The following is a 53,074-nucleotide window of genomic DNA, read 5'->3' as shown; positions in this document are numbered from 1 at the left end:
GGTCGGACTTGGGTAACTGTGGTTGGACGAGGGTTTGGGGGAGGGAGCAACTAGACCCCTGGCTGGTCGGACTCGGGTAACTGTGGTTGGGGGAGGGAGCAACTAGACCCCTGGCTGGTCGGACTTGGGTAACTGTGGTTGGGGGAGGGTCTGGGGGAGGGAGCAACTAGACCCCTGGCTGGTCGGACTTGGGTAACTGTGGTTGGGTGAGGGTTTGGGGGAGGGAGCAACTAGACCCCTGGCTGGTCGGACTTGGGTAACTGTGGTTGGGGGAGGGAGCAACTAGACCCCTGGCTGGTCGGACTCGGGTAACTGTGGTTGGGTGAGGGTTTGGGGGAGGGAGAAACTAGACCCCTGGCTGGTCGGACTCGGGTAACTGTGGTTGGACGAGGGTTTGGGGAGGGAGCAACTAGACCCCTGGCTGGTCGGACTCGGGTAACTGTGGTTGGACAAGGGTCTGGGGGAGGGAACAACTAGACCGCTGGCTGGTCGGACTTGGGTAACTGTGGTTGGACGAGGGTCTGGGGGAGGGAGCAACTAGACCGCTGGCTGGTCGGACTCGGGTAACTGTGGTTGGGGGAGGGTTTGGGGGAGGGAGCAACTGGACCCCTGGCTGGTCGGACTCGGGTAACTGTGGTTGGGTGAGGGTCTGGGGGAGGGAGCAACTAGACCCCTGGCTGGTCGGACTCGGGTAACTGTGGTTGGGGGAGGGAGCAACTAGACCCCTGACTGGTCGGACTCGGGTAACTGTGGTTGGGGGAGGGTCTGGGGGAGGGAGCAACTAGACCCCTGGCTGGTCGGACTCGGGTAACTGTGGTTGGGTGAGGGTTTGGGGGAGGGAGCAACTAGACCCCTGGCTGGTCGGACTCGGGTAACTGTGGTTGGGTGAGGGTTTGGGGGAGGGAGCAACTAGACCCCTGGCTGGTCGGACTCGGGTAACTGTGGTTGGACGAGGGTTTGGGGGAGGGAGCAACTAGACCCCTGGCTGGTCGGACTCGGGTAACTGTGGTTGGGTGAGGGTTTGGGGGAGGGAGCAACTAGACCCCTGGCTGGTCGGACTCGGGTAACTGTGGTTGGACGAGGGTCTGGAGGAGGGAGCAACTAGACCGCTGGCTGGTCGGACTCGGGTAACTGTGGTTGGGGGAGGGTTTGGGGGAGGGAGCAACTGGACCCCTGGCTGGTCGGACTCGGGTAACTGTGGTTGGGTGAGGGTCTGGGGGAGGGAGCAACTAGACCCCTGGCTGGTCGGACTCGGGTAACTGTGGTTGGGTGAGGGTTTGGGGGAGGGAGCAACTAGACCCCTGGCTGGTTGGACTCGGGTAACTGTGGTTGGACGAGGGTCTGGGGGAGGGAGCAACTAGACCCCTGGCTGGTCGGACTCGGGTAACTGTGGTTGGACGAGGGTCTGGGGGAGGGAGCAACTAGACCCCTGGCTGGTCGGACTTGGGTAACTGTGGTTGGGGGAGGGTCTGGGGGAGGGAGCAACTAGACCCCTGGCTGGTCGGACTCGGGTAACTGTGGTTGGACGAGGGTTTGGGGGAGGGAGCAACTAGACCGCTGGCTGGTCGGACTCGGGTAACTGTGGTTGGACGAGGGTCTGGGGGAGGGAGCAACTAGACCGCTGGCTGGTCGGACTCGGGTAACTGTGGTTGGGGGAGGGTCTGGGGGAGGGAGCAACTGGACCCCTGGCTGGTCGGACTCGGGTAACTGTGGTTGGGTGAGGGTCTGGGGGAGGGAGCAACTAGACCCCTGGCTGGTCGGACTCGGGTAACTGTGGTTGGGGGAGGGTTTGGGGGAGGGAGCAACTAGACCCCTGGCTGGTCGGACTCGGGTAACTGTGGTTGGGTGAGGGTTTGGGGGAGGGAGCAACTAGACCCCTGGCTGGTCGGACTCGGGTAACTGTGGTTGGACGAGGGTTTGGGGGAGGGAGCAACTAGACCCCTGGCTGGTCGGACTCGGGTAACTGTGGTTGGACGAGGGTTTGGGGGAGGGAGCAACTAGACCCCTGGCTGGTCGGACTCGGGTAACTGTGGTTGGGTGAGGGTCTGGGGGAGGGAGCAACTAGACCGCTGGCTGGTCGGACTTGGGTAACTGTGGTTGGGGGAGGGTCTGGGGGAGGGAGCAACTAGACCCCTGGCTGGTCGGACTCGGGTAACTGTGGTTGGGTGAGGGTCTGGGGGAGGGAGCAACTAGACCCCTGGCTGGTCGGACTCGGGTGACTGTGGTTGGGTGAGGGTTTGGGGGAGGGAGCAACTAGACCCCTGGCTGGTCGGACTCGGGTGACTGTGGTTGGGTGAGGGTTTGGGGGAGGGAGCAACTAGACCCCTGGCTGGTCGGACTCGGGTGACTGTGGTTGGGTGAGGGTCTGGGGGAGGGAGCAACTAGACCCCTGGCTGGTCGGACTCGGGTAACTGTGGTTGGACGAGGGTCTGGGGGAGGGAGCAACTAGACCCCTGGCTGGTCGGACTCGGGTAACTGTGGTTGGACGAGGGTCTGGGGGAGGGAGCAACTAGACCCCTGGCTGGTCGGACTCGGGTAACTGTGGTTGGGTGAGGGTTTGGGGGAGGGAGCAACTAGACCCCTGGCTGGCCGGACTCGGGTAACTGTGGTTGGGTGAGGGTTTGGGGGAGGGAGCAACTAGACCCCTGGCTGGTCGGACTCGGGTAACTGTGGTTGGACGAGGGTCTGGGGGAGGGAGCAACTAGACCCCTGGCTGGTCAGACTCGGGTAACTGTGGTTGGGTGAGGGTTTGGGGGAGGGAGCAACTAGACCCCTGGCTGGTCGGACTCGGGTAACTGTGGTTGGACGAGGGTTTGTGGGGAGGGAGCAACTAGGCCTCTGGCTGGTCAGACTTGGGAAGGGAGCAACTAGGCCTCTGGCTGGTCAGACTTGGGAAGGGAGCAACTAGGCCTCTGGCTGGTCAGACTTGGGAAGGGAGCAACTAGGCCTCTGGCTGGTCAGACTTGGGAAGGGAGCAACTCTGGCTGGTCGGACTCGGGTAACTGTGGTTGGACGAGGGTCTGGGGGAGGGAGCAACTAGGCCTCTGGCTGGTCGGACTCGGGTAACTGTGGTTGGACGAGGGTCTGGGGGAGGGAGCAACTAGGCCTCTGGCTGGTCGGACTTGGGTAACTGTGGTTGGACAAGGGTCTGGGGGAGGGAGCAACTAGGCCTCTGGCTGGTCGGACTCGGGTAACTGTGGTTGGACGAGGGTCTGTGGGGAGGGAGCAACTAGGCCTCTGGCTGGTCGGACTCGGGTAACTGTGGTTGGACGAGGGCTCGTGGGGAGGGAGCAACTAGGCCTCTGGCTGGTCGGACTTGGGTAACTGGTTGGACGAGGGTTTGGGGGAGGGAGCGATAAAGACGTGGCAGAGGATCGTTGAGCTGTTTCTCCCGGTTTCTGCCCAGGTGAGCTTCCAGCATGAGACGTACCCCGTTGCCACTGCCATGCCAGAGAAAGGACCAGCGGAGACGCATGCCCCCGAGCTTGAGGAGCTGCCCATCGCTCGGCAGGTCTTCATTGTGCAGGAGCTGGAGATCCGTGACAGGCTGGCCTCTTCGCAGATTAACAAGTTCCTTTACCTCTACACCAGTGAGAGGATGCCCAGGAGGGCACATTCCAACATGGTGAGCTGTGTTTGTAACTCTGACGAACGGCAGAGCAGCCCCATGGGTCCCCTGCCACAGCAGGAAATAGCCCGGAGCTCCATCAGGGAGATCTTAAAAGAAAAGAACTTGCTGCCGGTGTTACACCGCTGGCATTTAGGGCAGCAGTAAAGGTCATCCCTCTCTGGTGGTGTTCAGAGCTTCCTTCATCGCGTCAGCAGCTTCCTCTCGGTTTCCTCTGCTGTCAGTTGTGAAAATCCTGGGTGGAGACTCAGGAATTCCATCACACGCAGATGTAGAAGGACTCTTCATTTCCTGTACCAGTCCTGAGCCCCCGAACCTGGAGACTGGTGAACCCGCTCTTAGTCTGGCCTCTACCCTTTGACCTGTTCAGCATGGGTGACGCTACCGAGACCCAAAGCATAAAGCCTTGACTCCAGTCAACACAGCTCTCCGGGTCATTGAGGCACGCCTGCCTCCCAAACCCAATGACAAGGTTGTGGTCCCCTGGAGGTCCAAAAGAAAAGCCAGGGGTGCTTTATTTAAATGAATTATAGAGCCTACATGCAATAAAAGAGCAGTCGAGTTTGACTAATGGGTAACATCCTAGGGACGAGAAAATCTGCCAGTTCAGGGGACTGTCAAAGTGCAAGCCAGTCTGATTCGTCAGAGTCAAGCTGCACTTGACCAAAAGTAAACTGCTGGAGGAACTCAGCGAGTCAGGCAGCATCTGCGGAAGGGAATAAACAGTTGACGTTTCTGATCGAGACCTCTCATCTCGACTGAAAGACGCAGGAGTGATGGTCAGTGTACAGAGGGGAGGGCAGGTGGTGAAGCAAGATCTGACAGGTGACGGGTGGATCAGGTGAGGGGGAGTGACGGGCAGACGGAGGAGGGGAGAGTGGGAATAGTGACAGAGACTGGGAGGTGACGGGTGGATCAGGTGAGGGGGAGTGACAGACGGAGGAGGGGAGAGTGGGAATAGTGACAGAGACTGGGAGGTGACGGGTGGATCAGGTGAGGAGGAGTGATGGACAGACGGAGAAGGGGAGAGTGGGAATAGTGACAGAGACTGGGAGGTGAGGGGTGGATCAGGTGAGGGGGAGTGATGGACAGACGGAGGAGGGGAGAGTGGGAATAGTGACAGAGACTGGGAGGTGACGGGTGGATCAGGTGAGGGGGAGTGACGGGCAGACGGAGGAGGGGAGAGTGGGAATAGTGACAGAGACTGGGAGGTGACGGGTGGATCAGGTGAGGGGGAGCGAGGGACAGACGGAGGAGGGGAGAGTGGGAATAGTGACAGAGACTGGGAGGTGACGGGTGGATCAGGTGAGGAGGAGTGATGGACAGACGGAGAAGGGGAGAGTGGGAATAGTGACAGAGACTGGGAGGTGAGGGGTGGATCAGGTGAGGGGGAGTGATGGACAGACGGAGGAGGGGAGAGTGGGAATAGTGACAGAGACTGGGAGGTGACGGGTGGATCAGGTGAGGGGGAGTGACGGACAGACGGAGGAGGGGAGAGTGGGAATAGTGACAGAGACTGGGAGGTGAGGGAGTGGAGCACAGAACCAGATAAGGGAGGGCAGATTGGAACAATGGGTGGAGGGGTGCCAGTGAGCGGGGACCAGAGGACACAGATAGAGTGGATGTGGAGAAGATGTTTCCTATATTGGGGGAGTCTAGGACCAGAGGACACAGATAGAGTGGATGTGGAGGGGATATTTCCTATAGTGGGGGAGTCTAGGACCAGAGGACACAGATAGAGTGGATGTGGAGAGGATATTTCCTATAGTGGGGGAGTCTAGGACCAGAGGACACAGATAGAGTGGATGTGGAGAGGATGTTTCCTATTGTGGGGGAGTCTACAACCAGAGGGCTAGTGAATTGGGCAGTCCCCTGGCAGATGAAATTTAACACTGGGCTTTGGTGTGACATGCCTGAGGCCAGGCCGTGCAGAGTAGGTGGTCCATTTCTGATCCGCGCAGGAGAACAGAGGGCCCCCCGTGTGGACCTCCATCCCTGAAGATGGCGGGGTGTGTTGAGCGGGAGGTCAGTGATGCTCAGAGGTTTCTGGGGGGCTGGATCAAAGCCGATGCTACCCCGTGGGTCCTCCACTGTCTGCACTGCTGCTGGTCCTGCACCTCAGGAGGTGAAGTTCCTCGGAAAAGGTCATGGTGTGAGACGTTTCGGTTCGAAGGGTAGTGGAGATTGATCAGGGCGCCTGTTCCCCAGTCCCTGGAGCCGTGACTGACCGGCGGTAATGGGGTGGGACTGCCGTGGGGAGTCTTTGTGCCTGTTCCCCGGTCCCTGGAGCCCTGACTGACCGGCGGTAATGGGGTGGGACTGCCGTGGGGAGTCTTTGTGCCTGTTCCCCAGACCCTGGAGCCCTGACTGACCGGCCGTAATGGGGTGGGACTGCCGTGGGGAGTCTTTGTGCCTGTTCCCCAGTCCCTGGAGCCCTGACTGACCGGCGGTAATGGGGTGGGACTGCCGTGGGGAGTCTTTGTGCCTGTTCCCCGGTCCCTGGAGCCCTGACTGACCGGCGGTAATGGGGTGGGACTGCCGTGGGGAGTCTTTGTGCCTGTTCCCCGGTCCCTGGAGCCCTGACTGACCGGCCGTAATGGGGTGGGACTGCCGTGGGGAGTCTTTGTGCCTGTTCCCCAGTCCCTGGAGCCCTGACTGACCGGCGGTAATGGGGTGGGACTGCCGTGGGGAGTCTTTGTGCCTGTTCCCCGGTCCCTGGAGCCCTGACTGACCGGCGGTAATGGGGTGGGACTGCCGTGGGGAGTCTTTGTGCCTGTTCCCCAGACCCTGGAGCCCTGACTGACCGGCCGTAATGGGGTGGGACTGCCGTGGGGAGTCTTTGTGCCTGTTCCCCAGTCCCTGGAGCCCTGACTGACCGGCGGTAATGGGGTGGGACTGCCGTGGGGAGTCTTTGTGTCGATGTGGATTGTTGTTTTACAGCTGACCATCAAGGCCCTCCACGTCAGGCCGGAGTCTGGGCTCGGAGGCCCCGAGTGCTGCCTACGAGTCTCCCTGATGCCGCTACGCCTCAATATTGACCAGGTCAGTGGCCGGCCGGAACGCATCGAACTTCCCCTGGCTGTGTGTGAGTGTGTCTCCCTCCCTCCCTTCGGCAGGGTAGTTCTTCCTGCGGCAGGTTGCTTGTCACTGCCTCACTGGTCCTGTTGGCAAAAGTATCAGTGGCAGGGTCCGTCAGCATCCTGCAGACAGTCACTCCAAGCCACCGGCTGTGATACTGCTGGAGACCCTGGCCTCCAGTTCCTCCAGAGACCTCAGGCGCCTCACCCCTCCTCCAGGAGCCTCACCCCTCCTCCAGGAACCTCGGGTGCCTCATCATTCCTCCAGGGACCCCAGGTGCCTCACGCCTCCTCCAGAAACCTCAGGTGCCTCACCCCTCATCCAGGGACCTCAGGTGCCTCGTCATTCCTCCAGTGACCCCAGGTGCTTCACCGTTCCTCCAGTGTCCCCAGGTGCCTCACCCCTCCTCCAGGGACCTCAGGTGCCTCACCCCTCCTCCAGGGACCCCAGGTGCCTCACCCCTCCTCCAGGAATCTCACGTCCCTCACCCCTCCTCCAGGGTCCCCAGGTGCCTCACCCTCCTCCAGTGTCCCCAGGTGCCTCACCCCTCCTCCAGGGACCTCGGGTGCCTCACCCCTCCTCCAGGGACCCCAGGTGCCTCACCCCTCCTCCAGGAATCTCACGTCCCTCACCCCTCCTCCAGGGACCTCAGGTGCTTCACCCCTCTTCCTGGGTCCTCAGTCCCTCACTCCTCCAGGAACCTCAGGTTCGTTACCCCTCCTGCAGGAACCTCAGGTGCCTCACCCCTCCTCCAGGAACCTCAGGTGCCTCACCCCTCCTCCAGGGACCCCAGGTGCCTCACCCCTCCTCCAGGAACCTCAGGTGCCTCACCGTTCCTCCAGGAACCTCAGGTGCTTCACCCCTCATCCAGGAACCTCAGGTGCCTCACCCCTCCTCCAGGGACCTCAGGTGCCTCATTATTCCTCCAGGGACCCCAGGTGCCTCACTGTTCCTCCAGGGTCCCCAGGTGCCTCACCCCTCCTCCAGGGACCTCAGGTGCTTCACCCCTTCTCCAGGGACCCCAGGTGCCTCACCCCTCCTCCAGGAACCTCACGTCCCTCACCCCTCCTGCAGGGACCCCAGGTGCCTCACCCTCCTCCAGGGACCCCAGGTGCCTCACCCCTCCTCCAGGGACCTCAGGTGCCTCACCCCTCCTCCAGGGACCCCAGGTGCCTCACCCCTCCTCCAGGAACCTCAAGTCCCTCACCCCTCCTCCAGGGACCCCAGGTGCCTCACCCCTCATCCGGGAACCTCAGGTGCCTCACCCCTCCTCCAGGGACCCCAGGTGCCTCACCCCTCCTCCAGAAACCTCACGTCCCTCACCCCTCCTCCAGGGACCTCAGGTGCTTCACCGCTCCTCCAGGAACCTCACGTCCCTCACCCCTCCTCCAGGGACCTCAGGTGCTTCACCGCTCCTCCAGGAACCTCAGTCCCTCACCCCTCCTCCAGGAACCTCAGGTGCTTCACCCCTCCTCCAGGGACCTCAGGTGCCTCACGCCCCCTCCAGGGACCTCAGGTGCCTCACCCCTCCTCCAGGAAGCTCACGTGCCCTCACCCCTCCTCCAGGAACCTCACGTGCCTCACCCCTCCTCCAGGAACCTCACGTGCCTCACCCCTTCTCCAGGAACCTCACGTGCCTCCCTCCTCCAGGGACCTCGGGTGCCTCACCCCTCCTCCAGGAACCTCGGGTGCCTCACCCCTCCTCCAGGAACCTCGGGTGCCTCACCCCTCCTCCAGGAACCCTACGTCCCTCACCCCTCCTCCAGGGACCTCAGGTGCCTCACCCCTCCTCCAGGAACCTCAGGTGCCTCACCCCTCCTCCAGGGACCTCAGGTGCCTCACCGTTCCTCCAGGAACCTCACGTGCCTCGCCCCTCGTCCAGGAACCTCAGGTGCCTCACCGTTCCTCCAGGAACCTCAGGTGCCTCACCCCTCCTCCAGGGACCTCAGGTGCCTCACCCCTCCTCCAGGGACCTCAGGTGCCCCACCGTTCCTCCAGGGACCTCAGGTCCCTCACCCCTCCTCCAGGAACCTCGCGTCCCTCACCCCTCGTCCGGCGACCTCACATCCCTCGCCCCTCGTCCGGGGACCTCACATCCCTCACCCCTCGTCCGGGGACCTCACGTCCCTCACCCCTCCTCCGGGGACCTCTCATCCCTCACCCCTCCTCCAGGAACCTCAGGTGCCTCACCGCTCCTCCAGCTACGAGCAACTAGTGGACTTGCTTCCCTGCCCAGTTGAGACTGCCCCTTTTCTTAATCCAGGCAAGCCAGGCCTCTGACTCCTCAAGTTGCAACGTACTTCTGCAAGTAGTTACTGAGGCCCTCGGTTCATCAGGTTTGACTGTGGGTATTGCACCCTAGCTGTCTACCTGATACACAAGCCAGGGCAGTACGATACGGAGAGCAAGCCATTACCCGTGTAGCAGGCTCCCCCTCTCCACACAGCTGGTGAACCAGAGAGCAATGCAGTTTGGCACCAGCAGGAGTTGCCAGTCAGCGTTGAACTCAACATTGATCTACACTGCCTTAGAGACTCCAGCTCCAGATATTTCCCACGGGGTTTACTCCCAAAGCCTTCCCTATGAGCGGGTGTAGCCACAAGGCAGCGGAGGTCTGAGCTCAGAGTTTTCTTTCTAGATGAGCTGCCAACCCAACCGCAGCTGACGAGCCCCATCTGCCCAAAGCGACTGGTTTTAAGGCACCAGTAACCCGGCGTTGCCCCTTCTGGCAAGAAAAACGGTTCCCCGGGGTTAGTAGCTGAGCCATATGTTGGAGCTGGACTGGGTTTTCAGAGGCTATTTGAGGGGCATACTATTGGGAGCACTTAATAGGTACTGGGAGCGGATCCCTGTTGCCACCCCCGGCTATAACAACCTTGAGGATGTCTACCCACTCCACCCTACACTGACTGTCTCCCCTTTCCTCCCTGCGCTGTCTCCCCTCTCCACCCTGCGCTGTCTCCCCTCTCCACCCTACACTGGCCATCCCCCGTGGAATGTGTGCGTTGCCTCCTGGTGCCTTGTTTTCCTCCCACAGTCCAAAGACGTCGCGGGTCTGCTAATTTGGTGGTTGTGAATTGTCCTGTGATTAGATTAGGGTTAAATCGGGCTTGTTGGGGATTTCTGGAGTGTCACGGATCGAAGGGCTGGAAGAACTGACTCTGTTTATATCAATGAACAAAGTTTGCACAAGTGACAGTGGAAAGTGAGTTGTACTGGGGGGGGGGGCAGCTGCATCATGTTAATCTCCTGTCTGTTCTGGCTGTGGGTCAGTTTTACTCAAAGCACTGGATCCTTTCTCAATTTAATTTTGTTTGCCCTCTCGTCGCTCAGGATGCCTTATTCTTCCTGAAAGACTTCTTCACTACGTTTGCAACTGGAATCAATCCCGTTGTTCCTGTGGATTCAGCTGTAGAAGGTAGGAATGCCAGGCATGGGCAGCTCCTTTGTTGCTGGCATTGTTCTGTTGTTAAAAAATAGCTCTTACAACACAGAGGCACAGGGAGATCTGTATTTACTGACAAGTACCTTTATTGTTTAAGCTAACAAGTTAGTGAATTCATACAATAAGTACCTTGCGTGCACATCTACTAAGCATCCCTGACTGTCCTGATTAGTCAAAGAGTAGGAAAGGTATTACTCGGGCAAAGGAGTTTACGCTGGCCAGGCATTCCTCGTTGTCCCAACTCACTCACCACGTGTTTCACACAAGGTGGCTCACACTTGTATCTGCGATAGTTATTCTTCGAAGTTACCACTTTCGGCACACACACAGCATCCAATCTTATATCCATTCCTGATCAATTCAAATATCGCATTCTAGTGTCATTGGTCACAGGCCATGTGTCTGCCCTTTAACACCTTGTTATTGGCTCTGCTCCAAGTGAGCAGCCATGATTACCCTCTTCCCATCAAGTGACAGTGGATTATTTATGGCTGTTTGTTCTCAATCAGCTATGAGCTCGAGTCACTCCAGGCAGGCATCAGCCCCAGTATTCACAAATCTGCATGTTATAGCCAACCAAAGAACATCTCACAAATAACTTCTTATTTGGAAATGATCTCCAGTCCAGCAGATTACCTGAAGTATCATTGTGTCTTTAAAACATTGATCAAGCCCAGCTTGTCAAACTCACAAAACGGAGAATAGAGTCTCTTCACAAAGTGGCAGCCTCCATCCCCAAGCATGCGGCAAGAACAAAGACAATTAGTCTGTCTGCTTCCTTTGTCCTTGATTCATTTGAATTCACTGATTTGTAGACTGTCATTCTTTCTGGCCAGCAGTTCTCAGCTCCGAGGACTGGCTGCCCTGTGAGCCCATCGGCAAGCATTGTTTTTGGATTGGGACTGGTACTTATCGGATTTAGAGCTAGGCCCTTCAGACCAACAGATCAAGAAATTTCCTAAGCTAGTCCTTCTGCCCTTGTTTAGTCCATATCCCTTTAAGCCTTTCCTAACAGTCCAAGTATCTTTTAAACCACCCTCGACCACTTCCTCTGCAGTGATTGTGGAAAAACAAATGCCCTAGGGCACTATTCCCTCTAAGCTGCATGGCCATGCAGTAACTGAAATGCTCCCGTGCACATAGCCTTCGATGCCACACAGCAGGCATTTTCTTTTATATAATAATACGAATTTGAAATCTATGCTAATATAATTGTGAAATACCCTGTAATTGTGGATTCATGTGATCCGTAAATTTTCTAAGTAACAAACGTACCATAACCTTTACTTTGAAACATTTTAGAACTTAAACGTATTTACATTGTCAGGGTTTCAAATTACAACACTGTTACAAATTGTAACAGTAAACTCAGAATGGAAGTCAGTATCTCATAAACCGCCAGACTGCTGAACGTCAGTGCCATCTAGTCAAAACATTTTGCTTTTGCCATTACGCCTGCCTGTTGTTTTGACTGCTCGACATTGTTTGCTTGGGTTGTGTTAGTTTGATGTGGAAATTATAAAAAGACATTTGAAGGACCGTGTAGTTTTCAGGTTGTGTGAACATTTCTTGCTCAGAGCACTGGTTGGTTTGCGCAGCGGAATAAAGGATTAGATTAGATTATGAGGACACGCAGTCCTCTTTTATTGTCATTTAGTAATGCATGGATTAAGAAATGATACAATGTTCCTCCAGTATGATATCACAGAAACACAAGACAAACCAAGACAAAAAAAAAACTGACAAAAACCACATTAGAGGGAATGTTGCCCTCGGGTCCCCTTTAACTCATTCCACCCTCACCTTAAACTTGTGCCCTCTAGTTTCAGACATACCCACCCTGGGAAAAAGAATATCCTCACATTTTCATAAACCTCGGTGAGGTCATCCCTCAGCCTCCATCACTCTGTCAAACAGTCCCAGCCTACCCAGCTCTCTTTAAAACTCAAGCCCTCCAGTCCAGATTGACAACGTCCTTGTCACTCTTTTGGCACCTTTTCCAGTTTAATGACATCCTTCCTATAACTGGCCGACACCAGATCTGTACACAGAACTCCAAGTGCAGTCTCACAAATGTCTACGTCCTTCCAGGGGCAGTTCGATTCCATCTCAAAGGAATTACCTCACCAGTTGACTTTGAAGTTGTATAAGCTGTTGGTGAGGCCTAATTTGGAGTATCGTGTGCAGTTTTGGTCACCTACCTACAGGAAAGCTATCAATACGATTGAAAGAACATGGAGGAAATTTACAAGGATGTTGCTGAGTCTGGTGGATCTGAGGTATAAGGAAGGTTTGAATTGATTAGGACTTTAATCCCTGGAACGTAGAAAATAGAGAGGCAATTTGATAGATGTTTTCAAAATTATGAGGGGTATAGAAACATAGAAAATAGGTGCAGGAGTAGGCCATTCGGCCCTCCAAGCCTGCACTTCCATTCAGTGTGATCATGGCTGATCATCCAAATCAGAACCCTGTACCAGCCTTCCCGCCATACCCCCTGATCCCTTTAGCCAAAACGGCCATATGTAACTCCCTCTTAAATATAGCCAATGAACTGGCCTCAACTGTTTCCTGTGGCAGAGAATTCCACAGATTCACCACTCTCTGTGTGAAGAAGTTTTTCCTAATCTCGGTCCCAAAAGGTTTCCCCTTTATTCTCAAAATGTGACCCCTCGTTCTGGACTTCCCCAAAATCGGGAACAATCTTCCTGCATCTAGCCTGTCCAATCCCTTTAGGATTTTATACGTTTCAATCAGATCCCCCCTCAATCTTCTAAATTCCAACGGGTACAAGCCCAGTTCATCCAGTCTTTCTTCATATGAAAGTCCTGCCATCCCAGGAGTCAATCTGGTGAACCTTCTTTATACTCCCTCTATGGCAAGGATGTCTTTCCTCAGATTAGGGGACCAAAACTGCACACAATACTCCAAGTGTGGTCTCACCAAGGCCTTGTACAACTGCAGTAGTACCTCTCTGCTCCTGTACTGGAATCCTCTCGCTATAAATGTCAGCATACCATTTGCCTTTTTCACCGCCTGCTGTACCTGCACGCCCACTTTGAATGACTGGTGTATAATGACACCCAGGTCTCGTTGCACCTCCCCTTTTCCTAATTGGCCACCATTCAGATAATAATCGGTTTTCCTGTTTTTGCCACCAAAGTGGTTAACCTCACATTTATCCACATTAAATTGCATCTGCCATGAATTTGCCCACTCACCCAACCTATCCAAGTCACTCTGCATCCTCTTAGCATCCTCCTCACAGCTAACACTGCCGCCCAGCTTCGTGTCATAGAAACATAGAATCATCCGCAAACTTGGAGATGCTGCATTAAGTTCCCTTATCTAAGTCATTAATATATATTGTAAACAACTGGGGTCCCAGCACTGAGCCTTGCGGGACCCCACTAGTCACTGCCTGCCATTCTGGGTATGTTGAGTGGGACTATATCCAGAGGTCATGGGTTAGGGGTGAAAGGTGAAAAGTTTAAGGGGAACATGAGGGTGAACTTCTTCGCTCAGAGGGTGGGTGAGAGTGTGGATCGAGCTACCAGTGCGAGTGGTGGATGTGAGTTCGAATACGGCATTTAAGAGAAGTTTCGATAGGTACATGGATGCGAGGAGTATGGAGGGTATGGTCCAGGTGAAGGTGGATGAGACTAGGCAGTTTGGCATGGACTAGATGGGCTGAAGGGCCACCTGTGGAGTGGTGTTCTGTGACTCTGTGTTTTGTTTGCTCTGTGTGGTATTTGTGTTGTGCCTCACCAGCCCTGAGTACCATTGGCAGGAGGGTGGCGCAGTGACAGAGCAGGTCGAGCTGCTGTCTCAGCACTCCAGAGAGCACGGTTCAGTTCTCGCCTCCAGCTGTGTGTGTGTGTGTGTGTGTGTGTGTGTGTGTGTGTGTGTGCGTGTGTGTGGTGTGTGTGTTCTGTATCTGTGGTGTGTGTGTGTCTGTGTGCACGTCTGTGGTGTGTGTGTGTGTGTACCTGTGGTGTGTGTGTTCTGTATCTGTGGTGTGTGTGTGTCTGTGTGCCTGTCTGTGGTGTGTGTGTGTGTATCTGTCTGTCTGTCTGTCCCTCTGTGTGGTGTGTCAACGTGTGTCTATTTGTACATGGAGTTTGTATATTTTTTGACTGCATGGGTTTCCACTGGGATCTCCTCTGTCTCCTCCAATGATGTGCCGGGTCTGCAGGTGAACTGGCCCCGGGGTGTGGGATCTAGGGTCCGATGGGAATGCGGGGAGATGTGCCGGTGTGTGGGATCTAGGGTCCGATGGGAATGCGGGGAGATGTGCCGGGGTGTGGGATCTAGGGTCCGATGGGAATGCGGGGAGATGTGCCGGGGTGTGGGATCTAGGGTCCGATGGGAATGCGGGGAGATGTGCCGGGGTGTGGGATCTAGGGTCCGATGGGAATGCGGGGAGATGTGCCGGGGTGTGGGATCTAGGGTCCGATGGGAATGCGGGGAGATGTGCCGGGGTGTGGGATCTAGGGTCCGATGGGAATGCGGGGAGATGTGCCGGTGTGTGGGATCTAGGGTCCGATGGGAATGCGGGGAGATGTGCCGGGGTGTGGGATCTAGGGTCCGATGGGAATGCGGGGAGATGTGCCGGGGTGTGGGATCTAGGGTCCGATGGGAATGCGTGGAGATGTGCCGGGGTGTGGGATCTAGGGTCCAATGGGAGATGTGCCGGTGTGTGGGATCTAGGGTCCGATGGGAATGCGGGGAGATGTGCCGGGGTGTGGGATCTAGGGTCCGATGGGAATGCGTGGAGATGTGCCGGGGTGTGGGATCTAGGGTCCGATGGGAATGCGGGGAGATGTGCCGGGGTGTGGGATCTAGGGTCCGATGGGAATGCGTGGAGATGTGCCGGGGTGTGGGATCTAGGGTCCGATGGGAATGCGGGGAGATGTGCCGGGGTGTGGGATCTAGGGTCCGATGGGAGATGTGCCGGGGTGTGGGATCTAGGGTCCGATGGGAATGCGGGGAGATGTGCCGGGGTGTGGGATCTAGGGTCCGATGGGAATGCGGGGAGATGTGCCGGGGTGTGGGATCTAGGGTCCGATGGGAGATGTGCCGGTGTGTGGGATCTAGGGTCCGATGGGAATGCGGGGAGATGTGCCGGGGTGTGGGATCTAGGGTCCGATGGGAATGCGGGGAGATGTGCCGGGGTGTGGGATCTAGGGTCCGATGGGAGATGTGCCGGGGTGTGGGATCTAGGGTCCGATGGGAATGCGGGGAGATGTGCCGGAGTGTGGGATCTAGGGTCCGATGGGAATGCGGGGAGATGTGCCGGGGTGTGGGATCTAGGGTCCGATGGGAATGCGGGGAGATGTGCCAGGGTGTGGGATCTAGGGTCCGATGGGAATGCGGGGAGATGTGCCGGGGTGTGGGATCTAGGGTCCGATGGGAGATGTGCCGGTGTGTGGGATCTAGGGTCCGATGGGAATGCGGGGAGATGTGCCGGGGTGTGGGATCTAGGGTCCGATGGGAATGCGGGGAGATGTGCCGGGGTGTGGGATCTAGGGTCCGATGGGAGATGTGCCGGTGTGTGGGATCTAGGGTCCGATGGGAATGCGGGGAGATGTGCCGGTGTGTGGGATCTAGGGTCCGATGGGAATGCGGGGAGATGTGCCGGGGTGAGGGATCTAGGGTCCGATGGGAATGCGGGGAGATGTGCCGGTGTGTGGGATCTAGGGTCCGATGGGAATGCGGGGAGATGTGCCGGGGTGTGGGATCTAGGGTCCGATGGGAATGCGGGGAGATGTGCTGGGGTGTGGGATCTAGGGTCCGATGGGAATGCGGGGAGATGTGCCGGGGTGTGGGATCTAGGGTCCGATGGGAATGCGGGGAGATGTGCCGGGGTGTGGGATCTAGGGTCCGATGGGAATGCGGGGAGATGTGCCGGGGTGTGGGATCTAGGGTCCGATGGGAATGCGGGGAGATGTGCCGGGGTGTGGGATCTAGGGTCCGATGGGAATGCGTGGAGATGTGCCGGGGTGTGGGATCTAGGGTCCGATGGGAATGCGGGGAGATGTGCCGGGGTGTGGGATCTAGGGTCCGATGGGAATGCGGGGAGATGTGCCGGGGTGTGGGATCTAGGGTCCGATGGGAGATGTGCCGGGGTGTGGGATCTAGGGTCCGATGGGAATGCGGGGAGATGTGCCGGGGTGTGGGATCTAGGGTCCGATGGGAATGCGGGGAGATGTGCCGGTGTGTGGGATCTAGGGTCCGATGGGAATGCGGGGAGATGTGCCGGGGTGTGGGATCTAGGGTCCGATGGGAATGCGGGGAGATGTGCCGGGGTGTGGGATCTAGGGTCCGATGGGAATGCGGGGAGATGTGCCGGGGTGTGGGATCTAGGGTCCGATGGGAATGCGTGGAGATGTGCCGGAGTGTGGGATCTAGGGTCCGATGGGAGATGTGCCGGGGTGTGGGATCTAGGGTCCGATGGGAATGCGTGGAGATGTGCCGGGGTGTGGGATCTAGGGTCCGATGGGAATGCGGGGAGATGTGCTGGGGTGTGGGATCTAGGGTCCGATGGGAATGCGGGGAGATGTGCCGGTGTGTGGGATCTAGGGTCCGATGGGAATGCGGCGAGATGTGCCGGTGTGTGGGATCTAGGGTCCGATGGGAATGCGGGGAGATGTGCCGGGGTGTGGGATCTAGGGTCCGATGGGAATGCGGGGAGATGTGCCGGGGTGTGGGATCTAGGGTCCGATGGGAATGCGGGGAGATGTGCCGGGGTGTGGGATCTAGGGTCCGATGGGAATGCGGGGAGATGTGCCGGTGTGTTGGATCTAGGGTCCGATGGGAATGCGGGGAGATGTGCCGGGGTGTGGGATCTAGGGTCCGATGGGAATGCGGGGAGATGTGCCGGGGTGTGGGATCTGGGGTCCGATGGGAATGCGGGGAGATGTGCCGGAGTGTGGGATCTAGGGTCCGATGGGAATGCGGGGAGATGTGCCGGGGTGTGGGATCTAGGGTCCGATGGGAATGCGGGGAGATGTGCCGGTGTGTGGGATCTAGGGTCCGATGGGAATGCGGGGAGATGTGCCGGAGTGTGGGATCTAGGGTCCGATGGGAATGCGGGGAGATGTGCCGGGGTGTGGGATCTAGGGTCCGATGGGAGATGTGCTGGGGTGTGGGATCTAGGGTCCGATGGGAATGCGGGGAGATGTGCCGGGGTGTGGGATCTAGGGTCCGATGGGAATGCGGGGAGATGTGCCGGGGTGTGGGATCTAGGGTCCGATGGGAATGCGGGGAGATGTGCTGGGGTGTGGGATCTAGGGTCCGATGGGAATGCGGGGAGATGTGCTGGGGTGTGGGATCTAGGGTCCGATGGGAATGCGGGGAGATGTGCCGGTGTGTGGGATCTAGGGTCCGATGGGAATGCGGGGAGATGTGCCGGGGTGTGGGATCTAGGGTCCGATGGGAGATGTGCCGGGGTGTGGGATCTAGGGTCCGATGGGAATGCGGGGAGATGTGCCGGGGTGTGGGATCTAGGGTCCGATGGGAATGCGGGGAGATGTGCCGGGGTGTGGGATCTAGGGTCCGATGGGAATGCGGGGAGATGTGCCGGGGTGTGGGATCTAGGGTCCGATGGGAGATGTGCCGGGGTGTGGGATCTAGGGTCCGATGGGAATGCGGGGAGATGTGCTGGGGTGTGGGATCTAGGGTCCGATGGGAGATGTGCCGGGGTGTGGGATCTAGGGTCCGATGGGAGATGTGCCGGTGTGTGGGATCTAGGGTCCGATGGGAATGCGGGGAGATGTGCCGGGGTGTGGGATCTAGGGTCCGATGGGAATGCGGGGAGATGTGCCGGGGTGTGGGATCTAGGGTCCGATGGGAATGCGGGGAGATGTGCTGGGGTGTGGGATCTAGGGTCCGATGGGAGATGTGCCGGGGTGTGGGATCTAGGGTCCGATGGGAATGCGGGGAGATGTGCCGGGGTGTGGGATCTAGGGTCCGATGGGAATGCGGGGAGATGTGCCGGGGTGTGGGATCTAGGGTCCGATGGGAATGCGGGGAGATGTGCCGGTGTGTGGGATCTAGGGTCCGATGGGAGATGTGCCGGGGTGTGGGATCTAGGGTCCGATGGGAATGCGGGGAGATGTGCCGGAGTGTGGGATCTAGGGTCCGATGGGAGATGTGCCGGGGTGTGGGATCTAGGGTCCGATGGGAATGCGGGGAGATGTGCCGGGGTGTGGGATCTAGGGTCCGATGGGAATGCGGGGAGATGTGCCGGGGTGTGGGATCTAGGGTCCGATGGGAATGCGGGGAGATGTGCCGGGGTGTGGGATCTAGGGTCCGATGGGAATGCGGGGAGATGTGCCGGGGTGTGGGATCTAGGGTCCGATGGGAATGCGGGGAGATGTGCCGGTGTGTGGGATCTAGGGTCCGATGGGAATGCGGGGAGATGTGCCGGGGTGTGGGATCTAGGGTCCGATGGGAATGCGGGGAGATGTGCCGGTGTGTGGGATCTAGGGTCCGATGGGAATGCGGGGAGATGTGCCGGGGTGAGGGATCTAGGGTCCGATGGGAATGCGGGGAGATGTGCCGGGGTGTGGGATCTAGGGTCCGATGGGAATGCGGGGAGATGTGCCGGGGTGTGGGATCTAGGGTCCGATGGGAGATGTGCCGGGGTGTGGGATCTAGGGTCCGATGGGAATGCGGGGAGATGTGCCGGGGTGTGGGATCTAGGGTCCGATGGGAGATGTGCCGGGGTGTGGGATCTAGGGTCCGATGGGAATGCGGGGAGATGTGCCGGGGTGTGGGATCTAGGGTCCGATGGGAATGCGGGGAGATGTGCCGGGGTGTGGGATCTAGGGTCCGATGGGAATGCGGGGAGATGTGCCGGTGTGTGGGATCTAGGGTCCGATGGGAGATGTGCCGGGGTGTGGGATCTAGGGTCCGATGGGAGATGTGCCGGGGTGTGGGATCTAGGGTCCGATGGGAATGCGGGGAGATGTGCCGGGGTGTGGGATCTAGGGTCCGATGGGAATGCGGGGAGATGTGCCGGTGTGTGGGATCTAGGGTCCGATGGGAATGCGGGGAGATGTGCCGGGGTGTGGGATCTAGGGTCCGATGGGAATGCGGGGAGATGTGCCGGGGTGTGGGATCTAGGGTCCGATGGGAGATGTGCCGGGGTGTGGGATCTAGGGTCCAATGGGAGATGTGCCGGTGTGTGGGATCTAGGGTCCGATGGGAATGCGGGGAGATGTGCTGGGGTGTGGGATCTAGGGTCCGATGGGAGATGTGCCGGTGTGTGGGATCTAGGGTCCGATGGGAATGCGGGGAGATGTGCCGGGGTGTGGGATCTAGGGTCCGATGGGAATGCGGGGAGATGTGCTGGGGTGTGGGATCTAGGGTCCGATGGGAGATGTGCCGTGGTGTGGGATCTAGGGTCCGATGGGAATGCGGGGAGATGTGCCGGGGTGTGGGATCTAGGGTCCGATGGGAGATGTGCCGGTGTGTGGGATCTAGGGTCCGATGGGAATGCGGGGAGATGTGCCGGAGTGTGGGATCTAGGGTCCGATGGGAATGCGGGGAGATGTGCCGGGGTGTGGGATCTAGGGTCCGATGGGAATGCGGGGAGATGTGCCGGGGTGTGGGATCTAGGGTCCGATGGGAATGCGGGGAGATGTGCCGGGGTGTGGGATCTAGGGTCCGATGGGAGATGTGCCGGTGTGTGGGATCTAGGGTCCGATGGGAATGCGGGCAGATGTGCCGGGGTGTGGGATCTAGGGTCCGATGGGAGATGTGCCGGGGTGTGGGATCTAGGGTCCGATGGGAATGCGGGGAGATGTGCCGGGGTGTGGGATCTAGGGTCCGATGGGAATGCGGGGAGATGTGCCGGTGTGTGGGATCTAGGGTCCGATGGGAATGCGGGGAGATGTGCCGGGGTGTGGGATCTAGGGTCCGATGGGAATGCGGGGAGATGTGCCGGGGTGAGGGATCTAGGGTCCGATGGGAATGCGGGGAGATGTGCCGGGGTGTGGGATCTAGGGTCCGATGGGAATGCGGGGAGATGTGCCGGGGTGTGGGATCTAGGGTCCGATGGGAATGCGGGGAGATGTGCCGGTGTGTGGGATCTAGGGTCCGATGGGAATGCGGGGAGATGTGCCGGGGTGTGGGATCTAGGGTCCGATGGGAATGCGGGGAGATGTGCCGGTGTGTGGGATCTAGGGTCCGATGGGAATGCGGGGAGATGTGCCGGGGTGTGGGATCTAGGGTCCGATGGGAGATGTGCCGGGGTGTGGGATCTAGGGTCCGATGGGAATGCGGGGAGATGTGCCGGGGTGTGGGATCTAGGGTCCGATGGGAATGCGGGCAGATGTGCCGGGGTGTGGGATCTAGGGTCCGATGGGAATGCGGGGAGATGTGCCGGAGTGTGGGATCTAGGGTCCGATGGGAGATGTGCCGTGGTGTGGGATCTAGGGTCCGATGGGAATGCGGGGAGATGTGCCGGGGTGTGGGATCTAGGGTCCGATGGGAGATGTGCCGGGGTGTGGGATCTAGGGTCCGATGGGAATGCGGGGAGATGTGCCGGGGTGTGGGATCTAGGGTCCGATGGGAATGCGGGGAGATGTGCCGGGGTGTGGGATCTAGGGTCCGATGGGAATGCGGGGAGATGTGCCGGGGTGTGGGATCTAGGGTCCGATGGGAATGCGGGGAGATGTGCTGGGGTGTGGGATCTAGGGTCCGATGGGAGATGTGCCGGGGTGTGGGATCTAGGGTCCGATGGGAATGCGGGGAGATGTGCCGGGGTGTGGGATCTAGGGTCCGATGGGAGATGTGCCGGGGTGTGGGATCTAGGGTCCGATGGGAATGCGGGGAGATGTGCCGGGGTGTGGGATCTAGGGTCCGATGGGAGATGTGCCGGTGTGTGGGATCTAGGGTCCGATGGGAATGCGGGGAGATGTGCTGGGGTGTGGGATCTAGGGTCCGATGGGAGATGTGCCGGGGTGTGGGATCTAGGGTCCGATGGGAATGCGGGGAGATGTGCCGGGGTGTGGGATCTAGGGTCCGATGGGAGATGTGCCGGTGTGTGGGATCTAGGGTCCGATGGGAATGCGGGGAGATGTGCTGGGGTGTGGGATCTAGGGTCCGATGGGAGATGTGCCGGGGTGTGGGATCTAGGGTCCGATGGGAATGCGGGGAGATGTGCCGGGGTGTGGGATCTAGGGTCCGATGGGAATGCGGGGAGATGTGCCGGGGTGTGGGATCTAGGGTCCGATGGGAATGTGGGGAGATGTGCTGGGTGACCGTTCACTGGCTGAGCATGCGCAGATAGTTGGTTCAAGCACATGTACTTTCCAGGTGAGTCTCACAGATTGCCTCTGCCCCTTCTCTGTGTTGCAGCCAAACCTGAGTCCAGCCAGCGGGGCAGTGGAATCTTCGAGGCCGATTCCATCGGCAGGGAGACAGAACCCTGCCAGAGTGGCTTGGAGTTGCCTGAGATGACCGCCTCGATGGAGACAGCCTTCAGCGAGCACAGTTCCTCATCCACCGCCTCTTCCTCTGAGCAGCCTATCTATTTCAGGTGTGCCTCGTCCGGACTGGCTGCCCCACACACGTGCGGCTTATGTTTGAATCAAAGGCAGCATGGTCACATCCCAGCTCCAAAGAGCCGCCTCATGGACTGTGTGTGAGTGTGTGTGTGTAGGTGTGTGCGAGTGTGTGTGTGTGTGTGTGTGTGAGTGTGTGTGTGTGGAGTTTGCACTTTCATCCTGTGACCGTGGGGTCGGGGGTTCCTCCTTCCCCTCCCTCGCCTGGGTACTCATCCCAAAAGAACGTTGCGGTTCGAGGCGGGCGAGGTTGGAGGTTAGATTGGATAGGTCTGGGGAGACGACGGTAGGGAGGAGGCGAACAAAACTGGTGGCTGGGTCACAGACACGGTCGATAGCAGTGAAACAGCAGTCCTTCGTTTCACACAAACCGCAGATGTAACTGAGCATGAGACAACAATGTTACTGCAGAGGAATCTGGTCGAATGAGTTAAACGTCCTGATCTAACTGCAGAATGAACACATGGTGCTGTGCAGAAGCCTTAGGCACACCTATGCGAGGGGTGATTGATAACTTTGTGGTCTAAGGTAGGAGGGGTCAATTTTAGAAAACCTAGCACATTTATTTTTCAACATAGTCCCCTCCTACATGTACACACTTAGTCCAGCGGTCGTGGAGCACGCGGATCCCTTCTTTGTAGAAGTGGTCCATAGCAGGGGTGATTGATAAGTTCGTGGCCTAGGGTGGAAGGAGATGAGTTATACAGCTCTCGTTATATGCACATGCAGTTCAACTCTTTGAGTGAAAATGTAGAAGGTTTGAAGTTAATAACTCATTTCCTTCTACCTTAGGCCACAAACTTATCAATCACCCCTGCTGTGGACCACTTTCTGGAGGTCCAAGGTGCGGACTTCTACAAAGAAGTGATCTGTACCACAATTGCTGGACTAACTGTGTAAATATAGGAAAAATATGTGTGCAAGGTTTTTTAAAATTGACTCCTTCTACTGTAGGCCACGGACTTATCAATCACCCCTCGTATATATGGAGCTAGAGTACCTAAGACTTTTGCAGAGTACTGTATAACGTGGAGTGGAGAACGAGTTTATAAATCTGGCGGGAGCAAAGGATGTTGGGAATGGTGAGGGTGTAGTACCGTGGGAGGGGTGTGGGACAGGGGTCAGAGGAGTGTCAGGGGTGGGTACAGGCACACCTAGCCCTGAGACACTAGGCTCATTTAACTCCAAACAATTGGTTTATTGATCATTACAGAATGTCTCTCTGGTGCTTCCTGCTCCCTCCCCTCTCCCTTCCCCTTTTCCCAACCATGATTCCCCTCTCCCTGCCCCCTTCCCACTCTCAGTCCACAATAGAGACCCAGATCAGAATCAGGCTTATCATCACTCACACATGTCATGAAATTTGTTTTTTTGTGGTAGCAGTACAGTGCAACACATAAAATTACTACAGTACTGTGCAAAGTCTCAGGCACCCTAGATACATATATATGTGTCTAAGACTTTTGCACAGAACTGTCTGAGGTGAAATTAGTTTTGTGGCAGCAGTATGTTGCAATGGATAATAAGAAAACTATGTAATCAGAAATACAGTGGATTCTGGTTAACTGGGACACATCCGGACCTCTACACTTTTGCCTAATTAAGTGGATGCCCCAATTAGCAGAAGTTTTGCTCTCTCTCTCTCTCTCTCTCGCTCTCGCCCTTTCTCCGCTGTCTGTCTCTCGCACTGTCTCTCAAGTCCCTAACATATTTACCTCTATCACCACCCCTGACAGGGCATTCAGTACACCACCCTTCTCTGTGAAATCCCGCCCCCCCCCCCGCACTTTCCTCTATTCACCTTCTCTCATTTTAACCATCTCCATCAGACCTAAAGACATAGGAGCAGAGTTAGGCTATTCAGCCCATTTAGTCATGGCTGATCCATTTCCCTCTCAGCCCCATTCTCCTGCCTTCTCCAATTAATCAAGAACCTGACACCCTCCACCTTAAATACACCCAATGACTTGGCCTCCACAGCCGTCTGTGCAACAAGTTCCATAGATTCACCACCATCTGGCAAATGAAATTCCTCCTCATCTCCATTTAAAATGGACATCCCTCTATTCTGAGACTGTGCCCTCTGGTTCTAGACTCCCCCACTATAGGAAACATCCTCTCCACATCCACTCTATCTGTGTCCTCTGGTTCTAGACTCCCCCACTATAGGAAACATCCTCTCCACGTCCACTCTATCTGTGTCCTCTGGTCCCAGACTCCCCCACTATAGGAAACATCCCCTCCACATCCACTCTATCTGTGTCCTCTGGTCCTAGACTCCCCCACTATAGGAAACATCCTCTCCACATCCACTCTGTCTGTATCCTCTGGTCCTAGACTCCCCCACTATAGGAAACATCCTCTCCACATCCACTCTATCTGTGTCCTCTGGTCCTAGACTCCCCCACTATAGGAAACATCCCCTCCACATCCACTCTATCTGTGTCCTCAGGTCCTAGACTCCCCCACTATAGGAAACATCCTCTCCACATCCACTCTATGTGTGTCCTCTGGTCCCAGACTCCCCCACTATAGGAAACATCCCCTCCACATCCACTCTATCTGTGTCCTCAGGTCCTAGACTCCCCCACTATAGGAAACATCCTCTCCACATCCACTTCATCAATATTTGATAGGTTTCACTGAGATTCCCTTCCACACACCTTCATTCTTCTAAATTCAAATGAGTACAGGCCCAGAGCCATCAATCACTTCTCTTACAATAAGCCTTTCATTCCAGGAATCATTCTTGTGAATCCTAATGCATTTTTGTCTCTGGAAAAAGATGCTGGCTGGCCACATTCCCAATATTTCTTATCATCTTGTACAACTCTTAACAAGTCACCTCTCATCCTCCCTTGCTCAAAAGCGCCAGTTCACTCTTCCTGTCCTGAGAAGACATGTTCTGTAATCCAGGCAGCATCCTGGTAAATCCCCTCTGCACCCTCTCTAATCCAGGCAGCATCCTGGTGAATCTCCTCTGCACCCTCTCTAATCCAGGCAGCATCCTGGTAAATCCCCTCTGCACCCTCTCTAATCCAGGCAGCATCCTGGTAAATCCCCTCTGCACCCTCTCTAATCCAGGCAGCATCCTGGTGAATCTCCTCTGCACCCTTCCTATAATGAGCTGACATGAAGTGAGCACAGTGTGGTGTAAACAGGGTTTTATAGAGGTGGAGAGGGCCTGTATCTCCTTGGTTCCTTTGGATGGGAGGCTGATTGTGCAAACAAGTCGAGTCACAGCAAGATCGTCAACTAGTTGTCCATTGTTTGTCTCTGCCCTGGCTCAGTTGGGCTTTGGACAGACCCAAAGAGCCTTGAATGTGGTTTAAATTGGCTGACCCATTCACCTCTGTTCAACTTGTGACAGACACAGGATAATAGACCATGGCACTGTGGTCAGTGCAGGCATGAAGGGCCGAAGGGCTGTGCTCTCCTGTTCTGTAAATGACCATCCCCAAATCTTGTAACTACAGTCCTGTGCAAAGGTCTGAGGCACCTTTATACAGCCAGGGTGCCTGAGACTTTTGCAGAGTACTGTAGTAATTTTATGTATCGCACTGTACTGCTGCCACAAAAAAAAACACATTTCATGATGTGTGTGAGTGATGATAAACCTGATTCTGATCTGGGTCTCTATTGTGGACTGAGAGTGGGAAGGGGGCAGGGAGAGGGGAATCATGGTTGGGAAAAGGGGAAGGGAGAGGGGAGGGAGTGGGAAGCACCAGAGAGACATTCTGTAATGATCAATAAACCAATTGCTTGGAACCAAATGTCCTTGCCGGGTGTCTCAGGGCTGGGTGTGTCTGTGCCCACCCCTGACACTCCTTCTCTGCCACCTGTCCCACACCCCTCCCACAGCAATATAAATTATATATTTTATAAATTAAAAATATATGTGTGTGTGTGTGTGTGAGAGAGAGAGAGTGATTAAGGCTGTATGTCCCCTTGCTTGAGACTCTCCCACTCGTGAAAACATCTCAGTGTGTAACCTGAAGCCACGTATAGAAGGGAAGTAAATCAAAACATGAATTTTAAAATTTATCCTGCCCCCTAGGCACCTTGTATATCAACACAGAATGTAAAGGGAGTTTAGAGAACAGCGTAAGGACAGGCTTTCTAAAGTAATGTTTGTGGAGAGAAACACTGTTCAACTGGTATTAACGCCCACCTCCCACCGTCACAAACAGTAAGGTCACCCCGATTCTTCTGATTGTCAGAGTGTAGAACATAGCCTCCCGGTCAGTACAGACATGGTGGGTCATCCTGTTATCCCGTTCGATCTCCCGGTCAGTACGGACATGGTGGACCATCCTGTTATCCCGTTCGATCTCCCGGTCAGTACAGACACGGTGGGGCATCCTGTTATCCAGTTCGATCTCCCGGTCAGTACAGACACGGTGGGGCATCCTGTTGTCTCGTTCGATCTCCCGGTCAGTACAGACATGGTGGGTCATCCTGTTATCCCGTTCGATCTCCCGGTCAGTACGGACATGGTGGACCATCCTGTTATCTCGTTCGATCTCCCGGTCAGTACAGACACGGTGGGGCATCCTGTTGTCTCGTTCGATCTCCCGGTCAGTACGGACATGGTGGGCCATCCTGCTGTCCCGTTCGATCTCCTGGTCAGTATGGACACGGTGGGCCATCCTGTTATCCCATTTTGATCTCCCGGTCAGTACAGACATGGTGGGCCATCCTGTTGTCTCGTTCGATCTCCCGGTCAGTATGGACATAGTGGGACATCCTGTTGTCCCGTTCGATTTCCCGGTCAGTACAGACATGGTGGGGCATCCTGTTATCCCGTTCGATCTCCCGGTCAGTACGGACATGGTGGGTCATTCTGTTATCCCGTTCAATCTCCCGGTCCGTACTGACATGGTGGGACATCCAGTGCTGTGTTCTGTCCAGTACAGGCATCTGGGATTCACTATCTGGAGACCTCTCGATTTCCCCCGTGGGCCGGTGTGTAGAGTGTGGGTAATAATGCGATGACCTTGACTGACCACGTGTCGGGCTTTGAGAGAACAGCAATGTGGGTCTGAGTTATAACGCCGTCTCTCTGTTGGACAGGGAATTCCGATTTACCTCAGAGGTACCCATCTGGCTGGACTATCACGGAAAGCACGTAACCATGGATCAAGTGAGTGATGCTGTCATTAGGTAACAGAGAGGACTCATTCAGTACACCTCTCCCCCTCTCCCCCTCCCCTCTCCCCCTCCCCTCTCCCCCCTCCCCTCTCCCCTCCGTCCATCTTCCCTACCCCCCGCCCCCCACTCTCAGAATAATTTTCGTGAAGCTCCTTTGAACCTTCTCTAGTTTCAACACGAGTTGGCCTCCACAGCCCTCTGTGGCAATGAATTCCGTAAATCCACCATCATGGTGGATGCCTTAGATGTGGCGGGCCGAAGGTTTCTGTATGGGCCTCTGTAGTCTCCGTAGTCCTTTCTCGTGCACTTTCAATTAGACACTATTGACTATTACAGTCCACTGTCTGTTCATCGTTAATATCTGCCCACTCTTGAAATGAAAGAGCTACCATAATTCCTGCCACCATATCCATGGCCCCATGGCCCGAGCGGTGGTGTTACGGGCTGTTACTGGGTCTTTGGGGTGTTACAGGGTGTTGAGGGTGTTCGGGGTGTTCAGGGTGTTACGGTAGTGTTACGGGGTGTTACTGGGTGTTTGGGGTGTTACAGGGTGTTACGGTGGTGTTACTGGGTGTTTGGGGTGTTGAGGGTGTTACAGGGTGTTCGGGGTGTTACTGGGTGTTCGGTGGTGTTGCGGGGCGTTCAGGGTGTTACGGGGTGTTCAGGGTGTTACGGGGTGTTCAGGGTGTTACAGGGTGTTAATGGGTGTTCAAGGTGTTACTGGGTGTTCGGGGTGTTACTGGGCGTTCAGGGTGTTACGGTGGTGTTACGGGGTGTTACTGGGTGTTCAGGGTGTTACGGGGTGTTACAGGATGTTACGGTGGTGGTACGGGGTGTTCGGGGTGTTACTGGGTGTTTGGGGTGTTCAGGGTGTTACGGGGTGTTACAGGATGTTACGGTGGTGTTACGGGGTGTTTGGGGTGTTCAGGGTGTTACGGGGTGTTACAGGATGTTACGATGGTGTTACGGGATGTTCAGGGTGTTACAGGATGTTACGATGGTGTTACGGGGTGTTCATGGTGTTACGGGGTGTTCATGGTGTTACAGGGTGTTACAGGATGTTACGATGGTGTTACGGGGTGTTCATGGTGTTATGGGGTGTTACAGGATGTTACGATGGTGTTACGGGGTGTTCATGGTGTTACTGGGTGTTACGGGGTGTTCAGGGTGTTACTGGGTGTTCAGGGTGTTACGGGGCGTTCAGGGTGTTACGGTGGTGTTACAGGATGTTACGATGGTGTTACGGGATGTTCAGGGTGTTCGGGGTGTTACGGGGTGTTCAGGGTGTTATGGGGTGTTACAGGATGTTACGATGGTGTTACGGGATGTTCAGGGTGTTACGGGATGTTCAGGGTGTTACGGGGTGTTCGGGGTGTTACGGGGTGTTCAGGGTGTTATGGGGTGTTACAGGATGTTACGGTGGTGTTATGGGATGTTACAGGGTATTACTGAGTGTTTGGGGTGCTTTTTGATGATGACCAGTTATGCGGAAGTGGAGGCATTCCCATTCGATGAGCTTCAGTGTTGTTTCTCTCCTCCGTAGGGCACCTTCGCTGGAATACTGATCGGACTTGCCCAGCTCAACTGCTCAGAACTCAAGCTCAAGAGGCTGTGCTGCAGACATGGGTGAGTGTCGGACGGGCAGTGGGATCGCGTCGTGGAACAGCAGGAGGTCGTTCAGTCCATCAGAAGGCACGGGATCAGAATTAGGCCATTTGGCCCGTCGAGTCTGATCCGCCATTCCATCACGGACCAAGCCTTCTTCCCGTCCAGCGGACCAGCCCCCCGCATCCCGTCCAATGCTCTCCACATTATTCCAATAACTTGTAAACTTGATGTGATTCCTTAGGCTCTGATCTTTCCTTCTCGGGTGATTTGACGTTCCACTTGCTGAAATGGTCCACTCCCGCGTCATCTGGGGTGTTTCAGAAGGGTTGCTGTTGTACTGACTTCAGTCAGGCGTCCTGTCAAAGGGACATTTATTTCCATGGGACACGGGAGCAGAGTTAGGCCATTCTGCCCATCAAGTCTGCTGAGACGTTCCATCAGGGCTGATTTATTATCCCTCTCAACCCCATCCTCCTGCCTTCTCCCTGTAACCTTACTAATCGAGATCCTCTCCACCTCCGCTTTAAATCTCCCTGAGCACAGAGACACTGTAATGCCCACCTGAGCCGGTCCCGTTTGGCCACATTTGTCTTGTACTGCTCTCAGTGTATCCTGTCGGAGTGCCTTTCAGCTTCGGCCATTTCCTCAAGCAGTTTGTTCCTTTCGGGAGCCACCAATCAGCTCGGGGCGTTCCCGAGTCCTGGCTTCCATTCCGGTCCCGTTCCCTCAGTACGTCCTCCCCGCGGAATGTGTGGGTTTCCCCCGGGTGCTCCGGGTTCCTCCCACAGTCCAGAGACATCCGGGTAGGTTAGTTGGTCAGAATCAGGTTTAATATCACCGGCATGTATTGTTGTGAGACCTGTTATCGCGTGGCAGCAGGGCAATGCAATACAGAACAAAACTGTAAATTACAGTTAGTGTTTATACTTTTCTAAGTTAAATAAGTGGTGCAGAAGGAGAGAACTATTTGGGTTCAGTGTCCATTCGAAATCTGCTGGCTGAGGGGAAGAAGCTGTTCCCAAATCGTTGGGCGTGTCTTCCGGCTCCTGGTAGCACTGAGAAGAGGGCGTGTCCCGGGTGACGGGGTCCTTTCTCAGGTTTGGCTGCTGGACGATGTCCTGGGTGCTGGGGAGGCCAGTGCCCGTGATGGAGCTGACTGAGTTGACGGGTCATTGTAAATTTCCCCATCATGAGGTTAGGGTTCATCGGTTTTGTCGAGGGTTGTAGGGCTGGAGGGCCTACACCACACTGTATAGCTGAATAAATGAATAAATATACTGAGTACTGAATACGGAACTAGATTGCCTCTCGGGTCCGATTAAGTCTCTGCCCTGTCACCTCAGAACAACATTGATCCTGTCTGAGCCTCCTGCGCCTTCACCCTTTATTTTCCTTTGCTCCGGTGAATAAAGTCCTATCCTTTCATCACAGGGATGGCTAACACACCTCGGCTCTTCTTCCGTTCAGCCTTGAGAGGCCATAAGTAGAGCAGCTGGTTCTCTCCAGCTGGGATCTGCCAGCTAATTCAATCCTGCCACTTCTGCCACAGACACGTCTGTCCAAGGCCACCTCCACTGCCAAGTTGAGGCGTGCCGCAGAGTAACAGAGCAGTGCCTCATCCTCGGTGCTGGTAGTCTCCAACCGATTGGCAGGAACATTGATTTCTCTAACTTCCAGCAACCATCACCCCATCTCTATCCCCCTACCTCACCCTCTCCATCTGCCCATCACTTCACGCCGCTTCTCTTCAAAGTTCTGACGAAGCGTCTCAGCCCGAAACATCGACTGTACCTCTTCCTGTAGATGCTGCCTGGCCTGCTGTGTTCCACCAGCACTTTTTGTGTGTGTTCCAAGGGTTGTGGGAACATTTCAATGCTGGGGCAAGTGAAGTTACCCTTCTGGGTTCAAGAGCCTGATAGTTGAGGTGTAATAACTGTTCCTGAACCCGGTGGTATGGGTCCTGAGGCTTCTGTACCTCCTTCCCGATGGTAGCCATGAGAAGTGAAGAGAGTGACCTGGGTGGTGGGGGTCCCTGATGATGGATGCCGCTTTCCTGCAATAGCATTTCATGCAGACCTGCTCAATGGTTGGGTGGCTTTACCCGTGATGTGTCCACTACTTCTTCACCTCCTTCCCTTTATTCCATGGTCCAGTGTCCTCCGCCATGACATCTCATCTTCATGATGTCTTTCCCATTCTCCTCTCTCCCTCGTCTGCCTAGCCCCCTCCCTGATTACCTGATCCAGCCGTCACTGGCAAGCTCTTGCTCCGTCCCTTTACACCGGCAGTCTCCCCTTTTTCCAGTCCAAATAAAGGGTCTCGACATGAATTGTCGACTGTCCCCTCCATGGATGCTGCCAGACCCACTGGTGTTCCTCCAGCGTCTTTGGGTGTTGATCACCCTGTACCTAAGCAGATCCCACCAGCTAGGAAGACCACCAGACCATCTGGCCTAACCGTCTATGCAAGTGTTCATGGCTGATCTCAGCTCCTCTGCACTGCCAGTTCCCCATCACATCGATCCTTGGTCTGGCAGACAAATGTATCCATAGATATTAAATTAACGGTTTGGACTCCACAGTTCCCAGCGGCAGAGAACTCCAAAGATCCACCACTCAGAGAAGGTCCGTAATCCATTGAAAGTGGTGTCACAGGTAGCTAGGGTCATAAGGAAAGCTTCTGGCATGTTGGCCTTCATAAATCAAACTATTGAGTACAGGAGATGGGTGTTATGTTGAGGTTGTATAAGATGCTGGTGAGGTCTAATATGGGGTCACCTACCTATAGGAGAGATGTAAACAAGATTTGAAAAAGTACAGAGAAAATTTACGAGCATGTTGATGGGATGAGGACCTGAGTTGCAGGGAAAGATTGAATAGGTTAGGTCTTTATTCCCTAGAAGGGAGAAGATTGAGAGGAGATTTGATAGACATATACAAGATTATGAGGCGTATAGATCTGGTAAATGCAAGCAGGCTTTTTCCACTGAGGTTGAGTGAGACTGCAACTAGAGGTCATGGGTTAAGGGTGAAAGGTGAAATGTTTAAGGGGAACATGAGGGGGAACGTCTTCACTCAGAGGGTTCTGAGAGTGTGGGATGAGCTGCCAGCACAAGGTTGATGCAAACTCGATTTCAACGTTTAAGAGAAGTTTGGACAGGTACAGGGATAGGAGGAGTGCGAAGGGCTATGGTCCCGGTGCTCTTCGAAGTTACAACCCCTTGTTTGCCTAACCTCTCCAGAAGCACATACCGCCTGACATCCTGGTGAACCTCATCTGCACCCTCTGCAAAGCCTCTATATCCGCCCTGCAATGGGACGAACACAACTGTTCTCAGTATTGCCTTGTGCTGATGCCCAGAAAAGAGCCGAGCGTGGGCTGTGCTTTACATCGGAGCCTTTGTCTCTTGTCTGCCCCCGGAAAGCAAGCACTTATAAAAGTAACAAAAATGCAAAGAATGTTTCTCCTTTGCGGCGTGACTAGGCCAAAGGGCAGCATTGTTATGTTGCTGTTCCAGGCAAGAAAAGAAGCACAATGTGGCGATTGTACACACGCTGTCCTAACATGCTAACGGCAGCAGAAAGTCCCCTTCCAACAATGAGCTCCTCTCGTTCCAAGCATGACTCCATCAGGTAGTCAGTACCAGGTTAAAGGAGACCACATTTCCTCCCCATCTTGAGAGAGCTGCTCGGCACTTTCTCAGTTCCACCTTGACCCCCCCATTCAGTCACTTCCACTGCCCCAACTGCGTCAAAGAATGCCTCTTCTCCGCTCGAGTCCTTTGATCACAGAAGATAGAACATCACAGTATGTTCGGTCCCTTCAACCTGCAATGTCTTACCAACGTTGCAGACCATAAGTGAGTCCCATATTCCCCTAAGTCAGGGGTTCCCAACCTAGCGTTGGGAACCCTGCCCTAAGCCTTTCTTATCCATAAACCTGCCCAAATATATTCTGTGTTCTAATTCTACCCGCTTCTACCACTTCCCCGGGCAGCTGGTTGCATATACTGTGTGGGGAAAAACTTGCCGCTCACATCCCCTTCGAATGGTGCCCATCTCACTGTAAACCTACACCCAAGCAACAGGCACAAAATGCTGGAGGAACTCAGCAGGCCAGGCAGCATCTGTGGAAAAGAACACAGTTGACGTTTCGGGCCGAGGCCCTTCAGCAGGACACCTTCCAGTTTTAGGCATCCCTAATCAAAGTCTGGAGTAACTTTGTTATCAAAGTACGTATACAACCCTGAGATTCATTTTCTTACGGCCAGATTCAGTAAATCCAATAACCATACTAGAATCAATGAAAGACCGTGCCAACTTGGGTGTTCAACCAGACAGCAAACTGTGAAAATACAAGAAAGAATAAATAAGCATTAAATATCGAGAACATGAGATGAAGAGTCTTTGAAAGTAAGTCTATTGGTTGTGGGAACAGTTCACTTTTGGGGTGGGTGAAGTTGAGTGAAGTTATCCTCACTGGTTCAGGAGCCTGATGGTTGAGGGGTAATAACTGTTCCTGAACCTGGTGGTGTGGGACCTGAGGCTCCTGTACCTCCTTCCCGAACCCAGTAGCGAGAAGAGAGCGTGTCCTGGGTGGTGGGGGTCTCTGATGATGGCCGCTGCTTTCCTCTGCCTTGAAACATCAACTGTTTATTCATTTCCATGGATGCTGCCTGACCTGCTGAGTTCCTCCAGCATTTTGTGTGGGTTGCTCTGGATTTCCATAATCTGTAGAATCTCCAGTGTTTAGTATACAGTACCTTGCAGAAGTCTGAGGCACATATATATAGCCAGGGTGCCCAAGACCTTTGCACAGGACTAATTTTATGTATTGCACTGTACTGCTGCCACAAAAAAAACAAATTTCATGACATGAGTGAGTGATGATAAACCTGATTCTGATCTGGGTCTCTATTGTGGATTGAGAGTGGGAAGGGGGCAGGGAGAGGGGAATCATGGTTGGGAAAAGGGGAAGGGAGAGGGGAGGGAGCGGGAAGCACCAGAGAGACATTCTGTAATGATCAATAAACCAATTGTTTGGAATCAAATGACCTTGCCTGGTGTCTCAGGGCTGGGTGTGTCTGTACCCACCCCTGTCACTCCTTCTCTGCCACCTGTCCCTCACCCCTCCCGCGGTGCCCCACCCTCACCATTCCCAACATCCTTCGTTCCTGCCAAATTTACAGACTCTCCCTGTGCTCGATGTTGGTAAATACAGTACTGTGTAAAAGTCTTATGCTCCCTCGCTATATATATATATACACGTGCCTGAGGCTTTTGCACAGGAGTGTCTGCTTGTGCGGCAGTTGTTCAGAATCATTCTTCCTTGGTTGTTCCTGACTCCTCCATTCACCTCACTGGGGATCACTAGAGAGGTGTGGATTGGAAATGGCGTTGCGCTTTAGTAGGAGTTCTAGCTAGCAGTCCAGACACAGCCCATCCAGCACAGGGGAGCCAAGATCAGAATCTCTTTATTGCCAGGATGTGGAACGCACCAGAATTGATTGTGGTTCGGTGCCAAGCATAAAACACAGGACAAAACCAGAACAGCCAACACAATAACAACCTGCACTTTAAAAGACAACAGTGCAAACTGCCATGAGTGATCAACGATTAGCAGAACCGTCACATGTGCAAACGTCAGTAATCAAATGTAAATAAATGTGAACACGCAGTACTATGCAAAAGTCTTAGGCACATGTAAAATAAAGCTCTGTAAAGTGAAGATGCTTTCAAAAATAATGTAATGAAAAGTTTGTAAATCTCAAAGTACTATAAAGAGCAGTGAACAGTAAAAAATCGTATCAATATTTGGTGTGACCATCTTTGCCTTTCAAACTGCACCAGTCCTCAGGTACACCGTTGTGCAGTTTTATAAGAAAATCAGCTGGTAGATTGTTCCAAGCATCTTGGAGAACTTGCTACAGTTCTTCTGCAGACGTTGGCTCTCTCACTCGCTTCTGTCTCTCCAGGTAATCCCAGACAGTCTCGACGATGTTGAAATCAGGGCTCTGTGGAGGCCAAACCATCTGAAACCAGATAAAAAATCTAGAGTGCCTAAGACTTTTACACAGTACTGATGTCCTGGGATTTTCACACATTACGGTCTCTAAGAGTTTACAGAGAATGGTGAGAAAAACAAGAAAACATGCAGTAAGCGGCAGCTATGTGGGTGAAAACACCTTGTTTCTGAGGGAGATCAGAGGGGAGTGGCCAGACTGGTTGAGGCTGACAGGAAGGTGACGGTAATTCAGACAACCACACGTTACAACAGTGGTGTGCAGAGGAGCATCTCTGAACACACAACATGTCATACAGCAGAAGGTCCACAAATATACATCCAGTGTGCACTAGAGTCTTGTGTCTCCCTTACTGAACATTAATCCTGCTTCTATCGGGAGACTCTGCTGTAGTCTGGATCAGGAGTTCTGCTTTGCATGGTTCTTAGAGACTCTGTGTGTAACAATGTTGTAAACCAAGACTTGGTTCTAGATCTCACCCTACCTCCCACTAGGTGATGTCGATGCCCCTTGGTTCTAAATGCCACCCTGTCTCCCACTTGGTGATGTCAATGCCCCTTGGTTCTAAATGCCAGCCTGTCTCCCACTGGGTGATGTCGATTTCCATTGGTTCTAAATGCCAGCCTGTCTCCCACTGGGTGATGTCGATTTCCATTGGTTCTAAATGCCAGCCTGTCTCCCACTGGGTGATGTCGATGCCCCTTGGTTCTAAATGCCAGCCTGTCTCCCACTCGGTGATGTCGATGCCCCTTGGTTCTAAATGCCACCCTGTCTCCCACTGGGTGATGTCGATTTCCATTGGTTCTAAATGCCAGCCTGTCTCCCACTTGTTGAGGTCGATGCCCCTTGGTTCTAAATGCCACCCTGTCTCCCACTGGGTGATGTCGATGCCCCTTGGTTCTAAATGCCACCCTGTCTCCCACTTGTTGAGGTCGATACCCCTTGGTTCTAAATGCCAGCATGTCTCCCACTTGGTGATGTCAATACCCCTTGGTTCTAAATGCCACCCTGTCTCCCACTGGGTGATGTCGATGCCCCTTGGTTCTAAATGCCACCCTGTCTCCCACTGGGTGATGTCGATGCCCCTTGGTTCTAAATGCCACCATGTCTCCCACTCAGTGATGGCGATGCCCCTTGGTTCTAGATGCCAGCCTGTCTCCCACTCAGTGATGTCGATTCCCCTTGGTTCTAAATGCCAGCCTGTCTCCCACTCAGTGATGTCGATGCCCCTTGGTTCTAAATGCCAGCCTGTCTGCCACTCAGTGATGGCGATGCCCCTTGGTTCTAAATGCCACCATGTCTCCCACTCAGTGATGGCGATGCCCCTTGGTTCTAGATGCCACCCTGTCTCCCACTCAGTGATGTCGATACCCCTTGGTTCTAAATGCCAGCCTGTCTCCCACTCAGTGATGGCGATGCCCCTTGGTTCTAGATGCCACCCTGTCTCCCACTCGGTGATGTCCATGCCCCTTGGTTCAAAATGCTAGCCTGTCTCCCACTCGGTGATGACGATGCCCCTTGGTTCTAGATGCCAACCTGTCTCCCACTGGGTGATGTCGATTTCCGTTGGTTCTAAATGCCAGCCTGTCTCCCACTTGGTGATGTCCATGCCCCTTGGTTCTAAATGCCAACCTGTCTCCCACTGGGTGATGTCCATTTCCGTTGGTTCTAAGTGCCAGTCTGTCTCCCACTCGGTGATGTCGATGCCCCTTGGTTCTAGATGCCAGCCTGTCTCCCACTGGGTGATGTCGATGCCCCTTGGTTCTAAATGCCACCCTGTCACCCACTCGGTGATGTCGATGCCCCTTGGTTCTAAATGCCAGCCTGTCTCCCACTGGGTGATGTCCATTTCCGTTGGTTCTAAGTGCCAGTCTGTCTCCCACTGGGTGATGTCGATTTCCGTTGGTTCTAAATGCCAGCCTGTCTCCCACTTGGTGATGTCCATGCCCCTTGGTTCTAAATGCCAACCTGTCTCCCACTGGGTGATGTCCATTTCCGTTGGTTCTAAGTGCCAGTCTGTCTCCCACTGGGTGATGTCGATGCCCCTTGGTTCTAAATGCCAGCCTGTCTCCCACTGGGTGATGTCAATGCCCCTTGGTTCTAAATGCCAGCCTGTCGCCCACTGGGTGATGTCGATGCTCCCTGTCTATAAGATAACTGCCTGTGTTGGTCTGTCTCTCAGGCTGCTGGGGGTGGACAAGGTGATCAACTACGCGCTGACCGAGTGGCTGATTGATATCCGGAAGAACCAGTTGCCGGGGATTCTCGGAGGCGTGGGGCCCATGCACTCAGTGGTACAGCTGTGTAAGTGAATGATGCCGAGCAGGGGCGGTTCAATCATGGCATCCGACAACAATCCGATTTCTTTTTCCCCCAGGTTTATCATAACTGATGTACGGTGTTGGGAGCAATGTATAGACCCTAAGACCATAGGCGCAGCAAACCCGATGATCAGAATGACCTAATTCTGCCCCTAAATCTTATAAATTGAGGGGAATTAGGCCATTTGGTCCATCTAGTCTGTTCTGCCGTTGGTGGGATGTTGGAGGTAGGTTTTAACTCGGAGAGTAGTGGAGTTGCTGAGGGTGGTGGTCGAGGCAGATGCATGAGGGGTATGGAGTCTCAGATAGGGGGCATGTGGCATTGGCAGAGCAATTGAGTTACTGGACCAGTAATTGGAGCAATCCAATTAAATCCCTCTCTGCCTCTCACAAAAAGCAAGTTAGAGTACCGGGCCTGAACGCAGGGTTTTCGAGGGGGAGCAAGGCAAAAGTGGATCCAGTTATGGCGAGCTCGGTAGCCGAGCAGTTAGCGTAATTGACCTGGATTCACTTGTGTGTGCAGTTTGTACATTCTCCCCGTGACCTGTGTGGGTTTACACCGGGTACTGTCCCCCTGTAAGTGTGTGGGGGAGCTGTGATGGACTCGATGGACCAAATGGCCTGCGCCGTTTTGCTGTGTAAAGCCAGCTGCCCCATGGTTTTCTTTGCAGTTTGGTTGCTTGTCAATCTTTGTGTGTTTCCTTTTGTTGATTCTATTGTGTTTCTTTGTTCTCCTGTAAATGCCCGCAGGAAAATGACTCTCAGGGTAGTATATGGTGACATGTATGTACTTTGATAATACGTTTGTGGCAGGGTGGAGGTGCGTCTCTACCAAAGGAGGTGTGAGGTGCTCCTTCCCTCCGCTAGCCTGCAGGTCACCCTTGGGCAAGGTGTAGCACCTGCTTAGCCCCCGATCAGAGTGACGTGAAGCCGTGGGATCAGGTGGTGGACGGTCGTATGAGCAGCCGGTGCAGATCACAAGTCCTGGTTATGTGACCACTGACACCAGGCAGACAATCTCTGACGAGCATTGATAATGGCTGGGGTCACCCGTCTTGTAAAGACACTGCCCAGAAGGAGGTAATGGTAAACCACTTGCGTGGAAAAATTTGCTCAGAACAGTCATGGTCGTGGAAAGACCGTGATCGCCCACGTCATAACAACATGGCTCAGAATGATGATGATGATAAATTTACTCTGAACTTTGCATCAGTAACCACAGTCTCTCCTCCCACAGTTCACGGCCTCCGGGACCTCTTCTGGCTACCAATTGAACAGTACCGGAAGGATGGGCGGATCATCCGGGGGCTCCAGCGGGGCGCAGCGTCCTTTGGAACCTCCACGGCCTCCGCGGCCTTGGAGCTGAGTAACCGACTGGTGCAAGCTATTCAGGTGAGGCTGTCCTTGACTCGCCCAGCCACTCGTCTCATTCAGGCCTCTCGTACAGCACTGCAAAAGTCTTTGGTGCATATTTACAGCTAGCACAGCACAGTACTTGTCAACGTGGAGCAGAGAGCGAGTTAGTAACTCTGGTGGGAGCAAAGGGTGTTGGGAATGGTGAGGGTGGGGCACCGCGGGAGGGGTGTGGGACGGGTGGCAGAGAAGGAGTGTCAGGGGTGGGCACAGACACACCCAGCCCTGAGACACCAGGCAAGGTCATTTGATTCCAAACAATTGGTTTATTGATCATTACAGAATGTCTCTCTGGTGCTTCCTGCCCCCTCCTCTCTCCCTTCCCCTTTTCCCAACCATGATTCCCCTCTCCCTGCCCCCTTCCCACTCTCAGTCCACAATAGAGACCCAGATCAGAATCAGGTTTATCATCACTCACACGTCACGAAATTTTTTTTGTGACAGCAGTACAGTGCAATACATAAAATTACTATATATGCGCCTAAGATTCTTGCACAGTGTGGTATGTCATAGAACACAGATCAGTCCAGCAGATTACAGATCTGTCAGCCCACAATGATGGGCCGACCTATAATTAGCAGCTCCACAATTAATCTAACACCTCCCTGCTACGCAGTCCACATGCCACCACTTTCTCTCATACATCTGCCTGCCTAAGAGTCTCGTAAACGTTGAAATGTTGAGGGTCACGAGAGAGGGTTACTTCAGTAACGGCCGCAAGTCCAGTGCAATTAGCAGGAAGACTGGCTTTCAATAGGGAGGTGGGAACACTATCGAGATTCTGCAGATGCTGGAAGCCCAAAGCAACGCACAAAATGCTGGAGGAGCTCAGCAGGTCAGGCAGCATCTGTGGAAATGAATAAACAGTCGACGTTTCGGGCAAAGACCGTTCATCAGGAAGGGGGAAGACGCCAGAATAAAAAGGTGGGGGAGACGGGAAGGAGGATGGCTGGAAGGTGATGGGTGAAACCAGGTGGGTGGGAAAGGTAAAGGGCTGGAGAGGAGGGAATCTGATAGGAGAGGAGAGCGGACCGTAGGAGAAAGGGAAGAAGTGGGGGCACTGGGTGGTGATAGGCAGGTGAGAGGCCAGAATGGGAAATAGGAAAAAGAAGGGGGAGGGAAATTTTTCACCACCAGGAGAAATCGATGTTCATGCCATCAGGTTGGAGGCTGCCCAGAGGGAATCTGAGGGGTTGCTCCTCAACCCTGAGGGACCCTCATCTTGGCACAAGTCAAGGCCCTGGGGTGACATGTTGGGAGGAGAAGGGGAATCAGATTTAACATGAACCAGGAAACATTGGCAAGCAGGGCACCAGACAGAGAGGGAGTGTAATGGTGGTGTGCCTTGGCTAAGGGATGAGGCAGCAGAGGGAAATCGTAAGGAAAGATTTTCCCTGTCTCAGGCCACCCGAAGGCACTCTGCTCCTGCTGAAGGATGATTTCCATCAGAGTATCATCGCACGGTAGTGTAGTGGTTAACACAACGTTTTACATTACCAGTGACCCGGGTTCGATTCCCATCGCACGGTAGTGTAGTGGTTAACACAACGTTTTACAGTCCCAGCGACCCAGGTTCGATTCCCATCACACGATAGTGTAGTGGTTAACACAACGTTTTACATTACCAGCGACCCGGGTTCGATTCCCATCACACGGTAGTGTAGTGGTTAACACAATGTTTTACAGTCCCAGCGACCCGGGTTCGATTCCCATCGCACGGTAGTGTAGTGGTTAGCACAACGTTTTACAGTACCAGCGACCCGGGTTCGATTCCCATCGCACGATAGTGTAGTGGTTAACACAACGTTTTACATTACCAGTGGCCCGGGTTCGATTCCCATCACACGGTAGTGTAGTGGTTAACACAACGTTTTACAGTACCAGCGACCCGGGTTCGATTCCCATCGCACGGTAGTGTAGCGGTTAACACAACGTTTTACAGTACCAGCGACCCGGGTTCGATTCCCATCGCACGGTAGTGTAGGGGTTAACACAACGTTTTACAGTACCGGTGACCCGGGTTCGATTCCCATCGCACGGTAGTGTAGCGGTTAACACAACGTTTTACAGTACCGGTGACCCGGGTTCGATTCCCATCGCACGGTAGTGTAGCGGTTAACACAACGTTTTACAGTACCGGTGACCCGGGTTCGATTCCCATCGCACGGTAGTGTAGTGGTTAACACAACGTTTTACAGTACCGGTGACCCGGGTTCGATTCCCATCGCACGGTAGTGTAGTGGTTAACACAACGTTTTACAGTACCAGCGACCCGGGTTCGATTCCCATCGCACGGTAGTGTAGCGGTTAACACAACGTTTTACAGTACCGGCGACCCGGGTTCGATTCCCATCGCACGGTAGTGTAGCGGTTAGCACAACGTTTTACAGTCCCAGTGACCCGGGTTCGATTCCCATCGCACGGTAGTGTAGCGGTTAGCACAACGTTTCACAGTACCAGCGACCCGGGTTCGATTCCCATCGCACGGTAGTGTAGCGGTTAACACAACGTTTTACATTACCAGTGACCCGGGTTCGATTCCCATCGCATGGTAGTGTAGTGGTTAACACAACGTTTTACATTACCAGCGAGATGGGTTCAATTCCTGCCTATAAGGTGTTTGCACGTTCTTCCCGTGACCGCATGGGTTTCCTTCGGGTGCTCTGGTTTCCTCCCACAGTCCAAAGACATACCGATTGGTAGGTTAACTGGTCATTGTAAATTGTCCGGTGATTCGGTTCGGGTTAATCGAGGTTTGCTGGGTGGCACAGCTGGAAAGACCTGTTCCACGCTGTATCTCAATAAAATTAAATATATACTGTGGGGTGGGGAATGTAACAGTGACTATAGTTGCAGGGTCTTCCGGCAAGGCAAGAATAACATTTTGCCTTATTTTATCTTCTGCACAGAAATGCCGTTCTGGCCCTTCGAGCTGTGCAACCCCTAACTGAATCACGGGACAATTTACAACCACCAGTTAACCTCCCCGGTACCTCTCCGGACTGTGAGGGGTCCCGGAGCACCTGGGGAACCCACACATTTCACGGGGAGACTCCCTACAGAACGGCACCGGAATTGAACTCTGAACCCCAAAAAAATCCCGGATCTGAAGTGGTGCTGTGCTAACCATGGGGCCCTGGTACAGGTGGCCCGTTCAGGAGGTAGGGGTGAGGGGGACAGGCAGGGGGGCTGGGCGGAGGACCAGAAGGGACAGTATTCGATAGCAGAGCTGCACTGAGGGGTCCTTGGCTCTTGCTGATGGAGTCCCCGGGAAGTGGTGGAGGCAGACGACGTACAGAGCATGTTTAATGTTCACTCATCTCAGGGACGTGGGCACCACAGGCTGAACGGGCAGTTAATGTACGAGGATGCTGCCTGCATCCGGGGGAACCGGCTGCAAGGAGAGGCTGAGGCTGGACTGACGGGTTGTTTGCTCTGGAGTGGCTGACGGGAGAGAACCGACGGAGACTTATGAGATTGAGAGGCATCGAGGGGGTAGACAGTCAGAATCTTTCTAACAGGGTGGGGGGGCGTATTTAAGGTTGGGGGGTGTGTTTATAAGGGACGTGTGGGGAAAGTTTTACTCGGAGTGGTAGATGATAGAGGGGAAACAGATACCAGAGTGGTTTTGAGAGACTGTAAGACAGGCGTGCAGGCAGAAGAAGTTGAATTTGGTATGCTGTTCGGCCAGCCATTGCAGGCTGAAGGGCCTCGTCCTGAACTATTCTACGTTCTGTGGAACCGGTTGGCAGAAGGGTCAGTTTCCTTAGAGTCGGAACAAAACGAAACAGCACAGAACGACACACACAAAGTGCTGGAGGAACTCAGCAGGCCAGGCAGCATTTATGGAAAAAACTACAGTCAACATTTCGAGCCGAAACCCTTCGGCAGGACTCTCAGCAACCCCCGATTTAACCCGAACCATTTCATGAGACAATTTACAATGACCCTGCCGAAGGGTTTCGGCCTGAAACATCAACTCTGCTTTTTCTTCCATAGAATCTGTCTGGCCTGCTGAGTTCCTCCAGCATTTTGTGTGTGCTGCTCAGATTTTCAGCATCTGCAGATTTACTCCTGTTTGTAATTTGACAGCCCAGAAATAGGCTAGCTGCATCTTCCCTGCCAGTCCAGGTTGCCTGTGTTTTGTCTGTGACCCCCAGGAACATTCCTATCTAAATGCCTCTGAAATGTGTCCATTGTACCTGCCTTTACAACTTCCTGGAGCAGCTCATTCCAGGAACTCAGTACCCTCTGTGTAAAGTTATCGGTGTATAATTAGATATTCAGTTTATTGACACGGCCCATGCCAACCCGATCACTGGGTCCAGCTTCACCCCGGTCACTCCCCTCCACGCTGATGAGGACATTTACAGCTTCCGCACTACACGCATCCTCACACTGTGCCTCTCAACTCAGGCTACCGCGGAGACCGTGTACGACATTTTGTCTCCGACGCCGCCGGTGACCAAGGCAATCATGGACCAGAAGTACCTGAAGAGGTATAGGAGAATACAGCAGCCAGCAGACCTCCGAGAGGGAGTTGCCAAAGCTTACGACACCGTCCGAGAGGTAGGCTGCGGGTGTGTCTGTGTGTGTGTGTCACGTTCTTCGCTATCTCCTGTCCCTAAAAATAGTGGCCACTGAGTGAGTGTATGTCGGTGGTCTTCTGCTGATGTAGCCCGTCCGTTTCACGGTTCGATGTGTTGTGTTTTCAGAATTGCTCTTCTGCCCACCACTGTTGTAACGTGTGGTTATTTGAGTTACTGTCACCTTCCTGTCTGATCTACCTCAACCTCCTCTTTTGTCTGATCCCCCTGAAACTCCACTTGTGTCTGATCTCCCTTAAACTCCTCTTTTGTCTGATCTCCCTGAAACTCCTCTTTTGTCTGATCTCCCTCAATCTCCTCTTTTGTCTGATCTCCCTCAAACTCCACTTCTGTCTGATCTCCCTCAAACTCCACTTGTGTCTGATCTCCCTCAAACTCCTCTTGTGTCTGATCTCCCTCTATCTCCACTTGTGTCTGATCTCCCTCAAACTCCTCTTTCGTCTGATCTCCCTGAAACTCCTCTTTTGTCTGATCTCCCTCAATCTCCTCTTTTGTCTGATCTCCCTCAAACTCCACTTCTGTCTGATCTCCCTCAAACTCCACTTGTGTCTGATCTCCCGCAAACTCCTCTTTTGTCTGATCTCCCTCAAACTCCTCTTTTGTCTGATCTCCCTCAAACTCCACTTCTGTCTGATCTCCCTCAAACTCCACTTGTGTCTGATCTCCCTCAAACTCCATGTGTCTGATCTCCCTCAACCTGCTCTTCTGTATAATAACTACCTGAACCTCAATCTAACTGGCCAATTATGTGGCAGCAACTCAATGCATAAAAGCATGCAGACAAGATCAAGAGGTTCAGTTGTTGTTCAGACCAAACATCAGAATGGGGAAGAAATGTGATCTTTGATGGTGGAATGATTGTTGGTGCCAGACAGGGTGGCTTGAGTATGTCGGAAACTGCTGATCTCCTGCGATTTTCACGCACAGCAGTCTCTAGACTTTACAGAGAATGGGGCAAAAATTTAAAAGAAAACATCCAGTGAGCGGCAGCCTTGTTCATGAGAGAGGTCAGAGGAGAATGGGCAGACTTGTTCAAGCTGACAGGAAGGCAAATAACCACACGTTACAACAGTGGTGTGCAGACGAACGTCTCTGAACACACAACACTTTGAACCCTGAAGTGGACGGGCTACAGCAGCAGAGACCACACTGGGTTCCACACCTATACCCTAACAGAGTAGCCTCTGAGAGTACTCGCAGGACTGTGCAAAAGTCTTTGGCACATTATTGCTAGGGTACCTAAGACTATTGGACATTACTGTATGTTGGTTAACATAGGAAGGTGGTTGGGAAACAGAAGTAAGAGTACTTGGCTTTGTCATATTCGGTGTGGTTATTTGGTAACTGGAAAGCCATATACTGCACAGTCGATTTGTTCCTGGTGCTGTGCCATTATGACATCATCATTATGTGCTGTGCCATTATGACATCATCATTATGTGCAGTGTCGTTACGACGTAGGCCATCATGGTCCTTCCATCCATGATTGTTCTGGGCAAATTTTTCTACCCAAGTGGTTTGCCATCGCCTATTTCTGGGCAGTGTCTTGGCAAGACAGGTGACCCCAGCCGTTATCAATGCTCGTCAGAGATTGCCTGCCCAGTGCCAGTGGTTGCACCGGCTGCTCATACGACCATCCACCACCTGCTCCCACGGCCTCACGTGACCCTGACCGGGGGCTAAGCAGGTGTTACACCTTGCCCCAGGGTGACCTGCAGGCCAGCGGAGGGAAGGAGCGCCTCACACTTCCTTTGGTACAGGCGTGTCTCCACACCCTCATCCCGCATACTATATATATGTTACATGCCCCAGACCTTTGCACGGTACCATATGTCCACTGATAATTTTACTTTGTCTTTGAACGACTGAGCAGGCGTTGGGGGACATAGTGACCTTGTCTTGCTCCTGTTTTCCTGAGGGAAGGCAAAGGCCTCAAGGAGGCAGCAAAGCACCGGGCCGCCGGCCGTTCGCAGCATCTTCTCACCCCCTGCTCTCTTTCCAGGGTGTCATCGACACAGCGCAGACCATCTGTGATGTGGCCACCAGGGGACACGAGCAGAAGGGAATCACAGGAGCCGTGGGGGGACTCCTGAGGCAGATCCCGCCCACCGTGGTCAAGCCGCTCATCGTGGCCTCCGAGGCCACCTCCAATCTCCTGGGGGGCATGCGCAACCAGATCAAGCCAGACGCCCGCAAGGAAGAAAGCCTGAAGTGGCGCACGGACGAGGCTCACGAGTAGCCTGCTAACTCTGCCGGCCCTTCTCTCTGCCCTCCCATTTTCTAAAATGCAGAGTCAACCTTGTCGGCTAAAAAGTGAAAGTGCCATTAGCTTCTGCGTTACGTCGGCGGCAAAGGTGGACGCAGAGATAGACGCTGTCCGCGTGGAGTAATTCGTCGCCGGGGACGTGTGCGATGATGTCGGGAGAGCAGGAGTGGTTCCTCCCCACCCCCCTCCCCGGCACACCACGTGCCCCGCGAATGCACAGACCTGTGTTTCCCTTCCCCCTCCCAGGTGTGTGTGTGTATGTGCGTGTGAATGTGTACGAGAGTTCGGTGGGAGCTAACTGTTATAAGGGGGAAGAGGTAAAGAAGAACTGGGGGAATTTTCACCACAGCTCCTGTGCTTGGCATAATAAGGGTGGGTACAAAATAAATTCATAAAATCTATAAATTAATCAAAGGTCATTGTAATTTCAGAGAATTATTTTCTATCATTCTCCTGTTTCTGGGTGTGAGGGCAGCGGAAAACTTTCCCAATGAATCTACGTGTTCCCGCGGGGAATTTGGGATTCTCTTTGGGAAGCAGGAGGGGAATGAATGGTCTTTACGGCCGCTGTCCATGAGATCTCCCTGCCCTGCCCTGCCCTGCCCTGAGCGGTCGAGCTGGGAACGGCTGCTCGATTGGAGACCAGCATGACCGTGCGGGGTTGTCGTTCCTCCTGGAGATCAGGGCCGGGTCCTTGGAGCGGTGAGTGGAGACCAGAGTGACCGTGCATTCCTGCTGGAGATCAGGGCCAGGTCCTTGGAGCAGCGACTGGAGACCAGAGTGACTGTGCGTTCCTGCTGGAGATCAGGGCCGAGTCCTTGGAGCAGCGACTGGAGACCAGAGTGACCGTGCGTTCCTGCTGGAGATCAGGGCCAGGTCCTTGGAGCGGCGAGTGGGTCTTCCTGATCATTGTTAAGCAACAACAGCCTGCTGAAGGAACATCAGGTCAAACAGCATCTGTGGAGGGGGAGGTGGCACTGGGCTGAAAGATCTGCTGAGGTTTCGGGTCAAGACTGCACATCAACATTCCCTTTCCTTGCAGCAGATCGCCGGTTGCACTGGATTCCAGGGTCTGCCGTGTCCATCTCCTTTCGTAATGTCAGCCCTGTATCCAGTACCACCTGGATTGCTTAGTGTGTCTCCCGATCAAAATTCAAAGGAAATGTATTATCAAACTACATACATGTCACCATATACAACCCCGAGATACATTTTCCTGCAGATGTTCTCAGTAAGTAGTAACCAGAGTAGAACCATTGAAAGACTGCACCAGCCTGGGCGTTCGACCAGTGTGCAAAGGAAAACTAACTGCAAATACTAACAGAAAGAAATAGTAGCAAATACGCAATAGATATTGAGAACGTGAGATGAAGAGTCTTTGAAAGTGGGTCCGAGGCTTCAGTGAAGGGGCAAGTGAAGTTATCCCCTCTGGTTCAGGAGCCTGATGGTTGAGGGGTAATAACTGTTCCTGAACCTGGTGGTGTGGGACCTGAGGCTCCTGTATCTCCTTCCCATTGGAATCAGTTCAGAGTTGAGGTTATCCTCACTGGTTCAGGAGCCTGATGGTTGAGGGGTAATAGCTGTTCCTGAACCCGGTGGTGTGGGACCTGAGGCTCCTGTACCTCCTTCCCGATGGAATCAGTTCAGAGTTGAGATTATCCTCACTGGTTCAGGAGCCTGATGGTTGAGGGGTAATAACTGTTCCTGAACCTGGTGGTGTGGGACCTGAGGCTCCTGTACCTCCTTCCCAATGGAATCAGCTCAGAGTTGAGGTTATCCCCTCTGGTTCAGGAGCCTGATGGTTGAGGTTAATAACTGTCCCTGAACCTGGTGGTGTCGAACCTGAGGCTCCTGTACCTCCTTCCCGATGACAGGAGAGAGAAGAGAGCATGACCTGGGTGGTGGGGAGGGCTTTACCCGTGAAGGACTGGGCCGTATCCACTGCTTTTTGTAGGATCTTCCGCTCAAAGGCATTGGTGTTTCCACACTAGGCCGTCAGTATACGCGTCTATATGTCAAAGCTGTGGAAGTGCTGCTGTGCTGTCTTCGTACTTTCACTTGCTTGCCGCACCCAGGATGAAATGATAACACCAAGGAATTTGATCCCTCTGATGTGGACTGGCTCATGGACCTCTGGATTCCACTTTTAAAATCAGCTCCTTGGTCTTGCTGACCCTGAGTAAGAGGGTTATTGTTGAGGCATCACTCGGCCAGAGTTTCAATCTCATGCGCTGATTTGGTGTTGTCAGCGAACTCAACTTTGGCAGTGGTGCTGTGATTAGCCACACAGTCATAGGTGGAAATCGTGTAGAGCAGGGGGCTAATCACGCAGCTTTGTGCTGATGAAGATCAGGGAGACATCTAGGACTTGAAGTTATTGGCCGTTACCCTGTTGGTATCCAGTACCCGAGTACTGTGGATAGAGACTTCCCAGGCTGGGAGTGATGCCGTCTAGAATTCCTGCTCCAGAGCTTGGGTTTGCTCTTGTGTATGTGACCTAGAAGAAAAGAGCATGGAAGATCCAGTCTTGAGACCAGGCAGAGCTCCCTGCACCATCTCACCATGGCCTCCCGTGCCCTTTCTCTCTCTATCAGAGAGGGTAAGCACCTGTGGACAAGCCAGACCCATAGGGCACAAAGTGAGTCCATTCTGGCACCCTCCGCCCCACTCCTGCCCTGCCAGAGCTCTGAACCACACCGGACCCTTGGCACCGACACTGCCTCCCTCGGCCCCTGGGTTACGGGAAGAGCTCGCAGGTCTCTCTTGTGAACCAGCACTCTTGCTGCCCTGCTGCCTGGCGCATTGGGGTGCTGCTGCTTCATTCCGTCAAGTTGTGCGGGGAGAATTCCTCATTTACTGGGACTCAGAGACACCAGCACTGTGACGGCCTAGGTTGACATGAGAGGGGTTCAGGGGTCACATATGTCTGGGTGAATCATTGCCCTGGTTTACCTTCGAACACCGACATCTGTACCTCAAGCCCATTGTAAGGGGATTGGAGAGAGAAGGGGCGATATTGAATGAATTCTGAAGAAGCCGCAGGGCGCAACATCTTCCTTCCTCGTTTCTTCAGCGGTGGGCGCCCTCTGCTCCTCTGGATCAGTAAGATGGTGATGAATTCCCACCCTCCCCAACAGGAAGACGAGGGTCCCATGAGGGTGCAGGCAAGTTGGGGAGTTCAGGCCCACTGCCCAATGCCACCGGGATTTCCCACACCCGAACCGCAGGTCTCCCCAGGGCGTCAAGGTGTCCCGTGTCAAACAGCCTGAAATGGAGACGCTGTGTGCACAGTGCTCCCAAGTCACCCCACCGAAACGTGCGGGAGGTTTGGTCCTGAGACAGGCAGGGCTTTGAACAGGATCATTTCAACAGCGTGTCGTATGCCACCGGTCTGCAACCCGCAGCCCTGCCATGTGCTCCTGCAAGTCCCCAACCTCTCGCACAGCCCCTTCGAACTGCCCAGGTGGGACGTTTCACACCTCCCCCTCCTCTCTGCACAGAGACACCACCTAACACTCAGACGTCGGACCCGCCACCTATTGGCGTCTCTTGGTTCCCCGTGATCGTCTTAAAACTCTTTGCCATGCTAATGGAGGCCACACAGCAGCGAGATTTGGTGCTGCGGGCCCTATGGTAGAGTGCGTCAGGCTGGCAAAGGGGAAGAGGGAGTGGTCCGGTGCTACAGGATGTTTAATGGCCAGAAATGACGGCAGTCTTTATCAACCCTGGCGTGGGGTCTGCGGCAATGTTTACTGAGAAGCAGGACGAGTGATTTAGGAGCTGCTGCTGAGTATTTTAAGATGAGTTCATTTGCATAGCAGAACTGAGTGAAAAGAATTTTAATTGAAAGAGGACAGAGAAAACTTACAAGGATGTTGCAGGGGCTGAAAGACTGAGTTATGAGGAAAGATTGTACAGGTTAGGATTGTATTGTTTACAAAGTGGAAGATTGAGAGGAAATTTGATTCAACATTGTGAGCAGTATGCACAAGGTAAATGCAAGTAGGCTTTTTCCACTGAGGGACTACAACCAGAGCTTTATCTGAGAGATAAACTGCATTTTTAAGATTTAATTTTGATCTGTGATTTCAGCTCCTTAAGGCTTTGGACGTAATGAGTGATTGAGCAGTGAGCTGGTGTAATTATTCTCATTTCTTTCAACACTCAGTTACCCTTGTCCGCCAGGTTTGAATTGGGAGCGTTGTGTGTGACCTTGTGTCTGTTCACTTGAACCCGTGCCAGCTGATTGTTTGGCAGGGATCGGGACTGTGGGAGAGGGTGATGGGGGAGAAAGGTATCGCACACTGCCCCAAACCTGCTATGTCATGCCTTGGTTCCCATCCATGGTTAATGTTCAACTTGCCAACTGTTGGCCCTGGTGCCCTCTGGGACCAGGATTATAATTGACTGATCTGTGGTTAGGTGTGGTCTTGAGGGAGCATTGTCAGTCAGCATGACAGGGTGTGAGCCTCACGGGGTGACGGTGATACGGTGGGGGATGACGGTGATAGGGTGGGGTCTCTCACGGGGTGATTATGATAAGGTGGGGGGGCGTCACGGGGTGACAGTGATAGGGGTAGGGTCTCACGGGGTGATTGTGATAGGGTGGGGCGTCACAGGGTGACAATGATAGGGTGGGGCGTCAGATTGTGACGGATAGGGTGGGATGTTATAGGGTGACATTCTGGGGTGGGGTCTCATGGGGTGATGGGATGTGTGTTGGGGATATTGTTTTGGGTGGGGTTACCGGTTAAGGTGTGGTGTTAAGGTTGACAATGTTGGGTGTGGTGACAGGTTAGGGTGGGTTATTGGGGTGACAGTTCTGGGTGGAGGGGATGGGTTAGTGTGGGTTATTGGGGTGACAGTTTTGGGAGAAGGGGACAGGTTAGGGTGGGTTATTGGGTTGACAGTTCAGGATGGGTTACTGGGGTGACAGTTTTGGGAGAATGGGAGATGGGTTAGGGTGGCTTATTGGGGTGATAATTTTGGGGGAAGAGATGGGTTACGGTGGGTTATTGGGTTGACAGGTTAGTGTGTGTTATTGGGGTGACAGTTTTGGGAGAAGGGGACGGGTTAGGGTTGGTTATTGGGGTGACAGTTTTGGGTGTAGGGGATGGGATAGGGTGGGTTATTGGGGTGACAGTTTTGGAGAAGGGGATGGGTTAGGGTGGGTTATTGGGTTGACAGGTTAGTGTGTGTTATTGGGGTGACAGTTTTGGGTGTAGGGGATGGGTTAGGGTGGCTTATTTGGGGTGATAATTTTGGGGGAAGAGACGGGTTAGGGTGGGTTATTGGGGTGACAGTTTTGGGTGGAGGGGACGGGTTAAGGTGAGTTATTGGGGTGACAGGTCAAGATAGGTTATTGGGGTGACAATTTTGGGTGGAGTGGACGGTTTAGGGTGGGTTATTGGGGTAACAGTTGTGGGAGGAGGGGACGGGTTAGGGTGGGTTATTGAGGTTACAGTTTTGAGAAGAGCGGACAGCCTAGGGTGGGTTATCGGGTGGCAGTTTGGGTGGAGGGGACATATTAGGGTAGGTTATCGGGCTGACAGTTTTGGGAAGAGTGAACAGCTTAGGGTGGGTTATCAGAGTGACAGTTTGGGTGGAGGGGGACATGTTAGGGTGGGGTTATCGGGGTGACAGTTTTGGGAGGAGTGGACAGTGTTTAGGGTGGGTTATTGGGGTGTTGGTTTTGGGAGGAGGGGACAGGTTAGGGTGGGTTATCGGGGTGACAGGTTAAGGTGGTGTGCCAGGTTATCGGGGATATTGAGGTTACAGTTTTGTTTGTTTTTTGGCTGGGGTTGGGTCGTGTGTAACATTGTGGGTTTGGATGCATCCAATCAGATGCCAGGTGAGAGCAGAGCAAGATGTTTGTTCTGGTCAACTGCCAATGCCAGAGTTGTGTAAGGACACAAAAGATAGTGAGTGGAATGCACAGCCTTTTACTGACAGATACGCAAGTCCCTGTGCATATGGGCACTTTATCGACAGCTAAATTATGTCAGCCCAACCACTCTCTGAGGTGTATTTCTACCTTGCACTCAGAAGAGATGTCTTATCCTTGAGTGCTGATGTCTGCTCCCAAGACAGCTTCCTGTTGGCATCCTGGACTCCACTGACGTGCATCGAATGCCTTCAGGGTGACGTTTATAGAGTCACTTAGTCCCTACAGCAAATGTATCATTCGGCCCTCCTGTAGACGTCGGCATGTCACTAGCTAAGGGTATCCCATACCAGGTCTCCCTGCCATGTCTGGCTCTCCATAACCAGGGAGCTCCCAGTATCCAAGGTGAAGACTTTCCTGTTACTGGGAATGAGGGGAAAGCCATCAAATCAGCACCGGGAATGGGGAGACCAGAAGTGAACATGATACCTGGTGCAGAACTGCTGTCTTTATTTTTTTTATATACAAGAAAATGACTATTTGACACGTACATGCTAGACACAACACTCAAGGTTTCTCTGGTTGACCCACATCTCAGATGAGTCATAGAGTGTGATTTTCCCCAAGGCAGCCAAACACCTCCTCTCTAATCTGTTATTGGGGTCCATGACCTTGCCTCTACTTTGTCTCACTTCTGTAGACTGTGTCCTGAGTAAATACAGATGCCAAAAGATCAATTAAGATCTCCATCTCTTATGGCTCCACACATAGAATACCATTGATTTTCCACAGGACCAATGTTGTCCCTTGCAATCCTTTTGCTTGTACCATATCTGTAGAATCCCTTAGGATTCTCCCTTCACCTTGTCTGCTAGAACAACCTCATGCCCTTCTTTTAGCCCTCCTGATTTCTTACATGGTCTCTTGCATTTCTTATACTCCTCAAGTACCTCATTTGTTCCTACCTGCGAATACTTGCTGTGCACCTCAGTTTTTTCCTAACATAGTTCTCAATATTTCTTGAAAAACCCAAATTTCCCTAAACTTTATATCCTTGCCTTTTATTCTGACGAGCACATAGAAGCTTTGTACTCTCAAAATGTCACTGTTGAAGACCTCCCACTTGCCAACTTCTTTGCCTGTCCCGATCCACACTTGCCAGATCCTTTCTGATACCATCAAAATTGCCTTTCTCCAATTTAGAATCTTAACCCACAGACCAGACCTATCCTTTTTTCATAAGTACCTTGAAACTAATGGCATTATGATCACTAGATGTAAAGTGTTCCCCAACACAAACTTCTGTCTCCTGCCCTGTCTCATTCCCTAGTAGGAGAGCAAGTATTGCACACTCTCCCTCATTGAAACTTCTATGTACTGTTAAGAAAACTTTACTGAACGCATTAGACAACCTTCTACATTTGCGAGACATTGTGAGTCTGGCCAGAGCGAGGGCATTTTCAGGGGTGAGTTTGACTGGAGGGTCATATTCTGACTGAGAAGTATGAAGCCCCACAATTGGCCATTAGATTGGGGTTGTTCTTAAAGTAACATACTCTAATCTCCTGATGACTCAGCCACCAGACAAACTCTTTGTCCTATTTACGGTCCCTGTTGTAATATCCTATCTTCCTCATCCCTAAGGATATGATCTCATAGCTGGTGCCATTGAGAGATTTCAATTGTATATATTTCCCTGTTGTTTCCTGAATACTGATCCCTGGAAATTGCAACTCAGGTGCACCAACTTATCCTTGCATTTTTTTAACATCCATGATTTCCCTATCATCGTTAGGGGATGTGAGTCTCCAACCTGGGGGTCAGTAAATCCCATTCCTCTGGTGCTCTTCCTTCCCTTTCTCTCAGGATGCACTCTTCACTTCTATCAGATTGCTTCTTCACCTCCCCTACCTACCTGCCTTTATCCTCACCTGGTCTCTCCCATCACCTGCCAGTTTATACTCCTCCCCTCCGACCACCACCCACCTTATTCCGGCTTCTGCCCTCTTCCTTTCCAGTCCTGATGGCCCGGAGCGTCAATCCTCTCCAGAGAGTCTAAGTCCTCTGACATTGTGTGT

General features: G+C 53.7%; 1 protein-coding gene across 1 annotated transcript; it reads left to right on the top strand.

The window, feature by feature from the left end:
- Positions 1 to 3,298: 3,298 nt before the first annotated feature.
- On the top strand, positions 3,299 to 45,523 carry LOC140192308 (autophagy-related protein 2 homolog A-like; the record flags this gene model as incomplete). Its single annotated transcript, XM_072249972.1, has 10 exons — positions 3,299 to 3,625; positions 6,569 to 6,670; positions 10,040 to 10,124; positions 21,519 to 21,699; positions 26,798 to 26,867; positions 28,419 to 28,501; positions 36,688 to 36,809; positions 38,064 to 38,218; positions 42,656 to 42,808; positions 44,849 to 45,523. Coding segments are annotated over 10 exons (1,515 nt in total), but the record flags the coding sequence as incomplete, so codon positions are not given.
- Positions 45,524 to 53,074: the final 7,551 nt, after the last annotated feature.

This window comes from Mobula birostris, unplaced genomic scaffold (assembly GCF_030028105.1).
Source record: "Mobula birostris isolate sMobBir1 unplaced genomic scaffold, sMobBir1.hap1 scaffold_1144, whole genome shotgun sequence".
NCBI classification, from domain to species: domain Eukaryota; kingdom Metazoa; phylum Chordata; class Chondrichthyes; order Myliobatiformes; family Myliobatidae; genus Mobula; species Mobula birostris.
The sequence above is the reverse complement of the archived record's forward strand: the minus strand, read 5'-3'. Positions and strand labels throughout refer to the sequence as shown.